Raw genomic sequence first — 72,089 nt, 5'->3', positions numbered from 1 at the left:
AGGACCTAAATGAAATCAAGTTTGGAAAATTGGTTGGGAAACTCATCACCTATGAGATAGAGCTTGATATGGATGAAAGTGACTCCAAAAAGAGAAAAAATGGCCTTCAAAGTGTTAAGGATAATGAAGTTGTAAGTGAATTGTGTGGACAATCCTCTGTTGAAGATTTTGCCCTGTTTGTCAAGCATTCTAGGAGAATTCTTAAAAAGCAAAAGGAAGGATTCTAAGTGGTTTGGTGAATCATCAACCAGTCGGAAGAAACTAGCTACTGGAATGAAACACAAAGGGCTTGGTAGAAAAAGTGACAAAAAGTGACCAAAGATATCTAGTCTCCGCTTTGCTTGTAGGGGAAGTGGGCATCATGCTGCTGATTGTGCTAACACCAAACTCTAAGGTCAAAAGTGCGAAGAGGCAATGATGGTTACTTAGAGTGATAACATTGATCAAGGTTCTGTGCATTCTGATGAGTCGTCAAATGATGAAGAAAAAGTTGTTGCTTTTGTTGCTCCAATTGAGGAAGTGTCTTTAAATGATGATGATTATGTACTGAATGGCAATGAGGAGATGACTTATGATGAATTGTGCATTAAGTATGATACTCTCTTTGATGAGACTTGTACTACAAAAGTGGAGAAGATTGAGCTGACTAAGAAGTTGCTGAGTTACAAAAAGAAAATAGGTCTCTTAGTCTAGCCAAAACTCAACTGGATGAAAAGATTGGTTATCTTGAGGCCCATGTTGAGAAGCTGAATGAGAAGGTTTCTAATTTCAATGACAAAGTTGAAAAACATGATGTTATTACTACTCTTGAAGCTCAGGTTCAAAACTTGCTAGAATCTCAAGAAAACTTGATGAATCAAATTCATGTGTTAAAGGCAAATAATATGATGTATCATGAGGCTAACAGGAACCAGCTGCTTGAGCTGAATGAGGCAAATGGTAAAGTTATTCATCTTACTATTAGGGTTGAAAATTTGGACAAGATGCTGAGTATTGGGAAACTACACGGTGATAAAAGTGGTCTTGGGTATGTAGAAAGTGGCTCAAGTTCTATCCCCACCAAAACAAAATTTGTGAGAGAATCTAGGCATGTATCTTATAAAGTCAAACCATGTCCAATGACAAGATCTGCTCCTACGTGTCTTCACTATGGTGAAATTGGGCACATTCGTCCAAAATGTAGAAAATTGTACTCTTGAAATACCAATTTGCTGAAGGGTCAGGTAGATCGTTTGGTCATCAAAGTCAATAGAATTGCTCAACTTGTTCATTCTTATTCATCTGGAAATATTAAGCAAAGTTTAAATGGGTTCAGAACGTCTCAAACAGGTGTCTTGCTGTTCTAAATGCTCTATCTATTACCAAACCAAATGTGTGGTATCTTGATAGTGGGTGCTCTCGTCACATAATTGGAGAAAATAAGGCTTTCTCATCTCTTGCTCCTTTTTATTGGCGGTGATGTTGTGTTTGGTGTTGAGGACAAGTCTCAGATCATAGGGAAAGGTGATGTCAAGATCCATGGATTACCTAAGCTTGAAAATGTTAGCTATGTTGATGGGTTGAAGTCGAATATCATTAGTATTTTCCAGTTATGTGATGATGTGGCTGATGAAGTGCGCTTCTCAAAAAGAGGTTGTCGGATTGTGGATGAACATGGAAAGAACTTGGTTGTACACTCAAAATCTAGAGATAATTGCTACATTCTTGATGTCTTTAAAGTTGCTAAATACTCCATGTGCTACAAGCTATTGATGAAACTAGTGTATTATGGCATAAGAGACTTAGGTTTATGAACTTCAAAGACCTCCAGAAATTGTCCAAACATGAGGTAAGGGGGTTGCCACCTCTTTTTGTTTCTGACTCTTATGTTTGCGGATCATGTCAATTGGGAAAACAATCTAGGGTGGCTCACAAGAAAGTGACCGACATTGGAACAAGTAAGCCTATTTAATTGATTCATATGGATCTTGTTTAACCAATTCAGACCTTATCTTTTGGTGACAAGAAGTACATCTTGGTAATTGTAGATGACTACTCTAAATTCACTTAGGTATGCTTTTTAAGGAAAAAATCTGATACCTTTCAACAGTTCCTCACTGTGTACAAAGTAATGTTGAATGAATCTCTGTCTAGCCATCTTGCTCTAGTCAGAATCAGAACTGATCATGGAATCAAATTTGAGAATGCTCACTTTGATGATTTATGTTCAACAAACAACATCATGCATGAATTTTCTGCTCCAATCACCCCTCAACAAAATAGTGTAATGGAAAGGAAAAATCGTGTTTTAATAGAGATGACTAGGGTGCTACTTAACAACAAAAACTTGGCAAAACACTTTTGGGCCGAGGCCATGAACACCGCTTGCTACATCTCAAATTGAGTGTTTCTCAGACTTGGCACTAATATGACACCTTAGACCATCTCCAAAGGAGATGTCAAAAATGCCACATAAACATATAACAGTAACAAATGTCGTGCCGTTTACTCCAACCGAGATGTCAAATATGACATGAAAAAAAGACTAAGCTGACATGGACAAAAAGATGTCAAATTTGAAGCTGCCTTCAAATTTGATTTTTGTTATTTCCAAAGGCATTCCACTTGCCTTACCTTAAATGCTAGCATATCTAAGTACTATTTTATTATTTTTAAACCAACAATAACCCTTTTATTATTTTTGTTTAAAAAAAAATTAAGTGAAGCAATAAATTTTGGCATACTAGGTGGAAGGAAAATATTGACAGTGCTAAGTCAGCCACCAAATTTAAATTTGATGTTTTGAATTTGACGTCTCATTTGGAGATGCTCTTATGAACTCTGGAAGGGTAAGAAGTCAATGGTAAAGTATTTCAAAGTCTTTGGGAGTGTTTGCTACATTCTACGTGATCAAGAACATCTAGCAAAGTTTGATACTAAGAGTGATAAAGGAATCTTCTTGGGGTACTCCAACATAAGTCGGGCTTATAGGGTTTACAATCTGAGAACAAAAATCATCATAGTGTCCATAAATGTCAAGAATGATGACATTGATATCCCACCCTCTTTGGCAGCAGAAACTTATGATGTGTTATTTTCCTCTACTAAGGATAATGGTGATGCTTCTGTTGAGTCAAGTGTTGTGTCAAAAAGTGACAATGAGAGTGAATCAAGCACTAATCAAGATTCTCGTGTCCTATTCAAGATAAACCAAAGTAGGCCAGAGGTCATTGTGATGAATAAATTGTGTGTCCGATTGACAAAGATGTTAAAACTCGAAGATAAATAGCTGATGAAGTTGCAAATGTCTGATATGTCTCCCAGATTAAGCCCAAGAATATCAAAGATGCCCTAACTGATAAAGAATGAACCTTAGCCATGCAGGAAGAGTTGAATCAGTTTGAGATGAATGAAGTCTGGTCTCTTATCGATCCTCCATCGAACACTAACTTTATTGACAATAAATGGATTTACAAGAACAAGTTTGATGAGTCAGGAAATGTGATCAGAATTAATGAGTCTGATGAGTCTGGTCCCTTGTTGCTCAATGATACTCTCAACTTGAAGATGTTGATTTTGATGAAGCATTCGATCTTGTTGTTTATCTTGAATCAGTCAGATTTCTTTGTGATGGATGTCAAAATTGCATTCCTTAATGGATATCTTAATGAGGAAGTCTAAGTGGATCAACCTAAATGTTTTGAGGATCCTCACAAGCCAGATGGGGTGTACAAACTAAGGATGGCTCTCTACGGTCTTAAACAAGCCCCACGTGCTTGGTATGACATGTTGTCTTTTCATTTTCTTACCCATGGTTATAGTTGTGGTTCTGTTGATAAAACCTTGTTTATTAAAAAGGTTAAATCTCATGTTGTAATTGCTCATGTGTATGTGGATGACCTAGTTGTAGGGTCTACTTCTGATTCTCTTGTGAAACAATTTATCGATATGATGACAAGTGAATTTGAGATCAGCTTGGTTAGTGAATTAAACTATTTCCTTGGACTTCAAGTGAAACAAGAAAATGATGGCATCTTCATCTCTCAAACAAAGTATGCCAAGAACTTAGTGAAGAAGTTGCTGCTAGATCTCTAATGGGCACATGTGCCAAAATTCACAAGAACTCAAGTGGTAAGGATGTTGATCAAACTCTATATATAAGCATGATTGGAAGCTTACTCTACCTGACTGCTAGTAGACCAGACATCAAATTTGATGTTGGGGTATGTGCACGATTTTAAAGTTGTCCCAATGAGTCTCACTTACAAGCAGTTAAGAGGGTTATCCAGTATGTGTGTGGCACCACTAATTATGGACTTCAATATACTTATGACACCAACACAAACCTGGTTGGGTTTAGTGATGCTGATTAGGCTGGTTGCATTGATGATCAAAAAAGTACCTCAATGAGAGCTTTCTATGTTGAGAACAATTTGGTTGCTTGGCACAGTAAGAAGCAAAATTGTGTCTCTTTGTCTACTGCCAAGGCAGAATATGTGGCTGCCGGGAGTTGTTGCACTCAAATGATGTGGATGAAACAAATGCTCAGTGACTACAGTATATCTCAATGCACTTTTCTTGTTTATTGTGATAACATGAGTGCAATTGATATTTCTAAGAACCATGTCCAACATTCGAGAACCAAACATATTGACATTAGGCATCACTTCATTAGAGATCTAGTGGAAGGTAAGATACTTACCCTAAACTTTGTGCCAACTGAAAAACAACTAGCTAACATATTCACTAAAGCCCTAGATGTAAAGATTTTCGACGGTCTATTGGTCTTTCTGCTATGAACTAAATTGTTTGAGTAGCTACGCTTCCAAGTTGTGACTATCTTGTTAACATGCTCATCAGATACCTACGTTTTGTCTCTCTATATGCTTATCTTAATTGTCATACATTTGTGATATTTTTTGGGATTATCCTTGGATGATTATTCACTGTGATGTCAAAGGTTCTCCATGTTGCCTTGATAGCATCTGAAAAATCATGTTTTCATCATCCAAGCCTTGATGTGAATTTGGTGTTAGACTTGCTTTGGTTCTATGTGATTGGTAGTGACTTTATTTACTCAGTAATCTAAACCAAGTGTCATTTCCCTGGTTCCTTTTTGTCTCTCCCCAAAAGAAAATTCAAAAAAAAAGGGGGGGGAGCATAGGAACATCGAAAACAACAAAGTATACTTCAATAAATATTATCATCGATCAAGGGAAAATCTATTCAAAAGTATCCTTTCATCCAATGTCATAGGGTGTTTCAATGTCTCAAATTCCCTTCCTCAAGTCATACATCAATCTTTTCATTGTTTAGAACGATGGTTCATAAATTATACACCTTCTCTCAAATGACCTTAACATCTCTCAATTGGTGTCTCACTCAAAGTCTCACAAAATGTGCTCCCTTAATTCAAGGCATATGCCTTATTTTGCGCATCTTGTCCTTTGTTTATATTATGTAGGAAGTGTTGTCGCTTAAAAGGTCAATGAATTTTTAAAAGCTTGGTTAAAATTGGCATGACTTTTTTGGTTAAGTGCTTGGATCTATGATTTTAAGATAGCTATCCCCAAATCATTTCTCCCATACCTTGACACATCACTGCATGATTATGAGCTTGTGTTAATCTCATTATTAATGTTTGTGTATGCCTTTGAAGATTTGTCCATTGAGAACTACATTGCACGTCTACTTTTTGTGTTCTTCATATTACATCTCTTGGAAGCATAGATATTCTAGCTACATCTTAGTTCATTCTCTTACTGGTTGTTATGTTGTTGGTTATCTATTGGTGCAAATCTCTAATTCTGTGTGGTAATCGTGTTCAAGAGTTTGTCATATTGCAAGCATCATTTCTAGGGGAGTTTCCATTATGGGGGAGTTCAATTACAACACATGCATTTTTTGTGCTTACTTGTTGCTAGTCTAATTGTTGCTACACTTTGCTTGGGCATATCTATATGATCTATTACAAATTCTTTATCCAATGTGCTCTTGTTGTTATTGTCCTGCGTATTTGTAGCAATTTTGACTATTCTGTGCAATTTTCCACCTTGTCTTTGTCTTAACATGACAAAATAAGGGAGAAAAATTTTAGTTGTGTTTCATACCTTGCAAGCCTTTGTTATTCATGATAAATTTCACTTGTTCTTGTCAAGAGTTATTTATATGCAAGATTCAATCCTTGGTTCTTCTCTTGAGTATGGGTGAGTGAAATTAGTTCTAGGCTTGGGGTATTTTGTCAAGGAAAGCCAAATGGGGAGATTGTAGAGTCTAGTATTAAGTGTTTAGTTTTCCTTGTCAAATATTGTATTTGTGTACCATATGCTCAATTTAGTTTTAGACCACATTCTCTGGTTATTGGTTGTTGTTGCTAGGAATAAACGTTCAAGGTTGTGATACATCTCACGTCAAAATGTTTGATTATGCATGTGCATTTCATGTTTAAATTCATGTTACTTCCTGACTAACTTAGTTGTCTTGTTAGTTTTGCACGCTCATTTCCAACTGTTGGGTACACAATTTAAGGTATGCCCATATGGCCTTTCTAACAACTTTTTGCTAATGATCAAATCTCAGCCCTTAATTGTTTCTGATCAGTTTGTAGTTCAACAAGTGTCCTTGGTAGGTGAAAAAAAAAACTGATGCTTTTGGGTTAAGATCCCCAACTAGAGTTCTTTGTTTTTTGGGGGGTTTCCAGGTACATTTCTATCTAGAGATAAGTTAGAGAGAGAAAGAGCATATATGCTTCTACCTTCTTCTTCCTCCCAATTTATGAAACCCTAGCTGCAAAACCAAGTTCATGCATTAAACATCCAATCATTGTATATTAGGGTTACATTGTTTTAAGGTTTTGCATTAAGTTCTTGGTCAGGTTTTAAGCTTTAAATATGTTTTTAGACCAAACTTTTAGATTCAAGTTAGATTCTTCCTTCAACTGTTTGGCTAGAGAATCTGACTGGTCGTTTGAATCCAGATTTTATATGCATATCATAATATCATATCATTTCGTGATTTGAGTTGATATCGATGCCACAAGGTGAAGAGCTCATGAGGAGCTGCTACTTCATGAAGATTGAAAGAGTTCATCTCGTGTAAGGTAAGGTTGCACAAAGGTAAAATTGTTATGTCGATAGGGATCTAGGAATTGAGCTTGTGTGGTTTTTGTATGAACCTTGTTTACATTATTGGATTGGACTCAGTGAAGAGTCCCCGATTTTTTAACCCAGAAGTGGGGTTTTTCGACCAAAAACATCTTATGTTCAAAGTTATTATATTGTGTCATACATCTCACATACACATACATGGTACATATATCTCTTGAACATTTAAATGGTATGTGCTCACAGTCATGCTCACTTGACACATTAACAACTTGTAATGAACTGAGGCCTTGCGGACTAGGATAGTTTTTAGGAATTGAAATTGGTAATTGAATCTTTGATTTATTGACTAACAAATCTATCTTAGTTGACTAGCGGGGTTAACTAATCAATCCAGCGGATTATAATTTTTATATACAGGATATTCTGCCTAGTACCAATTTCAACGCCTCTTCAAATTACATTTGTCTATTTATTCAATCTACATACCCCGTTATTTTATTTCTTTGATGTTATGTAATTATTTCAAACTTATCTTTTTAGTTGTTTGAAGATTTGTTTCTGGCAAGTTAGGATTTATGACCTTTTTATAAAGGGATATTGTTACTGTCTTTGAAACTATTGATTTGCTTCCTTGTCATACTTTTTGAAATTTGAATATTAGGTCAATAAAGATTTTACCCTATAGAAGATAGATTCTAGTGGTGCGCTTGATTGAATCACCGTCAAATTTTATATTGTTACAATTGATTGTATTCTTGTTTTATTTTTGTGGGTACCCTTGAGTAATTGGGTATGTTTAGTTTGTGATCGATTGGTTTTAGGTACCTATTGATTTCATACGGGCATGTATATTTTTAGTATTTTGGAATATTTTATAAAAATAAAGAGTAAAAACAAAAAATAAAAAATAAAAAGTAAATTAAAAAAAAAAGACAAAAATTGTGTGCTAAATTGCAGGAAATGATACATATATGAAGATGGGTACTGATGTATTATCTTGTTATCGTATTTCAATGAGAATATATAAGTACATACTAAATTGGTTGGGCTAGTGCACAAGAAAGTCCGCAGTGAAGGAGTTTTCATACAATGAAAAATTCGCATGATTGTTTAATTATCAATACAAGCAAAAACATTTTTCTTAATGTAAACAAACAATCTATCACTCAACCATTGATCTTCCATTTTGTTGCGGAGTAGACTTTTGATAATTTTCATAGCAGAAAAAGCTCTCTCCACTAACACAGTTGCAATCAAAACATTAACGGCAATGTAATAAGCTTATACACTTGATGTGGTGTTGAATTTTGACTAAGTTGCTTAACTTGCTTCCTTTGTGGGCAGATCTTAGTGCTAGGGTAGTGAAGAGGTTTGGAAAGGAAGTTGAAATGAAGAATTTTGCATGAAAGGGGTGAATTAGGTTGAAATTTGATTGAAATGAGAGATAAATAACTATTGCCTCCTATTAGGTCAAAGAGATGTTGATCTGATGTTTAAAATACAAACGACATTTAGTTTTTTTAAGTGGAATAACTAACTATCTCACTATTTTTTTTTAATTTTTTAATTGTACTTATATGCATCTTGTTCATATATATATATATATATATAGAGACTTGCTTACTTGATACATTATATTACAATTAATATATAAGGAAAACTAATAAAAAGGGTTTCAAAACTTTGAATTTTAACCAAAAGCAATCTAACAACTTTAGTCAATGGCTAGGACAAAACCTAACATTAAACAGCCCAACAAAATTGGCCCAACTACCATTTTTTTTCACTTTTCCATTCCTTGTCACCCTGACCCCATCCCTTCTCTCTTTCTCTATCTTTCTCCTATCTCTTCTCGTCCACCTTTCTCTTCTCTTTCCCTTCTCTCCTCTTCCACCCGGCCTCACCTATTTTCTTTCTTTCTTTCTCCTCCTCTCATCCGCCCACTTCTCCTCTCTCCTATTCCACCTAGCCCCACCATTTTTCTCTCTTTTATCTCTCATATCTCGTCATGTCCATTTCCTCTCTTTATATCTTAAAAGATTATAACTTGTTTTGTAGTTTATTATTTAGAACTTGTTTTGTCAAATTTTAAAAGATTAGACTGAAATTATTATTAAATGTAATTGTCTGGAAACAAAAAGAGCAAGTTAATATAATATAGAGAATTTTTTTTTTTAAAAGTATAATTTTTATTATTTTAATAGAAATAGTTTTACTATCTCTAGAAAATTGTGTCACCCTCTAAAAATGTTGACACTGCTTCTAAAAATAGCATCACCGTCTAGAAATGGTAACCAATATTTCTATAAATTAGTGACCATATACTAGATGTTGACCATTATTTTTAGAAATAGTGACATCGTTTCTAGAAATAGTGTCACTATTTCTAAAAATAGTGCACTGGTTTTAGAAATAATGACACCGATTCTTAAAATAATGTAATGCTGTAGTCATATTAGATTAGGAATGTGATTGTGTAAATCCTAGTATATCTAGGAATATCTATTATATTCCTATTAGGAGTTGATTACCTATTAAGAGTTGTAATCCTAAAGGGTAAGGAATTAATCTTCCTTACTACTATAAATAAAGGCACAATGGGGTGGAATAGAACACACCTCACAATTACACATCTCTCTCTTCACTCTCTATGCTGCACCTTCCCTCTTTCTATGGCCTCCATAATTGTTCAGTAAATTATGTCTACAACATGTAACTATTTATGTCGGAACAATAGGTCCAAACACGCTTACTTTCCCACTTGTAACACAATAGGGTTACCTTGGGCAGTGTAGGAATGATAGGTCCAAACACACTTTGGTAAGGAAGTTTAACCTGGATTGTAATTTCAGTTGTCCAATCAGTTCTATGTTGTCACTTAATTAATGGAATACGATTTCATTTATGTCGGTAGTTACCATATAAGTGAAAACATTATCAATGGTAATCTCATTTCAATTTCATTTTTCTCATCCAAACTAGTATACTAGACCAAGAACTTCAAGTCTCGGGAGTAATTCAGATTAATCCCATGAGATGGAATTGATTTGAGACAGCGATCAAGTATGGACCCTCTTCTAGGGAAGTGAATCTTATGAGCCGAGTGATCTGTCATGCTCCAGGCCAAGTCAGATTGATTGGCTATATGCGGGTGTACCAGACCGTCCAACAGGGGCGGCACACCCTCTAAGGATGTTGAATCGACGTCTATTAAGTACGTCTATCCTTGCAGCATGTTTGCAGCTAGTATATGATCTCATCACTTTAGCTAGATCAGAGGAATGTGTCTGGAGCAACATTCTAAAAGCTAGAATTCATCGCACTTGCTTATCACACTTATGCGGTACGAGGATCGAGATGAGACATAGTAGGTAACGTCCACACAAATTCACATCGTTCTACATAAATGTTGACGTTCTTATCTCCCCCTAACGGTGGGAAGACTGTCTCATTGAAGTGACAATCCACAAATGAACGGTAAAGAGAATGATTGCAAGGGCTCTAAGAGAGCTAGTGCAAAGGAGAATCATAATCGACAAAGATTCACATGTGGAGTGGTCCCAGTTGGGTGGCAGCCCATTGGCCCTAAAACAAAGCTTTAGACTCATTTTTGGAGGTGGTGCAAAGATATTCAACTCTATTTTCTTCAGTGGTTTCATTCATGATCAATGTCATCTCAAATATCCTTAATGCTCAAAGACGTTCTTCCGAAATGGAGAGAATATAAGGTCTCTTAAATGGTAATTTAGTACCATTCATATAACGAGGAGCGTGCCAATGCTCTTAATCAGGTTGGATAGACCTGGAGTCGTTCCTAGAGATGTGATTGATGTGTAAAGTTAGTGTGCGCAGTTTCACATTCATCTAGACAACTAATTGTCCCACATTCGTACCTAATCACGTGTTTAATTGAATTTGGTCACATGTTAACAAGAAACATAATTCAATTAATACGTATTCAAGGACAAGATCAATAAGATTATCCATACTAAAACAAACACCAAATATGAATCTAAGAACATAGAAAAATGTTCACAAAGTAAATGGTTTACTAAGGGGATTCGGCCAAAAATGTCATCCATATCAAAATTCTACTCTTCCAACGGTGTCCGATGGAGCAAAATTAGTCTATCATATTGACTACTAGAATGATACCCCTTAACGACATTGGTAGAGGCACAAATAGGTGCATAACTAATGATCTATTACATCAAGACGGAAGTAGATTCTGCAGAGTTAGGTTTGGGAACAATATGCCTAATTTTTGAAGTTTTAGGTCTTAGGTGCCAAGGATCACGCTTCGAGCATGATGCCACACCTTGGCATGCCCTGATTCTACTAGATGTTGTAAAAAAAAACTCGAAATTGGATGGTGAGAGAGACAGACCCCGAATTGGGTTCAGTAGGCTCCAGCCAAAGCTAGAATGATCTGTTTGGTAGGTTTCTGCCGAAGCAGAGTAGTCTGTTCAGTGCACCTCTGCCGAAGCAGAGCATCACCAATCGGTAGGCTTTGACCAAACTGGGTTAAGCTATTCAGTAAACTCCAATCGAACTAGGTTTATACCGTTCGGTAAACTCCAGCCTAAGCTGGGTCTATACCGTTCTCTCACGTTTGTGGTAGTAATCAAATCTGAGAATTTTGGTAAACTTCCGCTTTCTACACTGCTGCTTCAAGAGCGAGTTAGAAATATGGAAGGACGAGAAAAGTATTCTCTAGTCAAAATTCGATCAGATTTATAAACTTCAAAATTGTACTCATTCATGGATGTAATCATGGTGTGCTTCAGGCAATATCTTTCACGATCAGACGGTCTGTAGGAGCGAGCCAAATAGCCATGGAATCCTCATTCGGGAGGTACTTTCGTGGGTAATGCTTCATGCATAAGTCTTCGAATGAAGATCATGGCAGAGGCTTATTTAGCTCTTCCTTGCCATTGTTGGCTTCAATGGTTTCTCAGCTCCTTCATAGTCAAGTGGAGATTAACGTCTTGTACCCTACATAAAGTGGTTTCTATTAAAAACGTCCAAATCAGGAAAATCGAACTTGTTACAGTTCGACAATCCACTGAATAGATGAAACAAGATTGTGATTAGTGCTATGAAAATAATATATCCATAAGCATCAAAGTTAGAACATTCGAGTTCTAAGACATGGTTTACATGAAAAACGTCAGGTTTTCATGGGTGTATTGTTTTATGAAAACTTGGGTTTCAAAGGCACTAAATTCGAAACTACAGGTTCGAGTTTAGTTATGAACTTCCGATTCATAAAAGGAGGTACATGTAAGAACACATAATACATTATACAACTAAGTGTAGTGGATTTGGGTTGCTTCAGGAACTCAAGTGTGAGTGCTTCAGGACTACGAAAGGGAGTCAACGATTCAATTAAATGAAATAATGTATTGAATCGTTAATGTCCAAAAGTGAGTTTCAGGCCAATAATTTTGGATTAATTGTCAGATTAATGGACTACTGGTCACTTTAATTAATTCAATAAATCGGACCATACAAGGTTGATTGTAAAAGCAAAAAATAATATTTGTCTAGGCCCATTTATTATTTAATGTGGGTTGCAGGCCACACAAGAAATCAGGCCCAAATTGGGCTTGGGCCATGGCTGCAAAGCAGCCCAGATAAGCTACAGGTGGTAGCAAGCCGATGGGAACCGAGGCCCAGCAAGCATTCAGCTTGCTAGTGGGCTTTGGGGAAAAAAATAGCCCATGTAGGTCTAGAGGGCTACAGGCCCAGAAAAGAAAGAAAAAAAATTGAAGCCCAAGTGGGCTGAGTACCGAGAAGCCTAAGGCCTCGATGGGTGTATCCAAACAAATTGCAGCGATGCTGGGTATGTGGTTCATCGAAGAAGACGGTGGCACCACCACTGTTAATGGTGATCATAGACGACGAGACAAGCTAGGGTTTAACAGGGACCTAGGATTCACGATGGAGTACTTTCTCGACATCGGTAATGGTCCAAAACTAGTGAGATTCTCTGAGAATCTCCAAAACACAATCGATTTTCAAATTTAATCTCGAGGTTTCGAGGTCGGGGACAACTTCCGATCGTCGTAGGTCACCGGAGCTCGACTGCAGGCGAGTTGGCGTCGGGTGTAACGAAGAAGAAGACGCCAAAAACTACGTCATATGCTTCTGTGTCTGGGTTTTGGACTTGGCTTAGAAATTGAGCGGCTCAGCTTGGCTTGGGACGACCGCGGCTTCAAACCGTGGCTCCAACGCTTTTCTGTTTTTTTTTTCTTTTCAAGTTTTAGTTTTAGGATTCTCAGAACCCAAAGGGAATCAGGGCTTGAAGCCCAGCAAAGAATGAAGGCCCATGCGAGTAAGCTTGGTTCTCACGCACAGCAAGCCCAAAAAGGCTGCTTGGTTCCCTTTTTTTTCAGGTAGGGTTTGGAAAAAAAAACCCAAAATTGCTTCTATTTTATTTTGATTCTTTGACTCACAAATTCCACATGGCAAAAATTGCGTAATGCATGAAACGTGTGTGTATATATATATCAAAAGGTAAATATAAATGTACGGGGTTCATGCATTATGGGGAATGTTTTCATGCTTCACCGTCGTTTCAAATATTGTACTTTATTTTAAGCGTACCTGATTGGCAGAAAACAACAAAAGCTTTTGAATTTGTAGAAGATCTTTCTCAGAAAGCCAAAATTGCATCTCCAATGCATTGTATCATGTTCAACGCAGAAAAATTAAATTGAATCAATAGCATATAGATCAATTCAATAAAATAATAAATTAATCATAAAAAGACAATTAAAAAGTAATGCTCCCCTGATTGGAGATCAAACTCTCTTTAGCGCAGCGTTAAGAGTGTGCTGATAACGTGTTGTAGGCATAATTTACTGAACAATTATGGAGGCCAGAGAGAGAGGGGATGCAGCATAGATAGAGAAGAGAGAGATGTGTAATTGTGAGGTGTGTTGTATCACATTGTGCCTTTATTTATAGTAGTAGGGAAGGTTAATTCCTTACCCTTTTAGGATTACAACTCTAATATGATATTAACTACTAAAGGGAATATTCAAAGATATCCTTCGATACACTAGGATTTACACAATCACATTCCTAATCTAATACGACTGCAACACTAATGAACTTTTATTGATAACAAGGAAAATGTGTGGCATTTTTGTAAATAAGTTGAAGTTTAGGGCATTGACATTTTTATAAATAAGTTGAACTTTGGTAGCGCTAACTATTTCTGCATAATATAGGTCAATAGTTTCTTAATATGAAGAAAATATACCACCACCTCTTTGTTTTTCTAAACTTCAACTTATTTACTATATTGTCATCGAATTCATGGTGGGATTTACTTGAAAAATTATGCGCACAAAAACTACAATAGAGCAAATATGGCCTAGGAAATTCTGTGCACAAAAACTACAATAGAACGAACATGACACTTTTTAATAGCCATCAATGTTGACTCCAAATAGGATCTGACAACAAACCAATTAATATCCAAATCAACATAAACTTTCTGATCAACACCAACAAAGCTACCATAAACATCGAAGTAAACCTAAGATGAGTCAATAACACACTAACACAAAACTAAAACACTTACTACAAGAGACTCATGAATAACCACATTGAGACTGCACTTATTGACGGTAATAAACAAAAAACAAATCTACGATGATCTATGACAAGAGGAAGGAGGAAGAATAGGTGAAAAGGAAAAGTGATTGCCATCAGCTCGAAGCCAAAGCAACATACCGGCTATCAATTTCAATTTTAAGGCCGTGTGTCTGCCGTTCTAGTTGTGATTGAATGAAAGGAGAAAAAAAAATATAATCTAAACTACATATCAATAGAACTCCCTTTGTTAACCAAAAACCAATAAAATTACAATTTAACCTTTAACACATAATTGAAAAAATGTTAGAAAATAAAAAAATGTGAGCATTAAAGTAGTTTCGCATAAGCAAGTTTTTACCTTTTTTTTTTTGTTTTTTTGTAAACCTCACAGCCACATCATTTTATCATCCTCTAAACTAGCTCTATCTTTCTCTCTCTTCCTAAATGTCACCCCTTTTTTAACGAATGCCTGCCAATTCAGTTAAAAAAAATTGGCTCCTCACATAAAAATTTATAGAACAATATTTGAGAAAAATATAAATAAAAATTATATTTCTGCAGTGTGTGCCTTTTGCTACGTTTAATTGAAGAAAGATTATTACTAGTCAAAGAAATTAAAAGAAATTAAAAATAAATGAAAACTAAAGAATTTTTTTTGAAATTTTTGAGTTTTAACGATGAGGATAAAATAAATGGTAAAGTGAATAGTACCAAGATTGATTTTTTAGTGTAAAAATGTGATTTTTCGTTAAAGTGAACAGTACCGGTAACTTTTCGTTAAAGTTCTCATAAAAAATGGAATTGTTATTAGCACTCCAAAAATCACATTTGGCACTCCAAACTTTCTATAATTAAAAAGAAAAATACATCTTGTGAGGAGTGTAGAATGAGATTTTTCGTTAAAGTGAACAGTACCGGTAACTTTTCATTAAAGTTCCCATAAAAAAAATGGAATTGTTATTAGCACTCCAAAAATCACATTTGGCACTCTAAACTTTCTATAATTAGAAAGAAAAATACAACTTGTGAGTAGTATAGAATGAGATTTTTAGAGTGCTAATAACAATTCCCAAAAAAAAATTATTATTAAACAACCAAATATTCCTCCACTCTGTTTGTTCATTTGGTTAGGACTTGGATCCTCTCCTGAGCCCAAGGAGAGGATCCTCCTGACCAAAGAACTTGGGCTGTTAGATGAAAATCTAACGGTTATAATTATTATAATTTAAAAGACCCTGTTTGTAGCCAAGTCCTTAGGCCATCTCCAACCGAAGGGTCCAGAGGGCCAGAGAGTCGAAAATAGTCCTAAAACCGTCTCCAACCGAGGGCTAGGCCAAATGGCTCGGGAATCTGGGAGGGCCCCACGGAATTTCAAATGGCCAAAGGGCCAAAGGGCTAGCTATTTTTATTTTTTTTTATAGTTTTCCTATTGCTGTCGTTTATAACCGACAGCATTAAAGAAGGATTTTTTAATACTGTCGGTTATAACCGACAGTAATAGGTATGCATAGGCAAATTTTTTTTTTATTTACTATTAGTGTCGGTTATAACCGACACTAATAGTTTGAAATTTTTTTTAATATAACGGCTAGCTGTTGGATTTTTTTTTTTAATTTAAACATTTCTTTTCTTCTATAAATATGGTGAAGTTCTTTCAATTCTTCACTTCATTTGCAATATTTCCTTCTTCAATATTTTTCAATATTTCCTTCAATATATTTCTCAATATTTCCTTCAATATATTTTCCAATATTTCCTTCATCTATAATATTTGTTTCAATTTTTCAATAATTTCCTTCAATATTTCCTTCATTTTTTTTCAAAAAAATGGCATCATCTGCAATGAAAGGTAGGGCTTGGACCCGAAAAGAAGATGAAGCTCTTTGCAAGGCTTATAGATGGGTCTCAGAAGATAGTGTGAGGGGGATTTCTCAAACCAGTGAAGGTGTTTGGACCTATGTGTCCAAAAAATATTTAGAGTTCTACGAAGGCACCATTCCACCGAATACTCGAAACCACGAAAGTTGTTCTTCAAGATGGAAGAAACATCTTCATCCAAGTTTGAATAAATGGCATCAAGCACTATTAGTAGCCGCAAGTAGACATGAAAGCGGCGCCAATTACTATGACGAAGTTAGTGTTTTCACAGTTTATTTTAAATGTTTAATTATATTACATTTAATTTTTGTAATTATATGTCATTATATTACATTTAATTTCATGAATTAATTTCCTAAAATTTTTGTAATTATATTTTCTAGGTATGCCAAGCGGAGGAATTGTATATGGAGAGCAGCTCAAAACCCTTTCAGTTTCACGGTTGTTGGGAAAATTGTAAAGGGTGGGTGTTATTTGAAGATCCACCTCAACATAGAGTGAATCCTTTGGGAGCTGCATCCCCATCTGTAGATATGAATGAAGATGGATCTCCTACCATTCAACGAACAAGGGTAGAAAATCCGACTCCGTCCGAAAGTTCTTTACCTAGGGCTATGGGACGAAACAAGGCCCGAAGGTTGAGGGAAAAGGGTAAGGCAAATGCTGATTACACCGCTCAACATGAAGTGGCAGCCTCATTGCGATTACTGGCGGAGCAAAATGCCCTTGAGGCAGAAGAAATGAAGTGTAGACATGAAGAACGGGCCAAACAAATACAAGAAGAGATGGATGATAAGAATATGAAAATGAACACTTTGAATTACACTCCAATGAGTAAGGCCTATTTTGATAGGAAAAAAAAGGAAATTATGTCTCGGCGGTAATTGTTTACCTCTGACTATACTCCTACAATGGCGGATGATGAAGATGATGTTGATTATGAATATTAAATTGAAGTCGTTGTAATTTTTAAATTTAAGTTAATGTTGTTTTTAAATTTAATTTGTAGTTTTTAAATTTAATTAGTAGTTTTTAAATATAAGTTGTTGTTTTTAAATTTAAGTTGTTGTAGTTTTTAAATTTAAATAATAAATTATGTTTGGCCCTCGGTTGGAAACGGTTTTTTGTGACAGGGCTAAAACGAGCCCTCTGGCCCTCGATTGGAGACGGAGACAAATATGGCCATATACTGTTCATTAAAATATTAATATCTTGAAAAATCTTGAAATGTTAGAAGGTTAAAAGAGCTCTCTGACCAGCCATTGGTTGGAGATGACCATCCTCTCCTTGGGCTCAGGAGAGGATCCAAGTCCATTTGGTTGTGAGAAGAAGACCAAAAGTCGGGACTTATTCTTTTCCGATCGCCAAATTACACACAATCAGCTGCAAATGGCTTCCCACCTATTGAGGCGCGCCTCCAGCCACTTCCTCTCCGGCGCCGTCAACCCTGCCCATAGCTTGCTGTCGTCATCGTCCCCGTCATCTCAGTCAGCTAGGGTTTTCTCCTCCGCTTCCACTCCGATCCGAGCCACCCTCTTCCCCGGCGACGGTATCGGCCCCGAGATTGCCGAGTCCGTCAAACAGGTTAATCTCCGATCTCCATCGCTTCCTTCTTATCAATTTTTCGTTTACGCTCCGTTTCTTTTCCGTCAAGATTGTATGTATATGTGTGTGTTACACAGATACACACACTGGCTCTCAAAAGTCAAATCCACTTTAAATTTAGGGTTTTGAAATCTAGTGAAGTTTGTATCTTTCATGGAATATTAGACTGCGATGAAGACAATATTATTATTTTTTGCTGATCGAGTATGTATGTATTTGTCGTTTATTCGAAACCGTTTATAGTTGGATGATATGATCTGTTGTGAAGATTTTCAACCGAATTGTCCTTGTTTGTTGATGTGGTTATCCATTTTTGTATATGCGAATTCGGGAGCTAGCTACTCATCGTAAAGATGTGATTACATCAAAGATCGATAATTTAAATGCGAAAAGTCGATAGCAGTGTGTTATTAGTACTATGTCCTAGGTGAATAACCATCGGTGTGCGATGGAATTTGTTTGTATTTTAGTTTGTTATGGTTTGAAGTGTTGATGCAGTTTGCAATTTGCACTGGTGCAGGTGTTCAGAGAAGCTGACGTGCCAATTGAATGGGAAGAACATTATGTTGGGACTGAAATAGATCCGAGAACGCAGAGTTTCCTAACATGGGAAAGTTTAGAGTCAGTGCGGAAAAATGGGGTAGGCTTGAAAGGGCCAATGGCCACACCAATTGGGAAAGGTCATCGTTCCTTGAACCTTACTCTGAGGAAAGAACTTAATTTGTATGCAAATGTCAGGCCTTGTTACAGCCTTCCTGGCTACAAAACTCGATATGACAATGTCGATCTTATCACTATTCGTGAAAATACAGAGGGAGAGTATAGTGGGCTTGAGCATCAAGTAAGTGTTTAAAGAACAAGCGGATGAATATACTCAAATATTCTATGTACAAAAGTTTGATTTAGTTTGTTTTGGTGGTAGGTGGTGAGAGGTGTTGTTGAGAGCCTCAAGATCATCACCCGTCAGGCAAGCTTGAGGGTGGCTGAGTATGCTTTTCATTATGCTAAGGCCCATGGAAGAGAGAGAGTCTCTGCAATTCACAAAGCAAACATTATGCAGAAAACTGATGGTCTTTTTCTTAAGGTCTGCCAATTGTTCATGCAAAAATTTTATTCTTCTCGATTGTTTTTCTAAGTATGCTCATATCAAAACTGGTTTGGTCTTTGTTTCAGTGTTGTCGTGAGGTTGCAGAGAAGTACCCTGAAATCAAATATGAGGAAGTTGTCATTGATAATTGCTGTATGATGGTATGAATAAATTTCTTGATAAAACTTTTACGGGAAGACTATTTGTGTGCATGTAAAACTTGGTACTTGGTGTCAAATGATGCAACAGTCTTTGATCTAAGGGAGCATTTATGATATGCCTCGCAGACTTTTAACAATACATTGAGAAATTTTGAAAAAGACTTATTAAACATGGAGTTTTGGATTTTTCTTTAAAAGAACAAAAGAACACAACTAAGGCAACACCACACTAACTAATGATAAAACTAAGGCAATGCTAATTGAAGGATTTATTTTTGCAGCTTGTGAAGAATCCAGCACTTTTTGATGTGTTAGTGATGCCTAACCTCTATGGTGATATTATAAGTGATCTTTGTGCTGGGTTGATAGGCGGTTTGGGCTTAACGCCAAGGTATGGTGTATATATGCATTTTTTATCACCTACTATAATAAAGGTCGTACCCCGTGCACAAGGCTCCCGCTTTACGCAGGGTCTGGGAGAGGTGAATGTCGGCTAGCCTTATCCTCATTTATGGAGAGGCTGCTCCCAAGTCTCGAACCCGAGACCTACTGCTGTAATAAGAATAAAAAATCATCTAACGTTGGTTGCCTTTCATATGCAGCTGCAATATTGGAGAGGGTGGCATTGCCCTTGCTGAAGCTGTACATGGTTCAGCACCTGATATTGCTGGAAAGGTGAACATTCTTGAACCTTTTGATGTTCAATCTGCTATGTATATAATTTCATTCTCCGCGGGTGAGGAAAGTGCTTATGTGAGGCCAGAGTCACTTTTTTAAGTTTTCTTTAGGGAGAGGCTCATCTCATCTGTCCTATCCCGTATTTTTGTATATCGTAACTGTAGGTGTAGACCTCCTAAAGAGGATTAACATAGAAACCTGCTTGGTACGGCTCTTGAATGGGAGGAATTGACGATGTTGGTAACTTGATAATAAAAGCCATTCTAGTATTCAAATCATTGATTACATTTTATTGTGACTTGTTTCGTTTTTTAATTTGTTCATTACTTAGGAAGCTCTCCCGTAGAAATATGTTTTACCAATCAGTTTCCGCCTAATTCATTCCTTGGTTGAAATTTTGTAGAATTTGGCAAATCCGACCGCCCTGCTTTTAAGTGCTGTTACAATGCTACGCCATTTGGAGCTCCATGATAAAGCAGATCGGATCCAAAATGCAATCCTCAGCACAATTGCAGAGGGGAAGTTCCGAACCGCTGACCTTGGTGGCTCTTCATCAACTTCTGACTTTACGCAGGCAATCGTCGATCATCTTTGAAAGGATACGGCTAAGTAGGATTTGTAGTCAACAGATTGTTGCGACTCCTTTCGGAGAGCCCTTCTGAAACCTTTTTATTTATTCAGTTGTTTTTGAAGGGGAATAATATCACTTCGCTTTGATGATCCAGAAGAGATTTGGCCAGTCGAGGAGAGATTTGAAGGGCAAAAGTGGAGAAATTAACATATTTTGGTATCCACATATTCATCTTCTTATACAAAGTTTTGAAATAAACTTATTATGTTCAAGGGGCTTTCTTCTCTACTATTGGTATTCGTTTATTCTGTCAATAATTTATGAAATAATTAGACAATGATATGTCTTTTTTTCCCCTCCCTCCTAGGGATGGGCAACAGTTATAGTGGGCGAGTAACCGCGGTTATTTATCTATAACCGTTTATTTTTATACCCGCATAACCGTTTACCCGTTGGGTAATTGTCTAAACGGTTATATCCATACCCATAACCGTTTATAAACGGTTAACCATACTCATAACTGTGTATCCATTTAATCGTAACCGTTTAGTACCCATTTACTCATTTATCATTTTTAAACCCGTTTATCTTTTCTTTTTTACCATTTACTCATTTTTCACCCGTTTACGTGTTTTTTTAACTTGAAAATTAAAAAATAAAAATTTGTCATAATTTAGTTTTTTTAACAATTAAACACCATTATAGGTACATTCATCACACATTTCTGTATTTTAATTTTTTTAAGTCTGTATATCATTCCAATAATTGAAATAATTGTTTACAGACGATATTTTTAACTGTTAGCAATGAAGGTAATATAAAATTTGCTAAGTATTCTTGGGTTACGAAAACTGTTAAAAGACATTATTCTTGGATTATTTGACTCGGAATGTAAAATATTAACATAATATATATAATTGACCATGAAATTTAAAGTGGTTAAGGAAAACTATATTATATTAGCTATAGAAATCATGCACTATAGTCAATAGCATTGATCTAAGTTTTGTCCGATAGGGAACATGGTTTGTGTTAATTTTACATATATAAAATAAATAGGTAAATGGTTACCCGTTTATAACCGCGGTTAATACCCATAACCACCCATTTAAATTTCGCGGGTAAACGGTTATACACATCACCGTTTATTTATCTAAACGGTTACCCATAACCTTAACCGTTAAATTTAAATGGGCAGGTAACCGCGGTTACCCATTATCAATGGGTATTTGCCCATCCCTACTCTCTCCCCTTAAGTTATAGAGAAATGCTAAGGAGACTCTCAATGGACTTTATGTCGATTTATGTTTTTGGCATAATATTTTATAATGTAAGCACGGCAATTTTACTAAAAACATAAGATAATGGAGAGTATGTGGATAATCTAATTTTTTTCTAGTCTCCTTGATTCGACTGGCACAAAAAAGAAAAAAAAAAGAATTTTGTACTTAAATTATCGTCTTTTTTATTTTTTATTTTTTTATCTTTTATATCCTACACTTGTTTACATTTAATGCAGTGGAAGGTTTGAATACGGGACACAAAGAAAGGTTTGAATACTAATTAATTAAATTAAATTCTTAATTAAATTTATATAATAAAATTCATCTATATAAGCATGTATAAATAGCTTTTATTTATTTATTAAAAGATGGCAAAAATGATGTTGAGTCCATATAAGTTGTTTACTGATTCACTTCAATCGGAATGAAAACTAAGTTGATGACTAAATTGCCCTTACATAAATAAATTATTTTCATACTAATTAATTAAATTAAATTCTTAATTATATTTATATAATAAAATTATCTATATAAAAATATATAAATAGGTTTTATTTATTTATTAAAAATGACATAATGAGTGTCAAATGAAAGGCAATGTTGAGATAATAAGAAACAAGTGAGGGCATAATTAGAATAAAAGATGCATTCCCGATTCCTTTGCCCTCAAGAAATTCAAATATCTCACAAAACTAGGGAATCCGGTTCCTCCAAATTCAGGAATTGGATTCCTTATTTCGTATAGACTCCGCCACTTTTTTAATTCCTTAATATTTAGTAAACATCGGAATGCTGAGCTCCACATATTCATGTACAGAAAAAGCGGGGGGTCGATTCTGCGAAAGATAGGATCAGTAAATGGAAATTCACTGAGATTGAATTTAAGTGGGATCTTCAATAGTGGTACCGAGGGTGTCTTTAGAGTATACCGAATCAGTATAGCTATCCTTCTTCTCTTCTGACACAGCAACGAAATTTCAATCAGTATAGAAAAGAAGTGATACAAAATTTCTTTCTTCCTTAGCGTTTCACACTAAGCTCTTCGATCCTTAGCGCAAGCACTAAGTAAGCAAGCTACCTCTATCTTCTTTAGTCAATTCTAATTGTTCGCTATATCTCCGCGTCCTTGCACGGCTCGTTCTTCGAGCCCTGCCTCTCCCCCCCTCTCCTCGTTCTACCGTCCAAAACAGGCCGTATGGAGTATAGCCAAGTGGTACAGGTCTGTTGGATTATGTGTTGAAATCACTGAACAATGTGATTGTTGGGAATCACATTGTCTGCCGCGCAGTGAACCCAACCACTCGGATTTTGGAGTACACGGTTCATGATCTTGCAGATGGGGTTAAGGTCTCTGAACCTGAGAAAGAGATAGTTCCTCAGTCCCTTTCATCAGCAGCTCTAGTTCCTGGAGTTGATGTTAGCATAAGGTATCATACCCTGGGGATTACGAAATAACAAAAAAGTAAAAGTGACCGAGATGCGAGGGAAAAACTTTTGTTTAACATTTCCGGAAAGACCACCCATTTGTTCGTTTACCAGGTTCAGCACGAAATCATAAATAAGCTCTACCGAGGATTGCCAAGCATTTGGTACTGAGTTTCCTCCTCCGTTTTTAGTAACAAAATGAACCAGAAGTAGGACCAAACTGAGAGTTCCTGACCTTTTCCTCCTTTCTCCCATAAAGCTTCCCTTCCCCCAGTCTCATATCGAATTAGTAGAGATCAAGACGGGGAGACTCAAAATGATACTCCTCTCTGAATCGAGAGGTATCAGATCGAACTAAGATAAGTCATGTATTATAATTGAAGTGATTTCCGGGAGAACAAAGTGTATTTTTGAGCGCGTGAGAGGACCAATGAGACAGAACACTGTTGGATGCATTCCTTCGCTAGCGGTTGCGGGAACCGACGGTGACGAAGGTTACCGGGCCGATGCGGCCGGTTACCGGGAACCGCAAGGTTGCAAGGTTCCCGGGAAACGACGTTCCTTTTGTAAAGTAGGCCTTTTGATAACTAATTCGAGTTGAGATGAAATGGATCACGGAAGAAGACGTATCTGATGAATGAATGATTCAATCTGACGAGCTTACCAGAACCTTCTCCCGCAACAACAAGAAGAGTTTGGCTTGGACAAGTTCATGATATGAAGAGCCTTTAGATGAAGAACGCCCTACTAATACAAGTCAAGGAGAGGAAAGGACTCAAGATCCCGAGACAACAACGGGTGAAGGTACTACATATAAGCCTTCAATCCGGCTTGATATGCTTTCTCTTCATATAGATATTCTTTTTTTTTTAGGACATGAAGAACGGGAGAAGAGAACAGGGGGTCAAAGTGACGAGACACCGGGATCGCGTCGCCTTACGACTGTATATTAATTTAAGTAGCTCCCCTTAAAGAAGATTTCGAAGAGAAGAGGAGTTGAAAGAATATCCCAGCTAGAATAGGAAGAGGATAGAGGAGATACTAGGGAATCGGCTGTTGAATAAACTCTCCTTCAAGCTCTTGTGTCGATTCGGAACTCTGGGGCAGCTGGAAAAGAAGCGATTCTTTAATCAGCAAAGTGCCAAGTCAGTAGCTTTTCCATCTGAGATGGGCGTGATAGTGATTAGGAGCTTCCTGTTCATCCACCACGTCGATTTTTCCTTCTTCTATGAAATCTTGGATTTTTTACTTAAAAGTCTAGCTTGCATCCGTCGCATGACCCGGTCCCCCCTCATTGGGACCTAAAAGAATTCTGCCAATTCCTTCCACCCCCACCCCCCCAGATACATACATACTTTTCTTCCTTTCTCCCATAAAGCCTCCGTCATGGAAATTCAACTCCCTTTCTTTATTCCTATTACCCTTACGTAAACATTCCTACCAATATCCAGAGATCTGATCTGATTTCTCCATCTTTGTAATTGCTACTGTTTCTTAAGCTTCAGCTCTCGCTGCGATGGTGTCCGAGGGAATTCTGTTGGGGATGGGCAACCCACTGCTCGACATCTCCGCCGTCGTCGACGAGGAGTTCTTGCAAAAGTAAGTCGCATTCTCTCAAACCCCTTTTGTTCTTTTTTTTTTTTTGCTTTCTTTCGCTCGGGGTTTAGGTCCATGAAGCTTGATGGTGCCCACCAGCTGTTTGATCTATTGCCTAGGCATTTGGGCTTTCTAGCTCAACTGTATGGATGTAGCTTATACTCTACGCTTTGGGTCACTGTACTGTGAGCTAGAAGAACACATAATTGGTGTGGTGGCATTGATTTTGTTTGCTTTTTTGTGTCACAGATATGAACTCAAGCCCAATGATGCGATTCTTGCCGAAGACAAGCACCTGGGCATGTAAGTGATTTAGTTTTCGCCTTTCGAATTTCTACTCTTCTTGCATAAATATGAATCTGTAGCGGTTTTGAGGGTAATTTTTTTTATTCTCCATTTCAAAGAGAGGGATATTAGATTGTATTTTGGTATTGCACCGACACGAAATTATTGAACTTTAAAGTGTGTCCCTATCGTAGTTAGATTCAGTGCCTTATTTATCTGGGTGACCACGCAAAAAGGATTGTGTTCATATAATATATCGGTAACAAAATGTAGTTCCATTAATGAAAATTAAGTCCCCACACTTCCGTCTGACTGCGAGACCATTTTTCATGGGTAAACATAGTTTTTACTAGATGCAATCTTGACCAACATGGATGTTTGTCTCAGGTATGACGAAATGTCTTCCAAGTACAATGCGAAGTACATTGCTGGAGGTAGGGCACTGAATGTGTATTGTCTGGTTTTGAAATAAATATTGTTGCAGATGTGCTAAATTTGTGAATACTACGAGAATAAGTTGAGTTTTAACTTTTGAATTGTGCAGGTGCTACTCAGAATTCCATCCGAGTTGCTCAGGTGCTTGATGAATTGCTCTTTTGATCATTTATATCCTTAATGAATTGTTATCACCATTGAGCGTATTTCTCTTTACCTTCTGCAGTGGATGCTTCAAGTACCTGGACAACAAGTTATATGGGCTCCATTGGAAAGGACAAGTATGGGGAAGAGATGAAGAAGAACTCAAAACTTGCTGGTGTTAATGTAAGTTGTTCTTATATCGATCTTGCTTTATTCATTATATAATATTTACTTATGCATGCCTAAAAAGAAAGGAATTTTTGTCAACGAAAAAAGAGAGAGGGACTTTTATAATTCATAGTATTTAAGTTGCGGTTTTAAAGAGTAAAGTCTTATTTTTTTTTCCTCCTAAATTGTCTATCCACCCATTTTTGGTCGAAGTCCCTCCACCTCAAATTTCCCAATTTCACCCCAACGGTTGCTTTTTTTAACCAGGTTCACTATTAAGAGGATGAGACTGCCCCAACAGGAACTTGTGCTGTCTGTGTTGTTGGTAGTCACTGGTCAGTTTATAATTAAGCAATTTTGAAATTTCAAACTTTGCTTCCAATTCGCTAGTCATCCGTTAACTGTTAATATAGTTTGAAATATTCACTCATAATTTTCAACCTAGTGGACTGACAGCATTCTACGGTGTGTATATTTAGGTCACTTGTTGCCAATTTGTCAGCTGCCAACTGCTACAAAATTGAGCATTTAAAAAAACCTGAAAATTGGGCACTCGGTACTCTTTCAACCTTTGTGTTTAGGCTTGTACTTCATTATGTAGTAATTCATTCTTGTGACTTGATTCTTTGAATCCTGTTTGGACAGTTGAGAAGGCCAAGTACATCTACATTGCTGGGTTTTTTCTAACTGTATCCCCAGACTCCATCCAGCTTGTTGCTGAACATGCTGCTGCAAATAACAAGGTATTTGAAATTTTATTTCTTCAAATTGTCTTCTTATTTGCTGCTTTCAGTAGCTATTGCTAAACAGCGTCTTGACTCTTGAAAATTCCCTTTATCTGCAGGTTTTCTCGATGAACCTTTCTGCTCCATTCATCTGCGAGTTTTTCAAGGATGCTCAGGAGAAAGCCTTGCCGTAAGCTTTTCATTTTGTTCTGGGCATAATAATCAAGTAATAAGGACATACTTAAGTAGGGCATGCCTTTTTTTATTTATTAAAATGTAGGTATGTGGACTATGTTTTTGGAAACGAGACGGAAGCAAGAACCTTTTCAAAAGTTCATGGCTGGGAGGTAAAATTGCCTATTACAACATGAGGATTACTGTTAATCTATGTTTTTGGAAATTGTTTACATTCATATCATTAAATTATTTTGACTTGTTGAATCAAAGACCGATGATGTCGAGCAAATAGCTCTAAAGATCTCCCAATGGCCCAAGGCATCAGGGACACACAAGAGGATTGCTGTTATCACTCAGGGTGCAGATCCCGTAGTTGTTGCTGAGGATGGGAAAGTGAAAGCTTTCCCAGTGGAGAAGTTGCCCAAAGAGAAATTGGTAGACACCAATGGAGCAGGTATGTTTTCTGTAACAGTTAGTAGCATGTATAAAAAATTTAATACATTTGAAAACATCTAGTAGCACACTACAGTTAGAAACGCTCCACTGCGAGTTAATTACTAATCTATTGTGTTACTTTTTGTCTAGGGGATGCTTTCGTTGGAGGTTTTCTGTCTCACTTAGTTCAAGAGAAAGCCATCGAAGACTGTGTCAAAGCTGGCAACTATGCTGCAAATGTTGTTATCCAGAGGTCTGGCTGCACCCACCCAGAGAAGCCCGATTTCAATTAAGTCACTCATTCCCTTTGTTCTCTAGTAAGTGTAGTTTAAATTTTGATTGCTCAGAAGTCTATTTGATTGGCAATGTTCTATCTTTGTATTTGCTTATTTGGAGTCGGATTTGATTTTGCACCCGCTTCTTTGAACAAGGGGGTTAAATTGTGTTAGTAGAAATGAAATGTAGTTTTGCAGCTCTGCTTGATGTCTGTCCAGTAGCAGGTTTGAACATCTAATATCGGTCATAGATAGTTCAATCAAATAGTTCAAATAGTTCGAATTGGTTGTGGTCCAACCAATGACATACTAAAACAGTTGATTCTATACAATCAACAATTTGCAACGCATCCTTTCTAACTTCTAAGGGAACTTTGATTGTTTGAAGTGGTGCTGCGCGACGGGGGTTCTCATCCTCTATTAGAGCACTTCCACCGGGGTGCAAATGTGCCAGCACCCAGTCAAAAAACCAAGCTGGGGGTCAGTCCATTCACTCCAGCCCACAAACTTGCTTGGCACCTAGCCCAAGCCAGGCAACAGATCAACCCATTTTTGACAGACCCAGAGACCAGCCTATTTGGCTAGCATGTGCAATTCACTTGCGAGTGGGCGCGAGTAGGGGACATGGGTGCAGGCGGTGGGGCCCGCTGTCAGCCCACTTGTTCTTCACCCGGAAGTAGGCGACGTGGCCCTCTCAGTGCTGTTGGATTTCCAATGACTAGTTTTTCTAGACCGTTGGATTTCCAACGGTAAAAAAAATTTAAATTTTACTTTTAAAATGGACCATCCGATCACAGATCAATGGTTCATGTTTTTTCCCCAAAAATAAAAATAAAAAGTCCCAACGGTCAGAATTATGACTGTTGGCCACGTGGCAGCTCCTTGGCTCTTGAATTTGAATATTTTTCGAATCCAACGGTCCAAATTAATTAACTACATTAAAATTTATTAAAAATTATGAAAAATTATAGAAAAATTATTAAAAAATACATAAAATTTTAAAAAATTTATTTATTTTTCTATAAATAAACTCTCATCTTCCATCTTACACCACATTTCAATATTTTCTACACTTTCTACATTTCAATATTTTCTACACTTTGAGAGAAAAAAATGTCTACGTGGAAGCTCATTGAAGATGTTACATTGTGTGAATGTTGGGTTCACACAACTCATGACCAATTACGGGTAATGAGATGGATAAGCGAGAAATGTGAAGTAAAATTATGAAAGCGTTTTGCGATGTACATGGAAAAGACGCAGAAGCAGTCAAGGTCTTCAAAATAGTACGTTCGGATAATGACACTAGGCGTAATAAGATTGGTTGAAAATCTTATTGTAATCTTCGCTAAATTATTGTAAACAGATAGTGACACGTGGCGCATCGGAATTGGTTGAAAATCTTAGCAGAAATCTATTCACAAAATAGTACGTTCGGATAATGACACATGGCGTTACGAGATTGGTTAAAAATCTTATCCGAAATTAAAACTATTTTTTTTATTTATTCTTTTATAAAAAAATTTAAATGGGTTGGGTGCCAACACATTTTGTAGGGTGGAGATTGTTTGTGCCAGCGCATTTTTAGACTGGGTGCGAGTGCATTTTTTTAGGGGTGGAGATGCTTTGGCCTATTACTATTCACTAGGGTCTATTACTGTTCACTTGAGTGGATAAATGCGCTGGGTACTGGCGCAAAGTCTTTAGGGGTGGAATTACTCTTAGAGGGGGTGTGACCTCAATGGTTCGCAAACTCTTTGAATGTGAAGAAGTGTAACCCAGATCATTTGTTGGGGAATGAACTTATCTCTTTTGTTTGGGAGCTTAGTTATAATCTTAGTTACCCCTCTTTTTTTTCTTTTTTTTTTGGGCAACTGGTAATGCATTACCGGGGCTAAGAAGCCAGAAAGTACATGGAAAGCCTACAACGAGGCAAATAGACAACAAAGCCAAAGATAAATGACGGACAGCAGAGGGAGTAACAAGAGAGATGCTACAGCCAAGCTATCACGTCTCTCCCTCGGCTGCCCAAAATACATTATGGAGGACAAGGTAAACCATCATTTTGAATCACAAAAACCAACGAAGATGGGGGTCTATTAACCCATGAAACATCGCACATCTCTGAGCTCCTCTACGATGCCAATAGGTGTTGGAAATGTGCCCTAAAGCCAATCATGTGATGATACTTTACGGACATTTCACATGTTAAACTAATCTAGTTTTACATATAAAGGGCAAAGATTATTGTTTGAGCCGTCTCATATAAATGTTATATGCTTAAACGATAAAGTCCAAGGAATATGTGATTGGGAGAATGTAATCTAATGAAGTTAGATTCATGAGACCATTCTTTCGTAGACACATCCTAAATGTTCCTGATCATAGGATTGTCAATTGGGCATTGACAGTCCGTTAAGATCGGTACGTACTATGTCTTCTCTCAGGGAGAGTGATTAGTCTCGAGTCATTGGTGTGTGTGACATCAAGACAAGTACGTAGGTGCTCAATAGAGAATGAGTACACTGAACGTGATCAACGAAGAGTTCTCATATTCCATGTCACATAAGAACTCATGGTTGGGATAATGCAAAGTAGTCCTTTGACCTGAGGCATCACAGTTGTCTTGTGGTTAAGTCCTTGATCTTTGATTATGTTAAAGTCACCCCCTCGGGGCGTCCACGGCATCGTTGGGGTCAAGTGACTTAGCTATGGAGACAAGTGAATGCGCAACAAGGGATCTCTAACCTTCAAACAGTTGAGGGAGAATACTCTATGATATGATTTAGAATCTCTGGCCAGAGTATGAATGAGATTAGGGAATGCGTTCCAAATCACATTCAAGTAAATCATATAAGCACAAGATTCACATTGGATAGTAGACATGAACAAATAAACTATCAAACCAAACAATGTGGTCAAAAGTATTAGATTAGAGAAAGATCGTATTGCATTTGTAATCCCGAACTGAATAGGTTCTCTAACCTCTTCTGATTAGCTTGGGTAACCATGACATGCTGCTAGGCGTCAACCATGGTTTGTGGAAGCCCTAAACGTGTGTAATCACTAAAGGGAGAATTGAAAATAGTTTCAATTCACAATCGATGTAAAATGGTTTTAATCGCCCACTACCTCGCTAAAAGGAACCTAATGGATCGCACACCATAAAAGGTAGAGATTGAAGATTAAACGGAAATGAGTAAGAATGATTAAATGGTTTAATCATTTATTTATGGCAAAGATTAATTAATATGTTAATTAATCAAACGAATAAGTTCGTTAAAGACCTCGGGATAGTTTTGGACCTTAAGGCCCAATGGGCTTCGAACGTCAAGCCCATTAACTTAAGTTGTATGACAATTTAATGAATAAAGATTCATTAAAGCCCAAAAGCCCAAAATTCCTTAGGTGGCCGGCCATATGGTGATGAATTAGGGTTTTGGTTATTTAGGTCACTTAAAGAAGTGACTATATAAATGACTTTATAGCCAAATATTCATTAAGGATTAAAAGGGTTTATTTTTGGGGAAAATTGGTGAGAATTGTCTCTCCATTTTCTCTCTAAAGAGGCCAACACCTTGGAGGGTACATCTAGCAATCCTACTACTCCAAGGTCACTCATTTCTTCTACAATCTAACCTTGGTGAAGAGACTTAGAGGTTCTCAATTTTGGGAACTTGGAGAACCTATTCTTCCATCCAAATCCATGGATCTAAGAAGCAAGGAATGAAGGCCCTATCTCTTTGGGTGATTAGCCTTTGCTTATGCAAAGAGGAATCTACAAAGGTATTAATTTCAACTCACTTTGTTTTGAGTTGATTAATTGGTTCACCAATCTACTAGGCTTTGAATTTCATGGTAATGTTTTGTTTTTGAGTGCATACAAGCATGATTCCGCCTTTAATTGTTAATTGCATGCTATATGATGTTGCTCAAATGAACATGTTTTTCAAAATAATTCCTTCAATAGGTCCACCGCTTTGTTGGCTGATCTTGGAATCCAAAACCAGCGACAGTCCTAGAAAGACTCCCCCAAATATTTAGCTTTCACCTAAGAAGGGAAAGCCTCCCATCTGCCATCCTCAATTGAATCCGATAAAGCAGATATAGCTTTGTAAGAATCAGACTCCACAATCACCCTTCGAAGCCCTAAGGCTAGACCAAACTCATAGCCTTTGAGAATAGCCACAGCTTTAGCTGCTCCCACTGACGGAGCCCGAGTGGCATGCCTGATTGTCGCAACGAAAGAGCCTTCATGACTAGCAGAACCACTCCCACAAAGCCAGAGCATGTCGACGCCGACCAGTTGGCATCAACATTGATCTTAGTAAATAGCAGAATATGAGGAGACCATCCAAGCACACGATCAGCCCTCATCAAAGGTTATGGAATAACCGGATTTCTTCTGACAGCATCGAGAAAGGCCTCAACCGAGGAATTGATAGCACATAGGACCTGTACGGGATTTATTTGTCGCTGACTGTATAGAAAGTTGCACCTGGTTTTTCAGATATGCCAACACGAGAAGGTTACATAGCCATTCAGTCATTACGGGCTCTCGCATGCAGGTTCGAAAGAAACCACTCCATCCAGTTCGAAACCCCACACTTGTCAATCTTTAAATATTCCCTCCAAACCAGATAGACTCTACCCATGGGCAAAGAAGAAACAAGTGTTCGATCAACTTCTCCTACTTATGGCATATTGGACAAAACGACATAGGAGTAGATTGCCGATTGAACAAATCCTCCATCGTAGGGAGAGCTCGGTGGAGGGATTTCCACATGAAAACCCGGATCTTCGCTGGGGTTTGGAGCATCCAGATAAGCTTCCATACCCTGCTCGGGGTAGCCTGGGAAGATGAGGGACGATGAACCACCTGGGGACAGATCCGAGCTTACATCCAAGGATACCCAGTCTTCACCGCGTACTTTCCGTTCTTAGTTACCCCTATTTGGCTGTGTTATGTTTATAAATTGCAAGAGTGTGTTTAATCTACTACAGATTTCGTATTGGTCTTTGTGTTGGCGAGCAAGAATTTCAATAATCTTGTTGGCTCATTTATGTGTGAGCGAATTTGAGTGTATTTGGGACTTGTGTTTGTGAGAGCTTAAACACTCTTTGTAATCTTCTTTGTTACTAATGAAATTTCTCTGCCATCTCCAAACTAGATGTAGGCTTGATTTATTGCATTATAATACATGGTAAGAGAAACTTTTCTACTTCTGGAGATAAAAAATCTAATGTATTGCGAGTCATGACTTAAAATACTCTTAAGTGGCTCAATGGGCCTGATTAGGCCCGAAACTACATGGAGGCACATTTAGAACCTTTGGAGTTGGATCCCCATTCTAATTAATCACATTAATTACTTCACAGTTTTTTTACCCTTGATTCTAAAATTGGGAATGTGATTAGTATGTTCTAATTGATCAGATATTAAGACGATTATATTACTTTAATAAATGAATTTTAAAACACCCTTTTAATTCAACTTTTTGATAAGGATAATAGAAATTATCATCCAGGGTCTCATAGTCGGTGATGCCTAGTTGCATATCATACTCTCAAGCCAAAGTGAAATTATAGGTGAGAGCCTATTTCATTGGAATTACAGAACAATATGGTCTTTCTCTAAAACAATGCTCGTAATCACTTTAATTTAGCCTATATCATGTAAATTGCCTAAGTGATCGATCATCTAATGTTTCCACGAGTTGTGTGATTTAGAAATTTCTTATAATGCTCTAGCGAGAGACTACCGAATCATGTAGAATAAGCTTTTGACTATGTTGTAGAATCACAAAGTCAATGATTTATCCATAGGAACAACTATGATGCCTCGGGTTTAATGATAAATTTGTATTACAATGAATAATTTCTTATTGACATGAGTGTATCTTCTTGTATACACACATAATGACTCTTATTATATGCTCGTGTTGAGTGAACTTAATCTTCATTAAGCACCTATGGGTATGTTTTAGGCTATTTCCAATGCATTAGAAAAGTTAAAAAGTCGCATATGTTTTGACTTTAAATTTGACAATTTTTTTCTATTGCAGTTAAAAAGTTGGAGTCATACGACTCTAGAGACAAGTGCAAAATCAATATTTGATTAGGCATTTCGCTCAAATATTTATATATGACCATGCGTTTGACTTTTATTTGATGTGCATTAAAGAGATTATACAATATTTGGAGTGAACTTTGACTTTAAATTTAATTTTATAACTTTTAATTTTAGATTGAAGATATCCCGTCTCATGTCATTTGACACTTGCTCCTTCAAACTTGCACATTATTGATCAAACTCTTGGGCTTCTTACCCGAAATCTACCGATACATGTTTGACTTAGAAGTGAGTCGATAAAACTCACCGTGGATCAAGCGCCAAAGTAAAGCCAAATCCTCAAAGAGAAAACAATAGTGGGACATGGATAGCTCGAATGAAGGTAAGCTGTCCATGGGATTTCTGACTAAGAGCATTAGCTACGACATTTGCCTGACCAAGATGATACTCAAAAGTGCAATCAAAATGACCGATGAGTTCTATCCACCTCTTATGCCTCAAACTCAACTCATTTTGTGTGAAAACACACTACAACTTCTTTGGTCAGAAGGGGTGCTGTAGAGAAAACATCACCAGATTTTACAGTAAGGGAAATTGTTACCAGCTCTAGGTCATGAATAGGATAATTCTTTCAGTGAGGTTTGAGATTTCCGGGAGCATAGGCGATGACCTTCCCATGCTACATTAGAAAACAACCCCAAACGTGACACGGACGCAAAACAAGAGACTTAAAACTCACCACCAACGTCAAGAAAAATAGGGATGGGAGCATGAGTAAGACGATGTTCCAAACTCCAAAAAGTTTCGTTCCCAACTTTTGTCCCACATAAATTTCTACAAAGAAAGGGTGTCATTAGGTTTTCAAGTAAGACAGTAACCATTGGCTCAAGGCCGTAGATAGGATGGTTCACTTCATACGGTTCCAACCGTTAAGAGGCACACGCGTTACTCGGTCATGATGCATTAGCGTGCAGCCAAACATTCAATAAACATCACCATAGAATTCGAAATTTATCGATGTCATTGAAAAGTGTAAGAACAATGATGAAGTGAGACAATACTTTAGTTGTCAGAAACTTCATTCACCTTCAACATGTCAAACAAAATTGACTTGTTTCTTAGCCAAAAAGGAAATAGGGCTATGCTCAAAGAATTGTTAAGAACTGTTGATAAAAATTGACAAGACCAATGATATTTCGTATTTCACAACACCTTGTGAGGATTTTCAATTTTCAACAGTCGCAACCTTTTTGGAAATTGATAAGAATAGATTCTACTACAATATAGTCTCCCAAGAAAAGTATCTAATGTAAACAAAACCAACGTTTGAAGAATTTGGTGTAAAGCTGACTGTCGATGTTTAGTGAACTTGACCTCGTTGTTGGAATAGACAAGAAGATTATCGATAAGAAAATCACAGAACCGTCGGAATATGGGTGGAATAACTGGTCAGTTAGGTTCATGAACGTTGCTGGAGCATTCGTCCACTTGTTTGGAAATGCAATCACCGAGAAATCTTCGAGGGTCCACACGAATTTCCTCAGCAGAAACAACAAGGTCGAGGACATTGATTCGGTCCAACCAAACTAACACTTGCTAAACTTCGCATACAACTAGTGCTTACTCACTTTCTCCACACGAACTTCAGATGTTTCAAGCAATCTCCATATAGATACAACTCTGCCCACTATTCCTAGGGAACACAAGTTGCAGAGTATCATCATTGTTTTAGATCTTCAGCTGGTCTTAATCAGACTTCCTCTCATAGAGATTTTTTTATCTCTCGCAGAGTATCGATTTGTTGTTGAAAGTCGTCCATTATTCCATTTCGTCACCGATGAGGCACAATCCCAACATGAATTTTATACTTCAGATAAGGATGTGGCAATTCAGACAGAAAGAAGATTACACAACTGCGTCGAAAAAGCACCAATAAACGGAAGCCGTGACATCCAAATGATATCAAGGTCGACAAACTACTAGAGTAAGAAACGATCCTAAGTATGCTTTGAACAAACCATGCTCTGATACCAAATTGACACGCTACAACCCGATATTCTCCAAACACCAGGGTAGGCACGTGCTGGCTGACACTCGAGGGTGACGAAGCCATATTAACATGCATGAGAGTTATGAAGAAAGAACGAACACAAAATAAAACACGTAAATTTAACTATAATGAATATGAAAATGTAAGAACGTTTTCAGAGCATACAACTAATCAAGAATACTGTAGAAGAAATACTATGAAAAGGTATGAACAAAGGAATGGGTCTTACACCAAGAAGACTCGAAGATGCCGATGCAGGAGTGCCCTGACGCCGGGATTGTACGACTCGATTCTAAGTTCTGAAGGAGGTGCAAAACAAAGCATGAGTGGACCAAGTTTATATATAAGCAATACTAAAACCATTACTCTTGAAATGCCTAACCCCCAGTTTTAGAAAAACTCATATAGCTAATAAGTAATAGGTTTTCCATAGCATGCCATAAAAACTTCGTAAAACATATGTCGTATATAATGTGCTTAGTAGTGGTATCACAATCACCTGAAGGCACTATATCGCCCGCCTGAAGGCATATATATTTTTTGCCCGAAGCATTACATCGCCCACCCAAAGGCATATATATCTTTCACCCGAAAGCACTACATTGTCCGCCTGAAGGCATATATATCTTATGCCCAAATGCACTACATCGCCTGTTTGAAGGCACACATATCATTAAATATCCACAAAGTAAACACAAAAAATCATGAACATAATCTTTCCAAAATATATACCATCAGAGCTTAATAGCTCAAACATCATATCATAAATCATATTCATAAATATCTCAGTAACGTAAATTCAATAAAGCATGATATTTCATAAAGTGTAAATCCGATAACTCAATAAACATTATATTATAAAAATCATGCTTTTCATGTATACATTTTTAGTAATAAAAACATGCATTTTGGAAGGGGTCTACTCACAGTACTCCGTCACCGAAGAACTGTTCAAACTAGGGAGGATGGAATCACCACTAACAAATGCACCTAAGCACATAAAAGGACCAATTAGTAAAACCCCATTAAGACGATTAAATTTGGGAAAACGGAGCGTGAATTTAGAATCAGGGCGTCGAATTATCCTAAGTAGGGTCCTGAGAAAATTTCGTAAAAGTCAATGCAAAGTCAATGTAAGGAATATCCCCTAACAAAATATTCCAAGAATATTCCCTGATGGAATATTCCCCAAAGAATATTCCCTAACGGAATATTCCCCAAAGAATATCCGGCATTGACCCGGTTCGCCGAAAACCCATCAGGAACTGGGTTTTGGCCGAATTTTTGGGTATTATTCAAAGCTCCATAACTTCTTCAATACTCAACGAAATTGAGTGATTCCAAAATGAAAGTCACACCTTGGAACGAGACAAACAAATTAGTACCCTTCTCGATGGCTAACTCATTGTGGTTTGACCGAAAAATAGCATGAAAGCTGCGGAGGTTGCCTGAAACTGGGTAAACTTTAAAAGGTTATAACTTCCTCATTTCTCAGCCAAATCGAACCCATAATATGTCAAAATGGCTTAAGATGAGAGAAATAAGATAATACCTATTTGGAAGCCAAAAAGTGGCCGGAGATGGCCGAAAAATGCCTGCAAACTCACGGGTGTAGCTGAAAAATTGGGGAAGAGTCCCCTCGCCCTTTTTGGGTTCATGGGGTTCACATAGAGGGTGAGGGGTGGTGGTGTGAAGCTGCTGGTGTTGTTGTTATGTTTGTGTGCTTTCCTAGAGAGGGGAGGTTAGAAAGGGATAAGAGAAATGAGAAAATAGAGAGTTTTAGAGAGAGTGAAGGGAGGGAAAGAGAATGACAGGGAGAGAGGGTCGACAAACAAGGGAACATGTGGGCCCCTAGTGGATCACAAAACAAGGTCCACTAAAGACAAAAATAAAAGATATCTCCCAAACGTGAAATTACAAATTGCCCTCGAAGTTCCATGTTTCGTAAAATCTAGGACGGGTTGTTACATAATCACTCTAATTTAGCCTATATCATGTAAACAACCTAAGTGATCAATCATCTAATGATTCCATGAGTTGTGTGATTTAGAACTTTCTTTTAATGCTCTAGCAAGAGGCTACTGAATCATGTAGAATAAGCTTTTGACAATGTTGTAGAATAAGCGCTAGTTGGGTAGCGAGCTGGGGTGTAGTGCCTAGGCGGCTAAGCGGGGTCTAGACGAGGGCCCAGGCAGACTAGGTGGATTTAAGTAAATTTATTGTATGTTGTATAAATAAGTGACTATTTATACTTTAAAAACATACATAATTATATTGAGATACCTAAATTGCAAAATAAAATGACGTATAAATTATAAAATATTAGACCATATTGAAAACATGGGGAATAAGCGTATAATGAGTGTTCTTCCAAGTATTCAACAAGTCTCTTACATTTTATTGAAAAATTAAAATGCAAAATGAAAGTGATCTATTTTATGTCTAAGTTTATTGAAAACATGGGGAATAAGACGTTAGGCGCTAGTCGGACGGCGAGCTGGGGTTTAGCACCTAGGCGACTAAGTGGGGGCCGTCTAGGCGAACTAGGCAGATTTAAGTAAATCTATTATATTTCGTATAAATAAGTGTCTGTTTATACTTAAAATATATATAATTACATCATAAATTATAAAATAGAATGTCATATATATTATGAAGTATTGAAACATAATGAAAACATGGGGAACAAACATATAATGTGTGTTCATTTAAGTATTCAACAACTCTCTTACAATTTATTAAAAAAAAATAATGCAAAATGAAAGTTATCTATTTTCTGTCTAAGTGAGTTGCAACCTAGGCGAGTCTGGGCGGGCTAAGTGGGTGCCTAGGTGGTCTAGGCAGGTACCTCAATAGGTCTAGACGCCCTTTTTAAATTTTCAAATGCCTAAGCATTAATCGGAGCGGTGACCAACCGCATAGCGCCTAGGCTCCTAAGCGGTGCTAGGCGGGAATTTTTAAAACAATGTTAGAGTGTTTATACAATATTTAGAGTGAACTTTGACTTTAAATTTAATTATATAACTTTTAATTATTAGATTGAAGATAACCAAAGAAATTCAAAACCAATTAGTACTTGACATATTGTAATATTCTTATCCACTTCTTGGGTTAATATATCAAAACAAAATTTAAAATTAATTAGTACTATGACATTGACATGGTAATACAGGAAGAAATTTGTAACGTCTGTATCACCTATCTTATTTTCGATCATTTCGTTTCACTTTTGCGAAATTTTTTTTAGTGTGTCTAGAATATAAAGTAGTGTATTATATGTAAATTTTATTTTTTATTTTTCAAGTATTCGTTTACTTACAAAATAATATATGATTACACAGGGAGCTTAAGGGGAGGGATTCCCATTTTTTCAAAAAAAATGGGGACACGCTCCCCACCGTTAGATTGACTTTAATGAAATTGTGTGGTTGAGATTAAAACACAGGCTATAGAATCTCAACCACAGGATTTTATTTAATTCAAATCCAACGATGGGGAGCGTGTTCCTATTTTTTAAAAAAAATGGGATCCCTCCCCTTAAGCAATTCCTATGATTACATGTGGCGTACCAGCTTTATTACGAACAAACTAAAAATCTCTCCACCTTTTGCATCAGTGTTGTAAACACACGCCAGTCGCTTTCTCTCTCTCTCTCCCTCTGTATCTCCTCACAAAGTCATCGCCACGACAACTAACACCAACGAACAACACCACAAACAAATAAATAGAAACGCCGAGAAATACCAAAAATAAATAAAAAAGGAGAAACGTTTCTTTTCTGAAAAAACCGCGATGAGCGATCAGCATCTACGGCTGAACCACCTCCGCAGCACCTCCCAGCTCCTCCGACAAGCCACGACGTCGTTCGCTGCCAACCTCTTCACCTTCGTCTTCCTCTCCCTCCTCATCTTCTCCTTCCGCACGGTCGTCGAAAATGGGACCCACCTCCTCACCTCCTTCGTCGACCGCGACCCTTCTCTCAAATCCCTCCTCTCCCGCCTCGACCTCGCTGGCGCCGGCAATACCAACCACCGCTCTCCCAGATCTCCAGCCGAGTCCCCTTCTCCAATCACTCTCCGCCGCCGACACCGCCCAGTGCTTCACCTCACCCGCGTCGGAACCTTAGACGATGATTTCTTCTCCGGCGATGATGACGACGCTCGCTCCCTCTTCGGCCCCAATCGGATCGCCCCAATCCTCATTTTCTCCTCCTCCTCTCACTCCACCTCCAAATTAGGGTTTAATGGAACTTACGGGACTAGGGTTTCTGAAATTGTGCGCTCCAGCCTCACGTTCAAGGCCGAGAAATTCACCATTTCCAATGACAGATCTAGAGGTAGGGATGGCGACGGAGAAAGCAATGAAGGGGAGGAGAAAGGCGGCGACGAAGAAATGGACGATCGGGCGGTCGATTTGCAATTCTTGATCAACGGATTGGAACTGGGTCGCCGGGACGTGGCGACGTTGTTCTTCCTTGTGAGTTTCTTATCTGCAGCTTACGGTTGGGTAATTCTAGGGTTTCTTGTAACGTATTCATGGGTTCTTGGCATTGTTTTTACAACAGTTGTGAATGATCTGATCGGGCGGTTTACTTCGTTTTTTGGTCTGGTTTGGGATGGGTCCAGATTGGGAATCAAGAGGCTCTCTGGGTTCATTCTCATGAGGTGGGCGGTGAGAGATGCTCTCACTCAGCTTCTGGGATTGTGGTATTTCGGCGAAATTGAGGACCAGTACTCTTTTTTCAAGCTGTTTATTAGGTTAAAGTTGATGCCTTTTTCGGTTATGCCTCCCTGGATTCGAGGTTATGAGAAGGAGCTTACTGGGTTTTTGTTTGTGTGGTACTTGTTGGACACATTGGTGGCATTCGTATTTGCTGTCGATGCTTGGGTAGCTATAGTGGATTCGAGGAAGAGTGGGAGAGAAATTGTCAAGGAGGGCTGTTATTTAATGTTGTCAATGTTGAGCCAAGCTATCCAAATCAAGTGTTTGGAATCGGTACTTTGTGGGGGATCTGTAAGATGGGTTTTAACTCGAATTTGTGGAAGATCGTTTGCCAAGCTCTTTCAGTCGACTGTTGAAGTTTATTTTATGGTATCCTGGCTCATATTTTACTTTGCAGCTAGGGCGAGGTGTCGAGATGCTAGTTCTCAGGGGGAGAGGATTGGAGCACTAGATTGAGTGAGGGCCTTCGGTGATAATTGGCAGTAATTAGCTGGCAGTTTCTCTTGCAGGCTTCAATAGTAACACTACATTACTGGTAATCTTTCAGTGCTCTGTGTTCCTGCTTTGGATTCCCTTATTCCGCATTGCCATTGTTTGGTGTAGTTTGCTAGACAGATGTTGTATGTACTTTACCTTGAGCCAGTATACTACTTGTGTATTACCTTGCACAAGAATCCTTCATGTGTAAATGACGTTGCAATCATTGTTTTAATTCTCTGCAGTGTATGTTACATTTTATGATGATAATGAAAGAAATCAGAGTTGTCATTGTGATAGTGACTTAGATTGTTGTAGTATTGATCTTTATGTTATTTCAATTATGGAAGAATTTCTTTTTAATTATACCATTTTTTCATGTTTGTTATACACATTGCACAGAATTTCTGAATGTGCCTTAATTTACTGTTATGGATCACCATATATGGATGTATTAGTGTTTGTCTTATGATAAAACAAATGTGATGAGAAAACTAGATGACCCTTGGGAGTGTATATATTTGCATATTCTTGAGGTATGCTGTGCAGGTAGACGAGTGTAGGGTTATTTTGCTACAACAATCATATGAAATGCGTATAAGTATCAAGGACCGTTTTCAGTGGTGGACTCCGAATACTATGTACTTTTAATATGGTCTTTGCCGATTTAATAGGTTTTTTGTTGGACATGCCAATCATTGATTTAATGTATTTTTACTTTAAGAAGTATTTAAATAGTGAATTTTTTTATAACCTGCATGGATTCATTTCTGGTCTTCTTTAAGGATGAAGAATTTATGTTCAAATAAACGTGACTGGCACCAATTGGAGATCACCGTGTATATGTAGATACTTGAGTTCCCCTGCTTTCTTTGTGGACTTTCTTAGGGTTGATGGATGCTCTGAAAAATGATTTAAGCTTTGGGTGTAGAATCATTCATAATATTGCCACATATATATATATATATATATATATATATATACAGAGAGCTTAAGGGGAAGGATCCTCATTTTTTGAAAAAAATGGGGATTAGGTGTGGGGCCCACTTCACATCTAATTTCAACGATCCGAACGTTTATTTTGTTAGTCTCGATTCATAGATCATCCTTGCAAAATATTAGCTAAATTGGAAATGTTTAAGACATCTAATTGGGTTCAAGGAAATGAACGAATACTTTGTTATATAAGAAAATATGAAATATGATATTGATAATTAAATAGGCAAATGGTTTCGGATTGAATTGAATTTTTGCAAGGATGATCTATGAATCGAGACTAACAAAATAGACGGTTCGGATCGTTGAAATTTGATGTGAAGTGGGCCCCACACCTAATCCCTATTTTTTTCAAAAAATGAGGATCGCTTCCCTTAAGCTCTCTGTGTATATATATATACACACACACATATATTCATTATTTACAAGGACTGTTGTTTACATAGGATTAGGACCCCTGACTTTGGTGTTGGATCCTTTAGATCACTGTCAAACTTATTTCTCCTATATTGAATATGTTTGTTTGTTATTCGTCTCATTTGTTATTCGTCTTGCATGTTCAAGCTGCATCTGTCAAGGCTATGCGAATTTGGCATGCGGTTTAAGGTGCTAAAAAAATGCAATGAATTGAGCTAAACAGTTGAGAGGTCTGGTGCTCTAAATGTAGGTGAACATAGTTTACAATCATATATTTTGAAGTTTCTTCTCTTCTTTTATGTGGTCGGTGTACAATTTGAGGTCTCTAATAGCCTGTTTTATGTAGAAACAGACTTTGATGTTGAAGAAGGCAAGTCTATATCGTCTCCTTTCTAGAATTGAAGCCGCCGCTTGGCTGAAACCCAGTTTTTAAACCAATTTCGCGGCAGTGTTGACCGATGAACACTCACTCCATTAGTCATGTTCAAGTTGTCGTTCCACTCAGACAAAATCAAGAAAGAATTTTTTGTTAGTCGATAACAAGTCCCGTCTCTTCAAACAAACATAGAATCTGGTCATTGCGGTGCTTTGAAATTTCTTCCAGCTTCCACTGTTGAATTTGATAGAGTTTATGTCTGAATAAGTGATGAGTTTTGTAGGTTTAACTTGTCCTTGGCTTCTCTGTTCATTTCCTAATTGGCAGCATTCCTCTCTGTAATTTCATGTCCATAAGACCTTGGCTTGAATTCTGCAGATCCCACACTGCTAACAAACAATGACTTCAATATTTTGTATATCAGGAAGCTCATTAAGCTAAGTTGTCATCATATTTTCAGGAATTAATACGACAAACATGTCACTTAGTACTAGTGGTATTCTTCTTTATTTGTATGGCTCACTGACCTTTTTAATAGGATTTTGAAAACGAAGAAGATGCCAAATGAGTGGCGAACGAGCACTTTGGTGCCTATCTACAAGAATAAGGGCGACGTACAAAATTGCATGAACTATAGGGGTATTAAGCTAATGAGTCATACAATGAAGCTTTGGGAGAGAGTCACTGAGCATAGATTGAGGCAAGAGACACGGGTTTCGGACAACCAATTCGGGTTCATGCCAGGGCGCTCAACCATGGAGGCAATCTATCTCTTACGAAGATTGATGGAAAGATATAGAGATGGGAAAAAGGATTTACACATGGTCTTTATAGATTTGGAAAAAGCGTATGATAGGGTCCCAAGAGACATTCTTTGAAGGATTTTAGAGAAGAAAGGAGTACAAGTAGCATATATCCAAGCTATAAAGGATATGTATGAAGGAGCAAAGACTGCCGTAAGAACTCATGAAGGACAAACCGAAAGCTTTCCCATAACTGTAGGATTACATCAAGGCTCATCCTTAAGTCCTTACCTTTTTGCGTTGGTAATGGATGAGTTAACAGGACATATTCAAGATGATATTCCTTGGTGTATGCTTTTCGCAGACGATATAGTGTTGATAGATGAAACTCAGGAAGGGGTAAATGCAAAGCTTAACCTTTGGAGAGAAGTGTTGGAATCTAAAGGTCTTCGCCTAAGCCGATCAAAGACAGAATATATGGAGTGCAAGTTCAGTGCAAATGGAGGCCAAAACGAGTTAGGGGTGAGGATCGGAGATCAAGAAATACCAAAGAGCGACCGTTTTCGTTACCTAGGATCTATCTTGCAAAAGAACGGAGAATTAGATGGAGATCTCAACCACAGAATACAAGCTGGATGGATGAAGTGGAAGAGTGCATCCGGCGTGTTGTGTGACCGCCGTATGCCACTGAAACTCAAGGGAAAATTTTATAGGACGGCAATAAGGCCGGCGATGCTGTATGGCACAGAATGTTGGGCGGTGAAACATCAACACGTACACAAAATGGGTGTAGCGGAGATGAGGATGCTTCGTTGGATGTGTGGGCACACGAGAAAGGATAAGATTAGGAATGAGGATATCCGGGGTAAAGTAGGAGTAGCCGAAATTGAAGGAAAGATGAGAGAAAATCGGTTACGGTGGTTTGGACATGTGCAAAGAAGGCATACTGACGCTCCGATTAGAAGATGCGACTATGGGACAGAGGTTCAGGGCCGAAGGGGTAGAGGAAGACCTAGGAAAACTTTGGAAGAGACTCTAAGAAAAGACTTAGAGTACTTGGATCTAACGAAGGACATGACTCAGGATCGAGCACAATGGCGTTCTAAGATTCATCTAGCCGATCCCACTCAGTGACTTGGATTTTCCAAGTCTCCAACCGAGAAGTTTTCCTCACTCGGGAAATTAAGGGAACACTACCCCAACCTACATGCTCCACTCAGAAAGCTTCAACATACAAGCTTCAACAAAAGAAAATTCAAAGAACTTAGCGAAGAAGGCTTTGGTGTATTTAACACAATACGTTGAAATGAAGGAAAGCTTATTTATTGATATCCCCGATAAGCTACAAATATGTACATATACATGAGTCAAAATAAACACACAAGAGGGAGCCTTCACATAGGTTGCTTAGGAGAAGTCTCAGCAGTCGGTAGAGCCCCAGAAAGAGAAGGCACCGGAGGGGGATCATTTGGAGCCTCAGTACTGTACAGAACCCTAGAAGGGGGAGGCATCAGAGGTTGATCATTCAGAGCTTCATTACGCGGTACAGCCCCAGAAGATGAAGGCAATAAATGCCTTTGGAACAAACCCACAAATCTCTGATGATCAAGTAAAACCTGACCATCAGTTTCCTTCATCTGGTCAAGCTTCCTCTTCATGTTTGTAGCATAGTCATGTGCGAGCCGGTGCAACTGTTTATTCTCATGCTTGAGCCCTCTAATCTCCTGTTTGAGACTTATCACTTCAGCCGCCAATGATTCAACTTGGCGGGTTCGAGCAAATAGGCGTTGGGCCATATTAGACACAGAACCTGCACACTGAACACTGAGAGCCAGCGAATCCTTAACAGCTAACTCATCAGACCGTTTGGAAAGTAGTCTGTTATCTTTGGGAGTGAGAAGGTTCCTGGCCACCACCGCAGCGGTCATATCATTCTTCATCACGGAATCCCCAACGGTAAGAGGACCAGTAGGGGAGACGAATGATGGGCGCCATATGTTGTCTGGAGAAGGCGGGGCTGCCTCTTCAACAAGGTTCAAGTCAAAACGACGGTCGGAGGGGCCAGACATTTTCAAAGGTGTTGAAGAGAGAAGAGGTCGAACAAATCAAGATCTTAGAAGTGCAAGAATGAAGCTTCTACTGGTGGAGATTCAAGTGTGCTTTGGAACTTAATGCCAGCCCCTATAAAAATCTGCACTCGACGGAGCTTGAGAAATCGAAGAGGCGCCTGCTCAGAAATCGAAGAGGCGTTTGCTTTCTCAAAAGATGGGCTGCTTAGAGATCACGAGGGTTGATCTCACAAATCGAAGAGGCGTTTGCTTTCTCAAAAGTTGGGCTGCTCAAAGACCACGAAGGCCGATCTCAGAAATCGAAGAGGCGTTCGCTTTCTCAAAAGCTGGGCTCCCCAGAGACCACGAGGGCCGATCTCAGAAATCGAAGAGGCACCTACTTTTCCAGCCTTGTCAGCACCTGTCACACGCACACTCAGCTTTGCGGAAATTATGGGCATTCTGTCGAAGACTTCTGGGGAAGTAGAAAACACATGAATCTTACTGTTCAATCACCCACTTCCCACACGCAACAATAGCTCATGGGTACCACAGATAACTTTGCCAAAGTTCTCTGCCAAAGTTGAGCACGTGAAGCTTGCAGCTCCCACTACATCGCTCTGACCAAGAAGGGTAAAAGAATAGCAAAGAAACAACACTAACAAAGTTTAGACCCATAAATTTTGAAGGTCTAGCTACCATATTATTACCCACAAGGGTAAAGGAACAGTACCACTGCTGGATAATTAGAAAGTCCCTGTGTGTCAATCTCTGTGCTTCGTGGCAAGGTAGACTAGCAAACATGCCCAACCTTTACTCACATTCGAGAAAACACTCCCAATAAGATTGCTTGCTCCAAAATCGAAGAGGCACCGTTATCTGAATCTTGAGAGTCAGACTCCCAACATGACTACTTTCTTAAAAATCGAAGAGAGGGTAAAGGAACAGTACCATTGCTGGATAATTGGAAAGTCCTTGGGTGTCAACCTCTGTGCTTCGTGGCAAGGTAGACTAGCAAACATGCCCAACCTTTACTCACATTCGAGAAAACACTCCCAACAAGATTGCTTGCTCCAAAATCGAAGAGGCACCGCCCTCCGAATCTCGAGAGCCAGACTCCCAACATGATTACTTTCTCAAAAATCGAAGAGACACTGCTCCCCGAATCTTCGAGAGCCAGACCCCCAGCATGATTGCTTTCTCAAAAATTGATGAGGCATCGTTCTCCGAATCAATCGAAGAGGCGCTCGCTTTCTCAAAAGCTGGGCTGCTCAGAGACCACGAGGGCTGATCTCAGAAATCGAAGAGGCACCTACTATTCTAGCCTTGTCAGCACCTGTCACACGCACACTCAGCTTTGCAGAAATTATGGGCATTCTGTCGAAGACTTCTGGTGAAGTAGAAAGCACATGAATCTTACTGTTCAATCACCCACTTCCCACACGCAACAATAGCTCATGGGTACCACAGATAACTTTGCCAAAGTTCTCTGCCAAAGTTGAGCACGTGAAGCTTGCAGCTCCCACTACATCGCTCTGACCAAGAAAGGTAAAAGAATAGCAAAGAAACAGCACTAACAAAGTTTAGACACATAAATTTTGAAGGTTTAGCTACCATATTATTACCCACAAGGGTAAAGGAACAGTACCATTGCTGGATAATTGGAAAGTTCCTGTGTGTCAACCTTTGTGCTTCGTGGCAAGGTAGACTAGCAAACATGCCCAACCTTTACTCACATTCGAGAAAACACTCCCAACAAGATTGCTTGCTCCAAAATCGAAGAGGCACCGTCCTCCGAATCTCGAGAGCCAGACTCCCAACATGACTACTTTCTCAAAAGCGAAGAAAGGGTAAAGGAACAGTACCATTGCTAGATAATTGGAAAGTCCCTGTGTGTCAACCTTTGTGCTTCGGGGCAAGGTAGACTAGCAAACATGCCCAACCTTTACTCACATTCGAGACAACACTCCCAACAGGATTGCTTGCTCCAAAATCGAAGAGGCACCGCCCTCCGAATCTCGAGAGCTAAACTCCCAACATGATTACTTCCTCAAAAATCGAAGAGACACTGCTCTCCGAATCTCGAGAGCCAGACCCCCAGCATGATTGCTTTCTCAAAAATCGAAGAGGCATCGTTCTCCGAATCTCGAGAGCCAGATACCACAGACCACTTTTTCAAAGTGCTCTGACAGAGTTAAAACATGTGAAACTGGCAGCTCCCACTACCGTGCTATGACCAAGCAGGGTAAATGAATAGCATTACTACTTGTTGTTAGGGAGACTCCTATATATGTCGACCTCCATCCCCAACGGACAGGCAGACCTGCAAAAATGCTCAACCCTTCATCATATCTGAGAAGGCACTCCCAACGAAGCCTTTCGAAATATTCAGCTTTCTTTCCCCCCGATAATACCTCTGCAAACAAGCTATACTAGAGCAAGAATATCTCATATCATCAGGGTTAAAAGCAAGAGTATCTCATATCATGCTTTTTCCCTGTCTTTTCCTTTGGCCTTGTTTTTACCTGCAAGACAAGGAGAAAGAGAGCAATCAGTCAACACTTGGAATCAAGCTTCCAGCCAGGAACTGACTGCCTGGAACCCCTTACCTGATTACTTACCTGGCATTGCTCTCGAGTACTCATCTTCAACATCTTATGTTTCCAGGGAAGATTCCGTATCTGCTTGAGGAACAGATAGGGCAAGTGCGAAGGATACAAGGAAGCATGTGGAGACAAGCGTAACAGAACACGTGCCGATACATCCATTACTCTGTCAAAAGCAAAAGTATCCCATATCAGCAGGGTGGAACGTACTCTAGATTTGATGGACTTGTTTTGACCCTCAAATTCTTCAGTCGGCCTGATACTCTGGAGGAAACCAGAAAACCCTCCAGCTCAGTTCAAGAATAAGCCTGTGGAAAGTTACTTCTTCAAAAGCAAAAGTATCTCATATCATCTCTTCTCATTTTTCTTCTCTTTATCCTTCATGCTGCTGCAAGATGGGGAGAAGGTGAACAATCAGTCGGAGCTCTGATTGCTTACCTTGTCTGTCACCTCTTTCAGCAGACCCCCTAGCTCGGCGACTTGGGGGACTCCTACTACATGGTTTGTATCGCGCTTGACCAAGCCTGAAACTACAAGTAAGCTTCAAGTGAAATTGATACATTATCTTGTGCATCTCCACCAGTTAAAGATACCACCCCTGGATGGAGGAAGAGTACTTCCAGAGAAGATGCCACATCTACCTATGAGACAGATAAGGCAAGTCAAGATGACACCACGCTCCGATACTTAGAAGTTTCGTGATTACGAGATCATTCTCCCACAATATTTCCTAATGTCATTTGTACTAAATCATTCACTTGTACTCACTAAAGGAGAGCTTGAACCTATGTACTTGTGTAAACCCTTCACAATTAATGAGAACTCTTCTATTCCGTGGACGTAGCCAATCTGGGTGAACCACGTACATCTTGTGTTTGCTTTCCTATCTCTATCCATTTATATACTTATCCACACTAATGACCGGAGCAATCTAGCGAAGATCACAAAAAGCGACCGTTTTCGCTACCTAGGATCTATCTTGCAAGAGAACGGAGAATTAGATGGAGATCTCAACCATAGAATACGAGCTGGATGGATGAAGTGTAAGAGTGCATCCGGCGTGTTGTGTGACCGTCGTAGGCCACTGAAGCTCAAGGGAAAATTTTATAGGACGGCAATAAGGCCAGCGATGTTGTATGGCACAGAATGTTGGGCGGTGAAGCATCAACACGTACACAAAATGGGTGTAGCGGAGATGAGGATGCTTTGTGGGATTTGTGGGCACACGAGAAAGGATAAGATTGGGAATGAGGATATCCGAGGTAAAGTAGGAGTAGCCGAAATTGTAGGAAAGATGAGAGAAAATCGGCTCCGGTGATTTGGACATGTGCAAAGAAGGCCGACTGACGCTCTGGTTCGAAGATGTGACTACGGGACAGAGGTTCAGGGCCGAAGGGGTAGAGGAAGACCTAGGAAAACTTTGGAAGAGACTCTAAGAAAAGACTTAGAGTACTTGGATCTAACGGAGGACATGACACAAAACCGAGCGCAATGGCGTTCTAGGATTCATATAGCCGACCCCACTTAGTGGGAAAAGGCTTTGTTGTTGTTGTTGTTGTATTGCTAGTTCATTGTGAGACTAAGTTCACATCTCCCCTTTAGTGAGATAATATTGTTTGTTCAAAAAAAAAAAAAAAATTCCAATAGACATAAAAAATTAAATAAAAATCTCAAATATTTAGACAGCAACTACAATGTGGGAGATGAGAAATCATAGGGATTTAAATTAAGAGGAATGACTGGTGAAACAATGAAGGGCATAAAGAGAAATGGTAGTGCGAAAATCATTTTATTTTCCTTTTATTTTCAGTGAAATATGTGCAACTATTTCAAAATTTTCAATGTTCCTTACTTCCTTTCCATCAATATTAAAGATTGCGAGATGATTATTTTAGAGTGCTGATAATGATTCTCCTGTAACAATGTCGTACCAATAGAAGTTGGAGTTTCGTTCATAAAAGTTGAGCAGTGGTCCAGTACTGTACTTCAGATTTTGGTGCTGATGTACTTAGTTTGGAATCTGAACCACTCCAGTTATGTTTCATACACACCAAATTCCAATCCTATAAAAACAGCAGAGGAAGCAGAACAGAACTTACTAATTTTTGAACTGAGTCACAATTTGGTGACCTACAAATTAGAATAATATTAATCTCTTACACCTCTCCATATTGTACAACAACAATAAGGCCATATATTTCTCCTGATTTATTATGATTGGAGCAGAGACCTCATGAATCAACTAAATACCTCAGTGTTCTTTGTTAGTGCACTCAATTGAATTCTCAGAGACACAGAGGAATCCTTCGATGATCATCCGGCGAGCTAGCACAGCGAACAATGTCGAGGAAAAGGCTCTCATCACACGGGATGTAGAGCTTCGAATCAGCATTGTAATCGTATTCTTCTTGAGCTTGATCGAGCACTGCCTTGAAGAGAGGGTGGTTAAGCAAGGTGATTTTGATCACAAACCTCTTGTGATTTTCACCTACGTAGATTACTAAGTGACCCTTTGGGACATCTTTTGGGATGGAGTTTTCTTCTTGCATGGAAGGCCAGAGAGGCCATTGGCAGCAGTTTTCACAGCACGTGGAAGAAGGTATGCTCCCTCCACTCCCTATCTTCCTCCACTTGTTTGCACACACCCTTACAAACTTTCCCTTCATCATTTTTTTTTCTTTAGCTAAGTATACCCACAGAGAGAGATGAAATAGGTGAGGTGGTAGTGGTTAGTACAAAGATGAAAGGTATATATAGATGTGGGAGAGGAAGCTGAGATGTGATAATTGTGATCATCATGGGGCAACTTCTAAGAGATGGTGTTCTTTTCCTTTCAGATTTGCATATTTGCTATCACCGGTTAGATCTGTTATTAGCATTTTAAAAAATTATTCTGCAATCTTTCTTATTGCTTGTAGAAAAGAACAAAAGTATACAAAATGACTATTTTGAAGTGCTAATACCATATCATGATAATATGTCAATATTTATTAAGTTATCTAAGCATGTTATAGATTATTGATAACCAATAAGTTATATTGACTTATTATCAACACGTTATGTAACGGTATATAAATGCTTTGCAGTACCATGCTGTAACCCAAACTTTATAGTAATGCCTCTTGATAGGAAATTCTACGAACATGCATGTCATCTCAAAGATTATAATCTATAAAACATGGCACATTTGGCGGCAGGCTTTTTCCCCCTTCTGTTTTTCACAATAAATCATGGTGCTTGATGAGTGATTTTTGAAGTTCTCGAAGTTAAGACCCCACAAGTTGGGAGAGGAAAAGATAACATGTGAGATTAGGATGGGACTGGCAAAGTGTGCGATCCCACTTGCTTGTTCTCCAATTATTTTTGCTCAATTTAATATATAAATCTGCCGGAAAAAAAAAAATTCTGCACCATGATATATGCAAGGTTCTAAACATTGCTAAACGCTAGTCAGACGGCGGGTAAGGGTCTAATGCCTAGGTAAATTTATGTAAATTTATTATATATATTGTAAATAAGTGCCTATTTACATCTAAAAAAAACTATCCTTGTATGGATAATAAAAGAATGATAAAATGCAAAAATAGAAGTAGAAGAATACACAAATTATATACATAAAAAAAGTTCAATATTTAAAAAACAGTAAGTATATAATCATAATGAGGATGATTTGAATGATAGACTAAATTTTTCTTCTTCATGATCTTTCCATTGGATTGGACATAGACTAAATTATTTAACCTTGTTGTATCTAGTTTATTTCTTTTCTTTGTATGTATCCCCTCAAAAGTGCTCCAATTCGTTTCACTATTGGATGAACTTGTAGTAAATCCATCATTTGCAAATTAGGTACACCATTTCCATAAGTATACAATCATGAAACCAAAAAAGAAAAAAACACACAATTAATAAAAAATATAAAAATATTAAAAGAAAACCGTCTAGGACCGCCTAGCTCCAGATCGATTTTTCGAAACAATTTGCCCAAAATCAGGGCGGGCCTTCACCGCTTAGTGCCTAGGTGGCCGTCTAGGTTGATTTTTAGAACATTGGTCATATGTAATTCTTCATAAACAATGGATTAAATTGTGAGAATTTTCTATGGTGTTTCAGCGTACTAGAATTTCTTATATTTTGGAGTTTAAATTATTAAAATTTTGATCAAAGATACAATAATTAATATTCCATGGTTAAAGATCTGGACTATAAGATACTCTAAAACTCCATCGAATTTTTGTCTTTCTTTTTTTTTCTTTTTAAAATATATTTATTTCTCCACTAATAACTAGTGACATAAAAGATTTGATCAATAATGTGATTATTCACTAGACATTTGAAAATTAACAAATGACGTCTAGATCTGTTTAGGCATCCGTCTAACTCGCCTAGACACCAGCCCGCCTACGTCACGACTCTTAGTTCGAAAAAAATAAAAAACTTTCATTTTACATTTTATTTTTTCAATGAATTGTAAGAAACTTGTTGAATACTTGGATTAACACTAATTATATGTTTGTTTCCCATATTTTCAATGTATTTTAATACTTTATAATCTATGTATTTTATTTTACAATTTATGTATCTCAATATAATTATGTATTTCTAAAGGATAAGTATACATTTATTTATATGTTATATAACAAATTTAATTAAAGTTAAAAAATTACCTAGATGCCTAGACACTAGGCTCCTGCTCGCCGCCCGCGGCCCGCTGCCTGACTAGCACCTAACGTCTTTTAGAACGTTGTGTGGTCAACAACATTTTGTTGCTTTTTTGAATCGAACACTTAAATTAAGTTGTATATATAATGTTATAGCATGCATGCATGTACTATCCGTACAACGTTGTTGCTCTGCAGTCTTAAAACCGTTAGCCTGCAGTTTAGATTTGGATAAGTTTTTGCGAATCTCTGCAATATCTGACCTTATAAGCATTCAGGAGAAGAGATGGGCTATATGAGTAAGAGAGTACCAAAGGGGATGGATGGATGTATCCTGCCGGGTTTGCAGAGCATAAGATGGGAGTCACATTTTTAGTCTTATATGGAGAGAGACTAGTTCTCGATTCTTTCAACATTCTCCATTTGCTCACCAACCAAAAGGATCAATTTTAAGGTTTCTCTCTTCCGAAATCATGCATAGATAAATTATACATAAGGACACGATTTAACCTAAATTGTAAAGCATATTACCTTACCATACTATGAATATATAAATCATTACACTAATTAATTCTTTGCCAAAATACAACATTCATATTTGTCACAACATAAGCATTGTTTTCTGATAATAATATTAGTTTGGCAAAGACTATCAATGTAGAATAAATGACTGAAGGGATCGGAAAAACAATTGAAACCATGAACCACCATTTCGAATAGAACAGCAAGGTGAAGAAGACTCTGTGCCGACGTATGGGAATTTTTTGTCGATTCCTTCATAATTTACTATCCCAAAAGGGATTATAAGACTTTAGGACCTTTATGGTATGTTTTTTTTTAAATTTATTTATTAATTGTATACAAGCAACCTCTAGGTTGGTGGGGCCGTCTCTTTTCGATTAATAAACTTATCTCAAAATTGGGTAGATTTCAAATTGTTAGTTGATTCTAGTTTAGGATATGTCGTTAAGTTTTTCTATTACTTTATCACACCGCGTCAGCTATTATCTATTCTTGATTTGACAACATTAGCATTTCCTTTTTAGAAAAACACGATATTTATTGAAATAAGGGAAATATGTACATTAATATGGAATGGGGTGCACTATGGACCCCGAGAAAGCTTTGTCTGAAATTTCAATATGTACAAAAAGAAAAGAGTGTCCCGCACAATTAACAACATAACCATCCTCCAAACAATACAATCATCACAAATTAATCAAGAAACATCCTCAATTAAAGCATATTCTAACGAGTTTAGTAATTAGCCAAGCATTTTCTAGGTATATCCACATATCATCTATGGCTCGACCTAGTTATTATTGCGGAGTACATACAACTGTACAAGCATCTTAAGGCGTTTAGAAGTGTTTTTAAAATAAAAGGGTGTTTTTAAGGAAAATAATTTTGGGTTCTAAAAGCACTTGAAGTGCTTTCAGCAAGAAACACTAGTTAAGTGTTTTTCGAGGATTTACTTGCATTTTTACTAAAAATTAGTTTCAAAAATACTTTCACCAAAAACCTTTTAGTTATTTTAAAAGCACTTCAAAATAAACTCTTAGATAAGATAGACCTCTTTGAATCAATCCATATTTAAAATAAAACTTGAAAATGCAAGCAATTGTGGAATGGTGCAGCTTTGTGCATGGTGGGTTCTGTGGTTGTGATTCTGAGTGGGTTCAGATGTTTGAATTTTGAAGTTGATTTGCTGAGAGATGAGTGAGTGTCAGCACACTGATTCATCCTCCCTAGAGACAAACTTGGCTGTGCTAGGTTGGTTGAAAGAAAGAGTTCCTCTTTCCGACAATTTATCAATTTGACTCAAACTGGCAACACTATTTCTACAGACATGGAGACGGACTGAAAGAGGAGTTAGTATCCTTGAACTATTCCTCCTGTCAAATCTCATTCAACATTTTCATAAACTCTTCATATCCAGCTATAACTTTTTCCTCTCCGATTTCTTAATCTAAAGAAAAGAAGAAATAATAAATCAACTTCCATTTGTTCAAGACTTTGAAACTATATATGTTTAGAAGCTTTAGTTAAAGCAAGTTAAGATAAATTATTAACTAAACTCTTTGTTCATTGCTACTTCTCTTCTCAATACCAAAAGATATGGGTCGGCCGAGATTAGAGAGCAGACCCGAGAGCATTCCTCTCCCACAAATGGTTGAGAATATCTCGTTGACCGGTCTCACGTAAACTAGTCTCTTATACAAGGTTGATCTCATTTAAAAAATAGAGAATTAAAAAAGATAGTCCATAACTATCTATATATAATCATATGGAATGTTAACTTTCACTTTGTTGGAGTAAAGTTCAAATATCATGGACAAACTTCTTGTATTGAAAAATCAAAACAAACATCACATAATGATGCATATATCATATCATGTATATATAGAAATTGAAGCATGCATGCATGCATGAAGATGGTGGGATCTTATGAGTTGGGTCGTAGACAAAGGTGATAGGGTGGGGGAACTTAACAAAATGATGTATGTAGTGCACATGAGGTTGGGCAAAAGAAGGCTAGCCTCTCAAGGGTGGGTGAGACGCTGAGAACCGAAGGATCAAGAGACAGATATTTCCGATCAGAAGTCATATATCATATGCGCATTGCGATGGTTTTTTACGGTGCCTCGGAGGAATATGAGATATTTTGAATATTTTAACTATTAAAATTTTGTTTAAAAATACAAAAATTAAAATTTAACAATTAATATATCAATATCCTGTAATTCGGAGCATCATAACATTTTTTATTCATTGCAGCCCACAAGCAATATTTTTTTGCATAGAAATGATTTAGTTGGCCTTTCTATCTCTCGATCTCTGAGGCTCAGCTCCCCCATGCACGTGTATTCGTCAGCTCTTCTTAGCTGTCACCCTGGCACTTCATTTTCCAAGTTCCACCTTCAACCATCTCCCATAACTTCCCATTAATTCCTTCCCATGCTTCCTCTTCGGAAGCAATTCTTCTGTTTCCTTCTTCTTTTACCCATTTCATAAGTAAATATATGTGACTGAAATGTTTTAAAATTGTTGTATGAGGTTGTAATTGTACTCAAATTTTAGGGGGTAAAATGTAATTTACCCGAAAAATATATATTTTTCTTAACAAATCATAACGAGTGAGGTCATTTTATTTGTAGGGTAAAGTAACTTGACCTATTAAGGACCCGTTAAGATAACGGGTGTGACATGCCACGACCCGTTAAGATAACATGTGTTACACGAATACGACACGAAACACAACAAACACAACTCGTTTGCTAGGCCTAGCCACCGACCCAATTAATCCCTAACTGTTTGAAAAACTTAGGCGCCCGCTTAGACGCGCAGCTAGGTCGTGACTCTCACTTAGATAGAAAATCAATTAACTTTCATATTGCATTCATTTTTTCAAGAAACTGTAAGAGACTTGTTGAATACTTAGATGAACACAAATTATATGCATGTTCCCCATATTTTCATTATGTTCTAATAATTTATAATCTATATGTCATTTTATTTTAAAGTTCATGTGTCCCAATGAAATTATGTACTTTTTAAGTATAAGCAAACACTTGTTTATACGATATATAATAAATTTACTTAAATCCGTCTAGCTACCTAAGCACTAGGGCCCAGCTTGCCGCCCGACTAGCGCCTAGCGTCTTTTAGAACCTTGATTTTTGATGGATTTTTCAATGGCACTTCTAGCTGATGTTTGCTAATCTGCATATTAGAAATATGAGAGTACGACAACGCACATATTAATTAGTCATTCTGCTTCAATTGTTGTTCCCTGCCGCGAATCGTTGCCCACTGACCTTTGCTACTCAGCTCAATCGGGTGTTTCCTTTATGGATCCCATTTAGGGACATGCTTTGTGTTTGGGTGGCTTTTTAAGTGTACTTTACACTAATTTGTAGAATTATGGGAATGCTCATAGCGAGGGTGGTTTGCCACCCCCATTTTCCGTTCGTCAATATGGTTTGTTGGTTCTTCTTCTTGGCGGTGACGGCTTCACGACGATGGTGTGACTGTTTGGATTAAAACTTAAACTTTGGGCTTAAAAGGGAGTTGGCCCAAAAAGAAGAGAGAAGCTCGAAGTCAAGCCCAAAACCCAGAAGACAGAAGAGGCCTTTCTCGACTAGGTGCAGACCATTGGCACCACTTGCTCACTTACCCAAAGACCAAGTGGTATAGACCAGCCAGTTAATCAGCCCAAAAGTACTTTACAGTGGCAGTACAAGTAAATAGCTGATGAGTCACTATCCTTCAAACTACATTCGGGCAAGATGGCTGCCACAGGAAGCCAAGCCAAAGTGTCTATAAAAGAAGAAAGAGAAATCAGAGTTGAGGACACTCAAACAAACAAACAAATACAAGCAAAAACTCTGCTCAAAAGCCAGATTTGCTTTCAAACGAAGCTGTAGTCAGCCCAAGCCTTCATCCATTTCGGGATAAACCCTCATTCAAGCCTTTGTAATAGCTCTGCTACCCTGTTCAACTCTTGTTGTAGTATCGATTTCTTTCTGTAAACCCATCTCCCTACCCCTTTTTCTAAAGCTTTCAACCCCCTTGATAAATCACAAAGATAGGAAGTTGCAAGACGATCAGCCTTGCCCGACAAGGTTAAACCTTGCTCGACCTTCTTTGTTTCTGTCTTTTCATTCATTAACCTAGCAATATGTTGTATATTTCAAGTTGTATTCAAGTTATTTCTAGTAAGATGGCTATTAAAAGACTCTCTCAGTACTTGAATCCGATTTGAATATGTCTTCACAGTTCAAACCAGATCTAAGTTCTAAGCTCTCGGGCATGTAAAATTTGATCACTTAAAAGTCATTGGCCTCAAGGCATAAAAAAAAACCTTATGCGGACTTAACCCATCCACGACAAGCTTTGATAACAAGAAGTTCGAAGTTACATGGGGCGCAAGTAATCAACCTATTCCTTAGTTTTATTTCTATTATATTATGATTACCATAGAACGTTTTGAGTATGGAATGAATTCTGATGGGAAGCCTCAAGGCCTATATCTAAGGCCCTACAAAGGCACCTATTTGGATTGATTCTATTCCTCGGGCTAGAACGTTTGAGTATAGAAGGAATTCTGATGGGAAGTCTCAAGGCCTATATCTAAGGCCCTACAAAGGCACTTATTTGGATTCATTCTGCTCTTCGGGCTCATGTAATCAGAAGTATAATGGTTATAAGACTCATACAATCAATGAAGCGGACATTATATGTTCGAGTACTGAGTTAGTTACTGACTTGAAGCGTCAAAGCCTACACCTAAGGCCCCACAAAGGCACCTGTCATAACTAACATAGTCTCTCGGATATATATACAACTAAAACTCAACATCCGTTTTACATCTGCCATGCTGAAGATAGCAGTGGCACGCCTGAGCACTTAAAAGTTAATCTTGATTGTGAGCCTCAAGGCCTACACCTAAGGCCCCACGAAGGCACCTTTCAAAGTTAACTCTGTCCTTCTCTTTCAGCTTTTCCCGACAAGCTTTGCCCGATAAAGCCCACCAGTAAAGTAGAAGCCCGACATAAAGCATCAACCGGCACCAACCTCTCGGGGAGCTGTGTGCTCGTCGGCCAGGGAACATCCCCGACGAAAATTCCTGCCACGAACATAGTTTTGGCACGCCCAGTGGGATTATCTTTTGATCAAAAGAGATATGTCACAACGATCAGAAGATTTGCAAACTGCTTTGTTGAAAATGCTACAAAGACTGGAGAACGCCTCCGCAAGTTTCAGACGAGAAGCCAACCTGGTTATAAGTCCAACTATTCCTATATCTTTACCTCTATCTGGGGAAAAAGATAATAGACTTGAAACCAACCAGCTAGAGGAAACCGTGATGGATAAACCTACGGATTCCTTCTCAGAGGCCTCAATAAATATGATCAGTATGGCCTGGGCTGAGAAGGGAAAAGAAAAGGTCACAAGGGAAGAAGAAAGAAGATTGGTTGACAAACCCACAAAAGGGGTGGTCAACTTGCCCGAATATCCAAGAGCTGCTATAATCAAAGGGATAATGCTGTGCAGTAAGTGCCAATGCGAGTGTGAGCTCAAAATACCGCCTACAGGAGCTCTCATAGATCAGGAACTGATTAGAAGGAATGAAGAAGAAAAGAGAAGAGAGGCACATGAGAAAGCTCGGCGGACTGCAGGAAGGGATACCTCCCGAAGTGTCTTTTAGCAGTTAGGAGGCGATTCCCAACCAAGGGCTTTATCAGAGATATTTCGCAACCATGAAGTGTCTGAGGAGGCAGAAGATAAAGATGCCAAGAAGCCGAAAGAGAGGGGTGTAGAGCACTCTCAGTACGGCCATATGGAAAAAGAAGTCAGGAGAAATGATAGGATAACAAACCTTGTCAAGAAAGATAATCCTGCCCGCCTCGGGCGAAAATGGTATGTGGTTGGGAAAAATGGACAGCTCGTTAAACAAATGGGAGCCTCCATGGTCAGAAGGGTTCAAAGGCAACACAAAGCCTACATGAATTCCTTAAAAACTCATGTGACGTCGGAAGCATCCAAGAATCAAAAGTTGGAGAAAACGTCATTTGGGGGGGAGTAGTCAGCTCCGCTGTAGGAGTAAGAAAGAGGTGGAAAAGGCTAACAGTAAGGCTGAAGGCGAGGGAAACCATGTGCCACAAAGCCAACACCCTGGGAAATATAGGATCTTGAGGAGAGCTCAAGAAGATATGATCATGGTGCCAACTCTCGGATGGAAGACAGAGCAACCCATTTGCTTTGGGACTGTTTTGCCTGAAAGAAAACCACTTTCTCCATCATTAGTGGAACCTTTCGGGGAAGTTCCAAAACAAACACCGTATTCAGGTGTAAATCAGCAGGAGGGGGCACCAGAACCACTGCTTCCAGCAGATGTGATGGCTTGGTTAGATGAGTTCATGGACCAGATTGGGAGCAAGAAAGAAGAACTGCCAGAGCCTAGCAACTTTCATATCAACATGGCATACGTGCTATCCGCCATGTTTAGTGCCAGACCTGATCAGCCTGCCACGATGGAAGGAGACTATGTGATAACTGAGCCAATGATGGCTCATGTCAGCGTGGAGGTAGTTGAAGAGGGAGAATCGGGGAAAACTGAATCATCTGAAGCACCCAAGGATGGTCATTTAAGGATCTATACGGACAAGATGGTGTTCAGCCGCCCGAGCATTTCGCTTGCCAATCACCTGAAGCCCATATACGTTACAGCCCATTTGGAATGAGTGCCTTTCAAAAGAATTTTAATTGATGGAGGAGCGGCTATTAATGTACTATCGGCCAAGCAAATGAAAAAGTTGGGGAGAAGCACAGAGGATCTTATTCCTACAGACCTCACGGTTGCTAGCTTCTCAGGCGCTATCACCAAGACTCATGGGATATTACCTTTAGAAGTGTATTTGTGGTCTAAACAGATCATGTTGGCATTCTTTGTGGTGGACTGCACTTCCACCTATGGAGCCTTACTCGAAAGAGATCCACCAAAGTCTTGCCATACCCTCCACTCTACATCAACAAGTGGTTGTTTATCATGGGGCAGGCGCAGAAGGACCAGGCTTTTGGGAGATGGTAGAGGTCGAATCACGGCCATTTCTTCCCACAGCCATTGTTGCTGAAGCAAGTTTCTACAATCCCAACGTAGGAATTTTGAAATGTTCAGGAGCAGACGAGAACGGCCGCCTTACCAAGGTGACGGCCCAAAAGCTTCTAGAACAAGGAATGCTCCTTACTAGAGAGGAGTGGGATAGACCTTGTATCATCCCAACACCCCTACATCATTAATGATAGAACAAAAGAAGAAGGATCAGGTAATGGCAGTCAGATCCCTGATTCAAAGACTGTTGGTGTATGGGAAAGGAAGAAGACAAGAAAATGAGCTCTTAGACAGAGAAGAGCAAGAATGGCAGGTGGGAGCTTCAACCAACCAGGATGAGAGCAAGGAGGAATCTTGTCAAGAAGAATTGGAAAAGGGCCATTCAAATGGCCGAGTGCATATACGATCTAGATGAGCCAGACGACCTGCCCGAGAGCCCGGAGCTAGTTGAATTTTTGTGTGCAGAACCTGATAAGCCACCACCAGAAGTCCAAGATCCTCTGGAAGTTATTGATCTAGGGACAGAGGAAGATCCAAGACCAATACAAATGAGTGGTTTATTGGAGATTGATGATCGGGCAAAAATTATTTGTCTTTTGCAAGAATTCAAAGATTGTTTTGCTTGGCATTATACTGAGATGCCAGGTTTAGATGCAGCCTTGGTGGAACACAGAATGCCCATCAATGATGGATATAAACCTGTTAAGCAAGCACCGCGAAGGATGTCGAAGGAGATAAAAGAGAAGATCAAAGAAGAGATTGAGAGGCTAGTAAAAGTCGGATTTATCAGGCCAACCAAATATGTGGAGTGGTTAGCCAACATTGTACCCATTTTAAAGGCTATAACAAAAGCAGTACGATGCTGTGTTGATTACAGAAATATTAATGGCGTTACACCAAATGATGAGTATCCCATGCCCATGGCAGATCTATCCATAGATGCAGTAGAAAAACACAAAGTCTTATCTTTTATGGATGGAAATGCCGGGTATAATCAGATAAAGATGGCTCCGGAGGATATACACAAAATAGCTTTTAGGTGTCCTGGGCATGTGGGGGCATATGAATATCTGGTCATGCCATTCGGGCTCAAGAATGCCGGCGCGACCTACCAAAGGGCAATGAATGCCATCTTTCATGATCTGATTGGCCATAATATGGAGGTATATATTGATGACATCGTGGTGAAATCCAAGACAGAAGAGCAGCATCTGATAGACCTCAGGCAGGCATTGACAAGAATGAGGGTCCACAAATTGAAGATGAATCCAAAGAAGTGCGCGTTTGGAGTGAGAGCGGACAACTTCTTGGGATTCCTGGTTCATCAAAGAGGTGTAGAAATGGACAAAAACAAATTGCGAGCAATAATGGAGTCACCTTCACCCACCAACAAGGTGCAACTCCAGAGGCTGCTGGGCAAAGTTAATTTCTTGAGGAGATTCATTGCCAATTTAGCGGGCAAGATCCAACCGCTGACTCCTTTGTTAAGACTGAAGGATAAAGAGAATTTCAAGTAGGGACCACCACACCAAAAGGCTTTCGACAGTATCAAAGTTTATTTGACTTCTCCGCCAGTGTTGGTGCCACCTCAAAGGGGAAAACCCTTGAAGCTATATATCTCTGCTTCAGATAAATCGATCGGGAGTCGGCTAACTCAAAATAATGAAGGCGGGAAAGAGCAGGCAGTGTACTACCTCAGTAGAATTCTGACCGAGGTAGAAACAAGATATTCCCCAGTAGAGAGATTGTGCTTAGCCCTGTATTTTACTGCCAATAAGCTGAGGCATTACATGTTACCTTGTCACGTACACATCATCGCCAAGATGGACGTGATAAAGTACATGTTATCAAAGCCAATGCTAACAGGAAGGATTGGGAAGTGGATTCTAGCATTATTAGAATTCAGCTTTCAGTATGTACCCCAAAGGACAGTCAAAGGCCAAGCAATTGCTGATTTCTTGGTAGAGCATCAAGAGTCTCAAGATGAGATAATCAATATCCCGGGAACCTTGGAAGTTACTAGTGTTTGGATTCCGCCAAGCAAATGTGTCTCGGGCAAAGAGGAGTGGGTTCAGCAAGAGATAAAAAGAGTGGCTGGTCTATGGATTACTCCGTGGCAGCTGTATTTTGATGGTTCCCACACTCAGAAGGCTTCAGGAGCAGGGATTATAATTATCAACCCTCAAGGGGTATATCATTATTACTAGTTTCTCTTGGATTACCAAGGGAATACCAATAATCGGGCAGAGTATGAGGCTTTAATAATTGGTTTGGAAATCTTGATAGATCTGGGGGCAATGGAGGTAGAGGTCTTTGACGATTCAGAGTTAGTAATAAACCAGCTAAATGGGGAGTTCAAGTGCAGACATATCACCATGGTCGGATATTACTTGGCGGCCACGCAATTGCTGAGTTATTAGGACTCTGAGATATCGGTTAGTCATGTTCCCAGATGATCCAACCTAGCGGCCAACAAGATGGCGCAATTAGCTTCAGGCATGCTAATACATGAAAGAAATATATGGGTTGGATGTCGAGATTCAAAGAAGAAACCATCCCTCTATCCTGGAAAGAGGGTTTAGTCTGGATGTAATGGTTCTAGAAACGGAGATAGAAGATTGGAGGTCGCCCATCATTCATTATTTAAAGGACCCCCCTTCACCCTTAAGCAAGAAGGATAGACAACAAGCAACTAAGTATGTTTTGTGGGTGAAGGACCTGTTAAGGAAAACTCCAGACGGGTTATTATTGAAATGCTTAGGCCAAGAGGAATCTATGAGAGTAATGGTCGAAGTACATGAAGGAATTTGCGGGGCACATCAGGCTGGAACAAAGATGAGGTGGTTGCTGAGAAGATAATGTTATTTCTGGCCCGATATGGAGAAAGATTGCAAGTCTTATGCCCGAGGCTATGAAGAATGTCAGAGGCATGGTCCTCTCCAACATGTACCCTCAGTGCCTTTAAATCCAGTGGTCAAGCCTTGGCCCTTCAGAGGATGGGCAATGGACTTCATCGGGCAGATCTATCCAGCTTCTAGCAAGGGGCACACTTTTATCATTGTAGCAACGGATTACTTTACCAAATGGGTAGAGGCCTCGGTCGTGAAATCCATAACTTCGGCTGCAGTAAAATTTTTTATTGAGACCAAGATTCTGTACAGATTTGGAGTGCCCGAAACCATAGTAACGGATCATGGGCCATCTTTTATTTCAAAAGAAGTTGAAGAGTTTGCAAGCAAATACAAAATAAAGATGATCCAGTCCAGTCCTTACTACCCGCAGTCAAATGGCCAGGCAGAATCCAGCAACAAGATTTTGGTAAACATTATCAAAAGAATGGTGATAGATAGTCCGGAAAAGTGGCATGAAAAGCTGGGGAATACTTTATGGGCATACAGAACTTCCAAGATGGCAGGAACAGGGACAACTCCTTATGCTTTAACTTTCGGGCAAGATGCAGTGCTTCCCATGGAGATCAATGTAAGTTCTGTCAGAATTCAAAATCAGTTTGGGTTACACAGTAAGGAGTATATCGAAGCCATGTGTCAAGGGATTGAAGACTTAGATGTAGCCCGAATTGAAGCCTTAAACCAGATTCAGGAAGGGAAGAAAACTGTTGCCTGAGCTTATAACAAAAAGGTGAAGACAAAGTCTTTCAAGGAAGGAGATTTGGTGTGGAAAACAGTCCTTCCTCTATGAGCTCAGCTTAGGGGCTTTGGAAAATAGAGCCCGACATGGGAAGGTCCTTTTGTGATTAATCAAGTATTAGGCAAAGGAGGATATTACTTGGCAGACCTCGAAGGAAATTGGCAGAAACATCCCATTAATTTTAAATTCTTGAAAAAGTATTGTCCTACATTATGGGATGTTAGAGATTGTTATATTGAAGATGATGCAAAGTAAAGCAGGTTTGGGATGCTAAAGTACAATGTATATTCATCAATCATTCAAGAAGACAGAAAGACACAAAGCTGCGAAGATAATGTTTCTTTCATTTTGACAAATTGGTGAAGTTTACAACAGATTCAATTTCGATGTGCTACGTTTTATTCTTTCCTGTTGCAATGACGTCTAAGCTGGGTTTTCGATATCTTCATGGATAGAATCCGATCAGGTGATCGGGTTGTGCGGCCAGGATGAGCCTGGTAGAAGATCCTCAGGCAGAGTCATCACCATATATGATGGTGAAGCCTGATTTATCATGATGACGAGCAGGAAGGCAAGTTTTCATGAGGAAAACCCCTGACCAAGGGTGTTGGAGATAGCGGGGTGTTTGACCAATGGTGTTGGGGATAGTGGTTGTCTGATGGAAACTCTTTTTCTCATGAAAATGGAGTTTTAGGAAACCCCACTTGAATCCTGAAGAATTCATTTCATAGTTTTGGGAAGAAAACTAAGAAGGCAGAAGTACTCAGGGTTAATAAAAGCGAAGACTGAAAGAGGTTTGTTGGCTGAACAAAAGCAATTTCAAGCTTGAATTTATAGAAACCTAAGAGGATAGCCCAAAGGTCGTGAAGAAGAGCAAGAGACGCAGGATCGTAGACATTCTATCTAGAAAACACAAGTTCCAAGAACGGGTATACAAGCATGCAGATATTCAATCAATATTGGCGCCTGGAATTCCAGTCTGAATATTGATTGAAGGGGGCACTGTTTGGATTAAAACTTAAACTTTGGGCTCAAAAGGGAGTTGGCCCAAAAAGAAGAGAGAAGCCCGAAGTCAAGCCCAAAACCCAGAAGACAGAAGAGCCCTTTCTCGACTAGGTGTAGACCATTGGCACCACTTGCTCACCTACCCAAAGACCAAGTGGTATAGACCAGCCAGCTAATCAACCCAAAAGTACTTTACAGTGGGAGTACAAGTAAATAGCTGATGAGTCACTATCCTTCAAATTGCATTCGGGCAAGATGGCTGCTACAGGAAGCCAAGAAGAAAGAGAAATCAGAGTTGAGGACACTTAAATAAAAAAACAAATACAAGCACAAACTCTGCTCAAAAGCCAGATTTGCTTTCAAACGAAGCTGTAGTCAGCCCAAGCCTTCATCCCTTTTGGGATAAACCCTTATTCAAGCCTTTGTAATAGCTCTGCTACCCTGTTCAACTTTTGCTGTAGTATCGATTTCTTTCTGTAAACCCATCTCCCTACCCCTTTTTTTAAAACTCTCAACCCCATTGATAAACCACAAAGATAGGAAGTTGCAAGACGATCAGCCTTACTTGACAAGGTTAAACCTTGCCCGACCCTCTTTGTTTCTGTCTTTTCATTCATTAACCTAGCAATATGTTGTATACTTCAAGTTGTATTCAAGTTATTTCTAGTAAGATGACTATTAAAAGATTCTCTCAGTACTTGAATTCGATTTGAATATGTCTTCACAGTTCAAACCAGATCTAAGTTCTAAGCTCTCGGGCATGTAAGATTTGATCACTTAAAAGTCCTTGGCCTCAAGGCATAAAAAAGAACCTTATGTGGACTTAACCCATCCACGACAAGCTTTGATAACAAGAAGTCTGAAGTTACGTGGGGCACAAGTAATCAACCTATTCCTTAGTTTTATTTCTATTATATTATGATTACCATAGAACGTTTTGAGTATGGAATGAATTCTGATGGGAAGCCTCAAGGCCTATATCTAAGGCCCTACAGAGGCACCTATTTGGATTCATTCTATTCCTCATGGTAGAACGTTTGAGTATAGAAGGAATTCTGATGGGAAGCCTCAAGGCCTATATCTAAGGCCCTACAAGGGCACCTATTTGGATTCATTCTGCTCTTCGGGTTCAGGTAATCAGAAGTATAATGGTTATAAGACTCATACAATCAATGAAGCGGACATTATATGTTCGAGTACTGAGTTAGTTACTGACTGGAAGCCTCAAGGCCTACACCTAAGGCCCCACAAAGGCACCTGTCATAACTAACATAGTCTCTCGGATATATATACGACTAAAACTCAACATCCGTTTTACATCTGCCATGCTGAAGATGGCAGTGGCACGCCTGAACACTTAAAAGTTAATCTTGATTGTGAGCCTCAAGGCCTACACCTAAGGCCCCACGAAGGCACATTTCAAAGTTAACTCTGTCCTTCTCTTTTAGCTTTGCCCAACAAGCCTTGCCCGACAAGCTTTGCCCGATAAATCCCACCAGTGAAGCAGAAGCTCGACAGAAAGCATCAACCGGTGCCAACCTCTCGGGGAGCTGTGTGCTCGTTGGCCAGGGAACATCCCCGACGGAAATTCCTGCCTCCAACAATGACTGTTTGGGTGGAGGCAGCTGCTCCTTTTGTTCAGAATTAAGGCTTCTTTCATTTATGCCTCTTATGAGCTTTGTTATTGGGTATGACCTTGTATTTCTTTGTATTTGGGTTGTTTTGGATTGTTGCGGACTTTCTTAACCTTGTTGTAGTCTTCATTTTTAATGAAATTAGTTCTCTTTTAAAAAAGAAAAAGAAAAAAAAGAGAGCAAAATATACTTAAGAAACACAATATATTCATGCATGGAATTAATTAACATCCATTCGTACAAGTGGAGAAGCTGTATATTCTTTACAAATTTAATTAATTGACTTGAGCATATTTCTTTTTACTGTATTCATGGCTGAGCCTGGGTATTCAAAGTCACCCTCAATAATTATATGACCAAGCATATCTATTGAAAACGTTTTCATTGTGACTGATAGTCCTAGCTAGCTCATTTCAGCATTAGGGTTAGGTGGTTCTGGCAGTGTTGGATGATAACTTCATGCATGTTCAGATAATGTTGTTCGAACTTCAAACATTACGTAAGAACTTCTCCAATGGGAGAAAGTAAATTTAGAGACAGTTTTAGCTCCCCCGTTGCAGCGGATAGAAAAGTGGGGATGCATGTAAAGGGTTTTTCGCTCCAATGAATGTAAAAATGTGTAAATCTAACTCTGACCAGATGTTGTATATGTACGTACCCTTTTTTTCTCCCCCTTGAAGCTAGTATGGACGCGAACATGGTAGTGGCTCTCCACTTGCTACATTTCACTGTATTTATTTCCTACAGATAAGAGCCCTAGGCACATTTCTATTCGCTGTATTCTACGTAGTAAAGATTAGCTCCAAATGCATAAATGGGTTACATTGGTGAATTAACTATTGATGAAGTTACCTTAGGCTTCATTCTTTAATAGATGTTTGGGTTATATATAACTATATTACACATATACACACTCTTTCACGTCGGATTGATGACTCCTAGCCATTCACGTATTTGGATTTGACATGTATCAATAGTTGACAGTCATCGATACGTATGCAACGCACTGTTTCTAGCATCTTGAAATAAGATGATAAGTATTTAATTATTATACCCTAGCTATTTGTACAACATCTCAAATTCACCAAATTCAATAAAAGGCGACCCCAAGCCAACAAGGCTCCCCGCTTTGCGAGGGTCAGGGGAGGAACGTACATCGCACGTAGCATTACCTTTTCTTTGCAATCAATTGGCAATACGGAGAATAGCCTAATTACTTATAAGAACATGCAAGGTCTCTTCTTTCCCTGATGTGAGATTCACTCTGAACACGTCTCCACATGTGGAAAAGGCCTTACTGTAACGGTTCATCAACATGTGGCGCCCTGTATACAATAATACATCAACTGCAAGCTTTTCTCCACTTGGCAATGTATTATTGAATTGGGACATCACATGGCAGTAAACTCGTTCTATGTGAGTTATTATCCTTCACGTATGGTGATTTCAAGCCTAGCACGTGACCAACACAAATCGGGTTATGTGGAGCACGTGTGGTCATTGAGTTTCGCACATGGGACAACATTGTTTGTGATCATGAAAAAGTTGAAGTTTTACCATAAAATGAATTGACAATATGGTGCCCAATTATTGATAAGCACATGTAAAGTTATGTGTGTGTATATATATAAATATATATATTTTTTCTTTCCAATATGAGATTCGTATATCATAACATCAAACCTCAAATACAAGTACATCAATCCAATTGAAGGTTTCCCTAATTATTATCATTTTACGAAAGCTAGAAAACAAAAAGAAAAATCATTGTATCACCTTAGTTATTACTAGATATCAAAACCCATCGTCTCTCTATATGAAGTGTTGCACTCACATGTATTGTATGTAGTGTCCCACACTGTACATAATACCTCTACCCGTTAATGTATGGATAAGGGAGGAACGTGATGACCTGACAAGAAGAACACATGCATATACATCTGGGAAGTAAATGGATGTGACAATAACACGCATAAGTTTGAAAAAATATATCCACACAACATGTGATTTCTCTACCAATGGCAGTAGCACCTTATCTCAGGCTGTAGGAATGTAAGTCGATCGATTATCATATGCATGAACGAGCAATGTTCTCTTCCCAATATTTTTTTTTTTTTTTTGTGGGACAATGAGTCCCGATTGCTCATTCATGAAAACTTGAACTACTAAATTTACAATTTTTCAAAATAAGTTTTCTACGTTGTTAGACAATATAGCAAGATAATATTAAAGCGTTTTTCTTGCCTTTGTTTCGAGGAAATTGACTAAAACGATCATTTTTCAAATCTCAATTACTGAAATAGTCATCTTTATAAAATGTCGAATATGTGAACTATCTTCAAACCTTGATTGATGGTCACATTATCGAATTTGGATGAATATGTTGTTTTCGTATGGTTCGATCACGTATTTGGGCTTAGTTTTAAGAAAAACAAATGGGTTTAGTTCACAAGTACAATTGCATGGATCAATTGGCTCAATTCACAATCAGTGGCTGGCCTATCTGTTCAGTCAAAATCACTAGAAAGTTGGACATCTTTATTTAACTATTAGAAATAGAACCCACCATGGTGGCTCCTTTAGTCCTTTTGCTTGTTTGTTGTGCGCCCTGCTGGGGCTGGTTAGGTTGAAGTTGTTAATATCTTCCAAATAGAGTAGATAGATATTTATTGTTGGGATTAGGACACTGAAGAAAGTGGGTACTTAGTAGTAGGATTAAGGGGCACATGCTGATTTTGTATTGGATGTCCAAACCGTTCAGAAATAATTAAAAAAAAAATATCATGATTTTATTTTCCAACTTAATCTGTGGGCTAATGTAAAACAATCCAAAATTACCTGTCACCAGTTGCTATTTCTAGTAGTTAAAATTCTCAGTGGTAATCACTTAGTATTACGATCTAATGGTATTCCTCTTCATTTGTAAGTGAGAAGTTTTAAGTTCGATTTTTGCCAAAGACGAATTTGAGCCACATTATTGCTAGTCATTGTGCGGTTAAGCTCACCCAATCTCCTTAGTGAAATGATTTCCAAATTTAATTGTTCCACTTTCACCTAGTGGAGGTCAAATCAAGGGCCTAAAATATGATATGATTTTCTTTCACAACAATTAGAGTTAACAGTAAAAATATTTATATATTAAAAACACAGTTGGCAACTTGGTGAGTATGATTCAAGATTACAAGGAGCTTTTGTCGCCACTTACATAATTCTAAATGTTATCTAACACAATATTTTCTTGATTCACTTTAGCAAAAAATAATATATTATGCATGTGGTTCAACATCCCTGTGAATAGGTGTTAGAGTTTTCACTCATCATTCTAAATTCGAAACTCTCCCATCTCTTAAATTATAATAAATGACATCTTTAAGACATTTTAATCTCATCTAATACTTATCTTTTCATTTCAATACCATTATAGTAATAGTCTCGAAACTCCTCTCTTCTCTTATTAATAACTAGCATTTGCCTACATATTTTGTGTGTATGAACACATTTTTTTAGAAAATGAGAAGGAGAGAGAGAGTGAGAACGTGTTGGGGGAGTGGGAGGTTTTTGTTTTTTTTATTTTTATTTTTGGTTTTGTTTTTTTTTTTAATTTTAAATAGTAGAGATATTTTAACATCATGTAACATCCCATATCGCCCAAGGGAGTGATCCTTAAATGTATATTCTCATCCCTACCTAGTACGATGCTTTTTGGGAGCTCACTGGTTTCGGGTTCCGTAGGAACTCTGAAGTTAAGCGAGAAGGAGGCCAGAGCACTCCCATGATGGATGACCCACTGAGAAGTTGCTCGTGAGTTCCTAAAAACAAAACTATGAGGGAATGGTAAGCAAGCGGACAATATCGTGCTACGGTGGTAGAGCGGGCCTGGGACAGACACATCACCTGTATGAGACTTCAATAAAAAAACAATAAAATTTGGACACGTGAAATTACATTATTGCTTATCATTTTTTTTGTGTGTGATACTAAGTTGTCTTTTCACCCTCTTTTAGTTGACAAAAAGAATTTTATTAATTAGTAGAGATAATAATCCTAATAAATCATTATTTGGAAAATAACTTGCACATAACCGTCACAGTGTTGGATATTTTTGTATGTTATGGTTTTCCCTTATTTATTTATTTAATTGTTTTTTAAAGGGACCTGGTGAAAGAAAGAAGGTTTTAAGGTGCGTAAAAAGGGGTTTTAATTTTTTTATTTTTTTAAGACTCTATTTGTTCGCACATCTAGTGTACAAGAGGGATATGCAAATTAGGCCTTCTAGATACAATGAAGCTCAAATTTAATATGCCGTTCAACAATGTATGCATTACTAATTTTTTTATTTATATTTTTGTAACAAATGATATTATTTATACTAAGAGTGTAAGGAGTGGACTAAGCCTCACAATGGTCTAGCAATAATGTGGTTCAAATTCGTTTTTGACGATAATCGAACTTAATATCTTCCACTTACAAGTAAAGAAATATACCACTAGACCGTAATACAAAGTGACATATACACTACCAAATTTAAACTAAGCACAAGAGGGAATAGATTAGGACACTCAATAATGTCTGGAAACTAAACTCTAGAAATTAGTTTATAGACTTTGTACTTTTTTGGTGAATGATGGAGGAAGGAATAACATACAATATTACAATTCAGTTAGTTATTTCCTACAAAAAAAATCTATTTTTTAGAGGAATAGGTGTCACTTCGGTATGATTAAGTAACCATTCACAAAACCTTGCATTGCATCACTTGGTTTGTATCTCTACAAATTAATAAAACACTCATTATTAACTAAAATTCTATGAAATTATCAGTTTAATTCTTTAATTAAAATAGAGAAATGTAATTTCACACAATCAAATTTTACTTTTTTTTTTCAAAACCTCACCTACGTGTAATCATAACATATCTCTAATTAAAAATAAATAAATAAAACTTCTCACTCCCACATTCTCTATCACTCTTTTTGCCTCTCTCCTTCTATTTCAAAAACAAAAATAAAAAAATTTCTCACACACTTTGTGTGTACCCATATACTAGTACCTTTTAACCAAGAGGTGCCACTTCGTACATATATATAACATGTTTTTTCAATTTGAAATTCTAAATTGGTAATTTTTATTTTAACAAATGGTACTATCTACCCTAGGGGGAAGACGGTAAATTTAATCTCACAATAGGTTAACAATAATTTAGTATTTAAACTTCTAAAATATGTTTATGAAGTTTTTTACGAGATAGATATACCAAGTATTAATATTTAAAACCAAGGGGATCTTACTCTACCTTTGAAAAGATACACAAATTTGAATTTCAAAACAGTGCCGACTAGTCGTTCGGGACCTTCGACTTGTCTGTTAATAAGTTACAGAGATTGTCATGCGTCGATC

The 72,089-nt window shown here is 38.3% G+C and overlaps 3 protein-coding genes and 1 pseudogene across 4 annotated transcripts; 3 read left to right on the top strand and 1 right to left on the bottom strand.

Moving 5' to 3' along the window:
• The first annotated feature begins 17,804 nt into the window (after positions 1-17,804).
• On the top strand, positions 17,805-21,010 carry LOC103433221 (isocitrate dehydrogenase [NAD] catalytic subunit 5, mitochondrial-like). The gene is made up of 7 exons (XM_008371456.4): positions 17,805-18,155; positions 18,697-19,017; positions 19,099-19,260; positions 19,350-19,424; positions 19,706-19,815; positions 20,027-20,099; positions 20,506-21,010. Exons 1-7 carry the CDS (start codon positions 17,844-17,846, stop codon positions 20,695-20,697), a joined length of 1,245 nt encoding a protein of 414 aa, XP_008369678.2. The 5' UTR covers positions 17,805-17,843; the 3' UTR covers positions 20,698-21,010.
• A 3,771-nt stretch (positions 21,011-24,781) lies between these two features.
• Positions 24,782-27,822, top strand: LOC103408315 (adenosine kinase 2-like; annotated as a pseudogene).
• An 11,503-nt stretch (positions 27,823-39,325) lies between these two features.
• On the top strand, positions 39,326-43,225 carry LOC103433220 (uncharacterized). 2 transcript variants are annotated; one of them, XM_008371455.4, is made up of 3 exons: positions 39,326-41,001; positions 42,504-42,602; positions 42,703-43,225. In XM_008371455.4, exon 1 carries the CDS (start codon positions 39,537-39,539, stop codon positions 40,920-40,922), a length of 1,386 nt encoding a protein of 461 aa, XP_008369677.2. In that variant the 5' UTR covers positions 39,326-39,536; the 3' UTR covers positions 40,923-41,001; positions 42,504-42,602; positions 42,703-43,225. The 2 variants fall into 2 exon arrangements, with proteins under 2 accessions (XP_008369677.2, XP_008369676.2); XM_008371454.4 differs by having other exon boundaries at positions 39,358-41,001; positions 42,709-43,225.
• A 7,189-nt stretch (positions 43,226-50,414) lies between these two features.
• Positions 50,415-51,194, bottom strand: LOC108173264 (indole-3-acetic acid-induced protein ARG7). Its single transcript, XM_017331988.3, has one exon. The coding sequence runs from the start codon at positions 50,796-50,798 to the stop codon at positions 50,415-50,417; it is 384 nt and encodes a 127-aa protein (XP_017187477.2). The 5' UTR covers positions 50,799-51,194.
• Between the last annotated feature and the right edge of the window lie 20,895 nt (positions 51,195-72,089).

Source organism: Malus domestica, chromosome 04 (assembly GCF_042453785.1).
Source record: "Malus domestica chromosome 04, GDT2T_hap1".
In the NCBI taxonomy this organism is placed as follows: domain Eukaryota; kingdom Viridiplantae; phylum Streptophyta; class Magnoliopsida; order Rosales; family Rosaceae; genus Malus; species Malus domestica.
The sequence above is the reverse complement of the archived record's forward strand: the minus strand, read 5'-3'. Positions and strand labels throughout refer to the sequence as shown.

Bases quoted from the DNA above. Each gene is read 5' to 3' on its own strand.
- LOC103433221 (XM_008371456.4), top strand. From the start codon at position 17,844: ATGACCATCCTCTCCTTGGGCTCAGGAGAGGATCCAAGTCCATTTGGT. The intron at 19,425-19,705 runs GTATGAATAAAT...TTATTTTTGCAG, and splicing joins TTGATAATTGCTGTATGATG to CTTGTGAAGAATCCAGCACT. The intron at 20,100-20,505 runs GTGAACATTCTT...GAAATTTTGTAG, and splicing joins CACCTGATATTGCTGGAAAG to AATTTGGCAAATCCGACCGC.
- LOC103433220 (XM_008371455.4), top strand. From the start codon at position 39,537: ATGAGCGATCAGCATCTACGGCTGAACCACCTCCGCAGCACCTCCCAG.
- LOC108173264 (XM_017331988.3), bottom strand. From the start codon at position 50,798: ATGATGAAGGGAAAGTTTGTAAGGGTGTGTGCAAACAAGTGGAGGAAG.